General features: G+C 33.4%; 6 protein-coding genes across 11 annotated transcripts in view; 4 read left to right on the top strand and 2 right to left on the bottom strand.

The window, feature by feature from the left end:
• Window positions 1-21,746: 21,746 nt before the first annotated feature.
• SEC10 (exocyst complex component sec10) lies at window positions 21,747-30,476 on the bottom strand. Its single transcript, XM_088497685.1, has 24 exons — window positions 30,183-30,476; window positions 29,695-29,919; window positions 29,511-29,585; window positions 29,138-29,239; window positions 28,937-28,987; window positions 28,753-28,858; window positions 28,394-28,501; window positions 27,840-27,931; window positions 26,879-27,047; window positions 26,727-26,803; window positions 26,504-26,602; window positions 26,329-26,419; window positions 25,586-25,671; window positions 25,330-25,506; window positions 25,123-25,176; window positions 24,895-25,023; window positions 24,692-24,784; window positions 24,447-24,593; window positions 24,180-24,277; window positions 23,501-23,585; window positions 23,079-23,137; window positions 22,265-22,363; window positions 22,098-22,181; window positions 21,747-21,978 (listed from the first exon to the last, which is right to left on the bottom strand). The coding sequence occupies exons 1-24, from the start codon at window positions 30,264-30,266 to the stop codon at window positions 21,909-21,911; spliced, it is 2,460 nt and encodes an 819-aa protein (XP_088353811.1). The 5' UTR covers window positions 30,267-30,476; the 3' UTR covers window positions 21,747-21,908.
• An 8,702-nt stretch (window positions 30,477-39,178) lies between these two features.
• LOC107614122 (uncharacterized) lies at window positions 39,179-42,994 on the top strand. Its single transcript, XM_016316349.3, has 3 exons — window positions 39,179-39,723; window positions 40,537-40,734; window positions 42,236-42,994. Exons 2-3 carry the CDS (start codon window positions 40,572-40,574, stop codon window positions 42,895-42,897), a joined length of 825 nt encoding a protein of 274 aa, XP_016171835.1. The 5' UTR covers window positions 39,179-39,723; window positions 40,537-40,571; the 3' UTR covers window positions 42,898-42,994.
• Window positions 42,995-47,511: 4,517 nt separating this feature from the next.
• On the top strand, window positions 47,512-51,869 carry LOC107613405 (ubiquitin-conjugating enzyme E2 34). Of its 2 annotated transcripts, none has more exons than XM_016315376.3 (10): window positions 47,512-47,765; window positions 49,175-49,307; window positions 49,712-49,766; window positions 50,063-50,101; window positions 50,236-50,299; window positions 50,392-50,453; window positions 50,551-50,590; window positions 50,777-50,804; window positions 51,027-51,118; window positions 51,232-51,869. In XM_016315376.3, the coding sequence occupies exons 2-10, from the start codon at window positions 49,251-49,253 to the stop codon at window positions 51,518-51,520; spliced, it is 726 nt and encodes a 241-aa protein (XP_016170862.1). In that variant the 5' UTR covers window positions 47,512-47,765; window positions 49,175-49,250; the 3' UTR covers window positions 51,521-51,869. The 2 variants fall into 2 exon arrangements, with proteins under 2 accessions (XP_016170862.1, XP_016170863.1); XM_016315377.3 differs by having other exon boundaries at window positions 47,518-47,765; window positions 49,172-49,307.
• Window positions 51,870-52,678: 809 nt separating this feature from the next.
• Window positions 52,679-54,791, top strand: LOC107612206 (uncharacterized). Of its 5 annotated transcripts, none has more exons than XM_021108895.2 (3): window positions 52,679-52,780; window positions 53,477-53,702; window positions 54,086-54,791. In XM_021108895.2, the coding sequence occupies exons 2-3, from the start codon at window positions 53,613-53,615 to the stop codon at window positions 54,494-54,496; spliced, it is 501 nt and encodes a 166-aa protein (XP_020964554.2). In that variant the 5' UTR covers window positions 52,679-52,780; window positions 53,477-53,612; the 3' UTR covers window positions 54,497-54,791. The 5 variants fall into 5 exon arrangements, with proteins under 5 accessions (XP_020964554.2, XP_088353451.1, XP_016169501.2 ...); XM_088497325.1 differs by having other exon boundaries at window positions 52,717-52,780; window positions 53,473-53,702; XM_016314015.3 differs by lacking the exon at window positions 52,679-52,780 and adding an exon at window positions 53,216-53,352.
• Window positions 54,792-57,450: 2,659 nt separating this feature from the next.
• Window positions 57,451-58,796, bottom strand: LOC107610526 (RING-H2 finger protein ATL60-like). Its single transcript, XM_016312573.3, has one exon. It carries the CDS (start codon window positions 58,529-58,531, stop codon window positions 57,590-57,592), a length of 942 nt encoding a protein of 313 aa, XP_016168059.1. The 5' UTR covers window positions 58,532-58,796; the 3' UTR covers window positions 57,451-57,589.
• Window positions 58,797-70,474: 11,678 nt separating this feature from the next.
• Window positions 70,475-72,089, top strand: part of LOC107610524 (uncharacterized) — a 3,674-nt gene continuing 2,059 nt past the window's right edge. The window contains exons 1-3 of the mRNA XM_088497592.1: window positions 70,475-70,736; window positions 71,316-71,738; window positions 71,957-72,009. Of these exons, the coding sequence (XP_088353718.1) occupies window positions 70,724-70,736; window positions 71,316-71,738; window positions 71,957-72,009 (489 nt within the window). The 5' untranslated portion in view covers window positions 70,475-70,723. The remainder of the gene's footprint in view (window positions 70,737-71,315; window positions 71,739-71,956; window positions 72,010-72,089) is intronic.

Genomic DNA, 72,089 nt, shown 5'->3' with positions numbered 1-72,089 from the left:
GAACTGTGCCAGAAACTCAGTAGGTTCTTCTTGTGGAAGACCGGAATACTGGCAATTTTGCTGCACCATGATAATGAGCTGAGGATTTAGCTCAAAACTGCTTGCTTTGATGGGAGGTATACAAATGCTACTCCCATATGCAGCTGTAATGGGGTTAGCATATGACCCTAGAGTCCTTCTGGATTGTTCGTTTCCATTTATGTCCATGATGGAGAAAAGGGAATTGATATGAATTGCAATTAAATTATATTTTTAATTTTTAATTTTTTTATTTTATTTAATTAAAAATAACCGAAAATAAAACAAAATAAATGGAAGATAAAATAAAACTTTTAAAAATTAGAAGAAAGTGAAATAAAAGCAAATTGAAAACTAAATTAATTAATTAATTAAAAAGATTTTGGAATTAGCAATCAGAAATATATGATTGAAAATTATTAAAAAAAGATATGATTGAGAAGATATGATTGCAAAAAAAAAGATATGATTGAAGAAATTAAAAAGATCTGATTTTTGAAGAAGATTTGGAAAGATCAATTTTTGAAATTAGAATTTTGACTTGACTAAAAAAAATATATGATTTTGAAAATCTTTGACTAATTTAATGCAAAATTTCAAAATTTATGAGTAAAATAAGGAAAAGATATTTTTTATTTTTGAATTTTAATGAGGAAAGAGTAAAACAACAAAATGACATTAAACTTAGAAATTTTAGATCAAAACAAAGAGAACAAACAAGAAAACTTTGAATGTCAAGATGAACACCAAGAACACTTTGAAGATCAAGATGAACACCAAGAATAAATTTTTGAAAAAATTTTAAGTAAATAAAAGCACAAGGGATACCAAACTTAAAATTTTTAGAAAATCAAACACAAATTTTCGAAATTTTAAAGGAAAAACACAAAGAGAACACCAAAGTTAAAATATGAGACTAAACTCAAACAAAAGACTCAAAGAAAAATTAAAGAATAATAAAGAAAAATAAAAAAATTTTTTGAAAGATTTTTGAAAGGAAAATAAAAGACTCAAATTTAGTGACTCTAAACCAACAAAAATAAATTATTCCTAATCTAAGCAACAAGATAGACCGTCAGTTGTCCAAACTCGAACAATCCCCGGCAACGGCGCCAAAAACTTGGTGCACGAAATCACAATCACACTTTTGTAATTCCACACAACTAACCAGCAAGTGCACTGGGTCGTCCAAGTAATACCTTACGTGAGTAAGGGTCGATCCCACGGAGATTGTCGGCTTGAAGCAAGCTATGGTTATCTTGTAACTCTTAGTCAGGATATCAATAATTCTCAGATTTAATTGTAAAAAGTAAAAGAACAGGAAATAAATACTTGTTATGCAGTAATTGAGAACAGGTTGAGGTTTTGGAGATGCTCTGTCTTCTGAATCTCTGCTTTCCTACTGTTTTCTTCTTCACGCACGCAAGGCTCCTTCCATGGCAAGCTGTATGTTGGTGGATCACCGTTGTCAATGGCTACCATCCGTCCTCTCAGTGAAAATGGTCCAAATGCGCTGTCACCGCACGGCTAATCATCTGTCGGTTCTCACTCATGTTGGAATAGGATCCATTGATCCTTTTGCATCTGTCACTACGCCCAGCACTCGTGAGTTTGAAGCTCATCACAGTCATCCCTTCCCAGATCCTACTCAGAATACCACAGACAAGGTTTAGACTTTTCGGATCTCAGGAATGGCAGCCAATAATTCTAGCTTATACCACGAAGACTCTGATCTAAATCAGGAGGCTCAGAGATAAGCACTCAATCTAAGGTAGAACGAAGGTGGTTGTCAGGCACGCGTTCATAGGTTGAGAATGGTGATGAGTGTCACGGATCATCACATTCATCAAGTTGAAGTACGAGTGAATATCTTAGAATAGAAGCAAGCATGATTGAATGGAAAACAGTAGTAATTGCATTAATTCATCAAAACACAGCAGAGCTCCTCACCCCCAACCATGGGGTTTAGAGACTCATGCCATAGAAGATACAATATGAAACGTGTAGAGTGTCATGAGGTACAAGATGAATCACTAAAAGTAGTTTTTATAATAAACTAGTGACCTAGGGTTACAGAAAATGAGTAAACTAGAATAGTTAGTATAAAAATCCACTTTCGGGGACCACTTGGTGTGTACTTGGGCTGAGCATTGAAGCTTTCACGTGTAAAGATTTTTCTTGGAGTTAAACGCCAACTTTTGTGCCAGTTTGGGCGTTTTACTCCAGCTTTCGTGCTAGTTCTAGCGTTTTGACGCCAGAATTTTTATGCTGACTTGGAACGCCAGTTTGAGCCAACAAATCTCGGGCAAAGTATGAACTATTATATATTGCTGGAAAGCCCAGGATGTCTACTTTCCAACGCAATTAAGAGCGCACCGATTGGGCTTCTGTAGCTCTAGAAAATCCACTTCGAGTGCAGGTAGGTCAGAATCCAACAACATCTGTAGTCCTTTTTCAGCCTCTGAATCAGATTTTTGCTCAGGTCCCTCAATTTCAGCCAGAAAATACCTGAAATCATAGAAAAACACACAAACTCATAGTAAAGTCCAAAAATGTGATTTTTTGAATAAAAACTAATAAAAACATAATAAAAACTAACTAAAATATACTAAAAACATACTAAAAACAATGCCAAAAAGCGTATAAATTATCCGCTCATCAAGACACCTTCCGGTACTCTTCAAAGCTGATAGCACAGTGAAGAAGGTTGATTGCTTTAGCATTCAGCTATATCTTCTTTTTATCATCTTCATTCCATTTAGCTTCTTCTTTTGGAGTCACCACTCCATCAGCACTTGTTTTTGTTCGGATCTTGGGACCGCTCACAACAATATTCCATATGTTGTAGTCAATGGATTGGATAAAAATCCTTATCCTTTCTTTCTAGTAGGAGTAGTTCTTCCCGTTGAAGAAGGGTGGCCGGTTGTTTGACTGGCCTTCAGTGAAGGTGTAGGCAACTGTGGTTGTGCAGAAGTTATTCGCCATTGGATCTTTGTTCCAAGCGGTTAAGCTTGATTATTGAGACCTTAGCTCCTGATACCAATTGAAGGTTGTGGTAGGCTTAGAGAAGGGGGGTTGAATCTATGTCTTTCTTATAGTTGCTGTTATGACCCTTTTTAAACAAACTTTCAATTCTGATTCTGTTTGAACTCAACAGCGGAAATTTATGAGACAATTTATTTTTATCTCATGAATATTAGAAAACAGAACAGTTCAGAGAAGAGAAAAGCTAACACCAGCATATATCCTGGTTCGGTTGCCTTGTGCTATGCAACCTACATTCAGTCTCCTCCACAACAATGGAGGAATTTCCACTATAGTTAACAGTATTACATACACCAATTCCACAGGATTGACCCAATCCTTTCACACTCAAGTTCTAACCTAACTTGACATTGGCTATGCTAATACCTAACTATTCACTCTTAGTGCTAACCCAACTAAGAAAGGGATACCTCACAGGTACAAGATACAAGATATAGACATACCTAAAGAAATCAGAAAATAACTCTAGACTTTTCTCTCAATTGTTTCACTCAGCCTTTTTTCACTCATGGCTTTTACTTGAGTTTCCTCACAATGCCTTTTCTCACAAGAAATTACAAAAAGATAAACATTAAAAAGTGCATTACAATCTGTAAAACATGAAGGAGATTGACTTCATCAGCAGCCTCTTTGCTATGTGCAAAACCAGATTCGCAAACCTCAGATACAGTTCTTCAGTATTGGCCGAATGCTTCTGTGAAAGAAAGCATTATTCAAGTAGAGGAACTTCTTTGCAAAATACTATTCTCACACTCTGGTTTTCTCTCCTTGCTCCTGAATGAGCAGAAAGTCTTCTTTTATCTCCTTGCATGTTGCTGGGTTCTTCTTCCAAGGTCAACACCTTGAGCCTTGAGCTTCGCCAACCCATAGATTCACTTTTTCTCCTTAATCCTCAGAGTAGAAACTCTCCTTCTGACTTCCTCATCTTGACCGAAAGCCATACAACAGCAACCACAAAAATCTTCCAATGGTCAACTTAATCTGAGCCATTGAGAAGCTACTTGGTCCCCAAGAATCACTTGTGACCGTAGATATACAACAGATTAGGGCAGAAAATAACTTTTCCTTGTATGCCATTTTCGGACTTGCAGAGAGTTTGGAAGAAGAGAAGAATATCTGATGCATGCAAGAGGAAATGAGTTACCTTTAACCTAAGCTTGATTTGGTTTAATCTTGGAGATTTTACATCTGCCTTTCAAGCTTAATCCTTCTCTCTCTTGCTTCTTTGGTGACTAGCTTAGGGAAGAAGCTCTTTCTCTCTTTCTCACTTTTCTGATTTTCTAATTTGACTGAGACAGAAAAGAAAGGAACGTTGATTTGGTGAAAGCTAGTGAGAGGGAATTGAGATTCAATTCGGGCTTGGATCGGGTTCTACTCAAGTTCAGCCCGTTGGTGCCTTGTCTTTGCTTCTTTGAAGAATTTAGTTTGAGATGAATGACTTGGGCTTGTTTTTATTTTCACTTACCATTCAGCCCATTTGCAGATATCTTTTATTTGATGTTGGGCTGTTGCAACACTTGTTTTTGGCCTGCATCACTTATCAAAAATAATCAAAACTAATTAGGTGATTAGCCCACTAATCAAATGTTTGTCATCATCAATTTTATTAATTAATTTCTTAACTCAACATTAATATTCTAGGAAATATTAGCGACATACTCACTGTTGATGATGACGACAAATTAAAGACTCCATTGCGACTGAAATATTTGTGAGATACCTATCGATCTGTTACTAGTTTAAAAGGAATTTGCGATGACATTTGTGATAGTATTGCAACTAATTGATTACATATTATTTCCTAGCAAATTAGCAACTACTTCGTAGCTTTGCTTTCTCATTTAGAATAGCTTTGGTTTAGCGACAAAATTCCTAAAAATTCAATTAAGGATTTTCAAAGATTCGCTATAGATTTGCTAAAAAATGTGATAGATTTGCGATCATATTAGCGAACAACTTGCGACGAGTTTGGTTCAAAAAAATTTCTTGCTAATTAGCGTCAATTAGGCATTCCATTTTGTCTACAAAGTTAGCTTGGATTTAGCGATGAATCTACTGCAGTAGAGTTTGTCGCTAGTTAGCGACTTCTGTTTAGTCTATTTCTTCTATGGAAGTAGCTTTTACTTTAGTGATGGATTTGCGATTATCTATTCGATCACTAAAAAACTTTCTGATGAATTAGCGACTATTGTGTTTGTCTCACTAATCTACGACTTGTAATTAGCGAGGTAAGCATTAGTTGCTAGGCGGTAGCTAATTCGTCACAAATTATATTTTGCGTCAGATTAGCGACGATTTTACAAATATTTTTGTGGTAGCTAATCGACCTTATTCTTGTAATATATTGAATTATGTCATTTATGTGAAAAAAGTTGAATTGATATTATTTTGCTGATGGAGTTAAATAAATTGTTGATAATTTATTTTTATTCATACTGTTTCAGGAAAGGTTGAGGTTACTTTAATTTAGAATTCAAGAAATGAAAATTCACCTAATTCAGACAAATATGAGTTTGCTGCTTTCTTTTTATTTAAATGACACAAATTAATGTTGTTGCTATAGTGATTAATATTGAGCATCAATTTGTTCCACATTTACATGTGGTCACCATTGGATCTTGAAACACTACTTGATTAGTGACTCCCTCATTTGTAGAAAAGCAATTGCCTATGAGTAATAATATAATATCATAAAGTTAGTAAATTAGATATAGGACAAAGAATTAAATCAAAAAATATATATTCATGATGCTTTATTTTAACCCTCCTGCATATAGTTCATACTATTACTTAATAAAGAGTGAGTTAATGAGAGAAATGAAGCTTTGTTTGGTTGGAGAGAAATAAAATGGAAGTTCTGTTTTTTATATTAGAATACAAGTGTGATTTAGTGCTATTGTTTAGGTGTTAAGATTGCAAAAAAAAATGTTACCATCTAAACAAGTGTTACCATTTAATTTTTTTAATTTAAAATTTAAGTTTACTATCAGATTTATCGGGAAATTAATCCAATGGTAACAAGCTCAAGAGAAGTTTGCTAAATGAAAATTCATATTCGCTGCTAAATCTGCCAGTAATTAGCGGCAGGCAAAAAAAATTCGCCAGTAAATAATTACCGGCGAGGTTTATACCGTCAAATTTATTCTACCGCTAAATCTGACGGTATCCGACAACTTTTTTGTAGTATTTTATGATTGATAAAAAATCGAATGACTATTAAATGACTTGCTTAGACTTTCGTTAATTAGTAGTTTAGTTAGTTTATTTGCTACTTGAATTTATTTTAGTGTCATATAAACTTGTGAGTTATGAATTTGTATTTTAATTTTTAAGTTGAGTTGTGAATTTGTGTTATGAGTTGTGACTTTTGACTTGTTATGATATATATTAATTATAGTCCTATAGGTAATTTGGTTTATTTGAGATTTATTTCATTATTTGTGAAATTAATTTTTGCTATCAAATTTTTCATATTTTTTATATTTTACGAATTATGTTTACGTTCCGTCTTACGATTCTGAATTAACTTAGCGAGTCGAGGTAAAAACTACGAGTTATATCAATTAATTAAAAAAAATACAATTTGACAAATTATGTGTATAATTTGTATTAAAAAATTATTACAAAATAAATATTGTGCTTTTGTAACTAAAAGAATGAAAAATGTTACACAATAGAGTTATATTTTGTAACAAAATTTTGTGATAGAAAAAATTATATTGTTACGAAAAATATCTCACAAGATAAAATTTGTTATCACTTTTGTAACAAATTTTAGTTTTCATATTAAAAAGTTTGTTATAAAATATTACTTTATATTTTAATAGTTTCATTTTTTTATTACAAAAATTTTTTGTAACAAAACATACTGTAACAATTCTGTAATATTTTTTTTATTATAAATTTCTTTCGTTTCAATATTCAGATTTTTTGTAATAAATTTTTTATTATAAATTCTACTTTTTCTTGTAGTGATAATAAGTTTGTCATGAGAAAAAGTATTATCCTAGTTTAATAAGATTATACATATTTGAATTCATCATATTCTTATAATAAAAAATAGTGAATACATTAGACATTCTATTGTAACCAAAATCTATTTCAAACTAGTTTTAAATTGGCCATCTAAAATTTATACATTAATACCTATTTTGTGTTATAGATGATAATAAATCAAGTTATACTTATTCAATTTATCATGTATTTTCTATAACAGTAAATTGAATTGGGCTGATTAAATTTACCAATACCAAGGAATTTAGTCTATATGCAATTGCTCACCAGCTTTAGTAAATCGAATTGGTTTAATTCAATTTACTTAGATGCTTTACTTTGTTTATAAATTGAATTGAGTTAATTCGATTTATGTGTATTTATATAAATTAAATTTGGCTGATTTAATTTATATAAACCTATTTAGAATAGATGTGTAACCAATTTTTATTCAGAACATTTGTGTAATTTGATCTCCATTCATTTTATTAACATAAATTATCCCTATTATTATTTATAAAGTCTTGTTATGAAATGATATTTTTAAGCGATTTTATTAAGTGTAATTTTTTGTTATATATTTTTAATGAAACTAAAAAAATATAAAAGAAGATTATATAGTATATGATATATGATCACATTTAATAATATCATTTGAAATTAAAAAAAAAAAAAAACCGGAAATATAAGTTTCAGTTTAGCTACTTAATTAATTTTTTTGTGACCAAAGTTGGTAGCTAAGGACTCTAAATAAATCTTCATTACAGTTAGCTCTTCATTTTGAATAATAATGTATGTGTGCAAGACTAGGATTATTTAAATGAATTGAAAATTTGTCCCTCAATCATATGTATAAAAAAATTAACTACCAAATTAACAATTCGTATGAAAATATATTAAAATAAAAATAAAGACACATTAAAAATGGACAAAATAGTATATATACAAATGTATTTATACATAAATACATAATGATTACTAAATTAATTATTATATATTTATGTATAAATATATATTATTTAATTTATTTTTAATATATTTTATATCTTAACATATATTTTATATAAATAATTAATTTAGTAACTAATGCCAAATATGATTGTGAGTTTTGCGACGAAGAGTGTTGCCACGAGCATCGGTGGATCGGCGGGTGGGGCCATCTGCAAGGACACTCGATGCAAAGTAAGTGTCCGTACGACGAGACGGCTAGTTAGGGTAAAAAATGACGTACCTTGTGGGAGGGATAGGTCCCTCCCTATTTATACCTTGTATTCGGGTGGACTCTTTGACTTGGGCTCGTCCGTCTAAAAGCTTCTGCCAGCTGTCCAGGCCTTCCTCAGGAGGTAGAGTGACGCGTGGGTCACTTTGGCGCGTACGGGTTGAGGACCCGTCGGGTCGGTAGCCTGTAAAACGGACCTCCAGCCCTTAATGGGCTGGACCAGAATAGTGCTCCCAACATGGCAAACCGTAAGGATCGTGGTTGGCACGATCATCTTACTTGGATCTTATCGTGTGACAGTCTTCCTTTGCTCGTGACTCCGTCCACAGGACACATCTTGAGTGCGCGAGTTGCCCATCAACCGTTGCTTGGGGTGTCGTTTCAGTTTCCATGCTTGAGGGATTAAATGCCCTTTATGACTGATTTGAAAGTGGAGGGGAAAATCCATTTTACCCTTGGCTTTTCACACTCCTTTCTCGACGGTTATCCTCCCATCATTCATATATTTCTCACTTTTCATTCTCCATTTTCATTTTCTCCCATAACTGCTATTTCTCAACCATCATTTTCCCTTTTGTTTGCTGTTGTGTTTTGCTGTATTTCCCTCCAATCCATCGCTTCCTTCTGCTTCACTTACTGGTAAGTGAATCTTTTGCACTTATTTTATTCATTTTAATGCTTCCTTTGTTGCTATTTGTTGCGTTTGGTTACTGCTTGCTTTAATTGAACTCACCATTGTTAGCTAGCTTTTAAGGGGGTACCATAGGTGTTTCCTTCCTAAATTTAAGCCTGAAATAGTGTGGAATAGCATAGGATAATGATCTCGTTAAACACAGCTTAGTTTTGACTTCCTCCGAGCTTTCGACTTTCTGTTTTCACTTAAGTGGTGCCTCACTATAGGTATGGCGCAACAGCTTGTAAATTGTTATGCTTAGGTTACTTCTGACGTGACGAGCACACCCTCTAAGATAACTCAGGAGGATTTACAAGAATTTTAGAATTTAGGGGCATTGTGCGAGGTTGGTCAGGAGGAGGCAAATTATGATGTCTTCATTCCGGGAGACCGAGAGCGTATCTGCCAACTAAACTTATCGTCTCCCCGTGTTCCCGACTGGCTATGGGTGTATAAGCCCATGTTCACCACGCTGGGTGTTCGCGTCCCTTTCTCGCCTTTTATCATGGCCCTCTTAAATCGGTGTGATGTCGCCCGTCACAACTTCACCCCAACAGTTGGGCTGCTATTCGATGTTTTGAGATAGTATGCGAATATCTGGAGCTTCCAGCCTCCGTTAATGTTTTCCTCTACTTCTTCCTGCTTATCAACCTCTCCAGGGAAGGAAAACATAAGAAAGGATACCTTTCCTTCAGGGTTGTACAGAACTGACAGATCTTCGGTCTCTTTGAGGATTCGTTCCATGGTTTCAAAGAAACCTTCTTCAAAGTGAGACCGGCTCGAGGCTGCCACCCCTTATGTCACCTTTGAAGGAGAAAGGCAGATACCGACTTATTGTGCCTTCAGAGTGAATCAAAGATGACGCTCAGGTTGGTTACCAGGCTACTCGGTTCGACCGTCTTTACCAGTATGTCATCCACGTAAACTTCTACCAACTTACTGATGTGGTCCTTGAAGACTTTGTTCATTAATCTTTGGTACGTTACCCCAGCGTTCTTCAGCCCAAACGGCATGACCTTATAATAGTAAGTCCCTGCTGGCATTGTAAACATCGTTTTGTCTTTGTCAGGTCGGTGCATTGGGATCTGATTGTATCCTGAATATGCATCCGTAAAGCTCAAAAATCTGTATCCCGATGCCGCAACTACTAGGGCATCAATCTTGGGAAAAGGGAATGAGTCCTTGGGACTTGCCTTGTTGATATCTGAGTAATCAATACACATCCTCCATTTCCCATTTGTCTTCCTCACAAGCACCACATTTAAGAGCCATGTAGAATAATCGAGTTCCCTGATGAAGCCGGCTTCCAACGAGCTAGCCGTCAGCTTGGCTACCTCGTCAGCTCTTTCCGATGACATTTTCCTTCTTTGCTACGTGACCAGTTGGGCTTCCGGCTTCACGACTAGGCGATGTGACATGAAGTCAGGGTCTATCCCCGGCATGTCAGCTAGAGTCCAAGCGAAAAGGCCTCCATTTGCTCTAATGACTTCTATTAGAGGTTCTTTCAACTCATGGGAGGGAGGTTTCGGTTTACGAACATAAACTTATCCTCCGTATCCCCTACCTGGAATTTCTCCAGGTCCCCTTGTGGTTCAGGCCTCGGTTTCTCATCAACCATCACATCTAGATCCGCCAAAAATACCCCAGCTGCCTCCTTTGATTTTTTTTTCTCAGTGCCAGGCTGGCGTTCTCACAAGCAACCGCCATTTCCAAGTCTCTTCGGATCAATGCCATAGATCCGTTGTCTGCCATGAATTTTATTATAAGGAGCTTCGTGCAAATGAAGGCCGATAGTCTGTTGATGGTCCTCCTGCCAAGGATGACTTTATACGCCGTAGAATCCCTCAGGACCACAAACTCCACCATTGCCGACTTTTGGCTCGCCTCAGAACCCACGCAGATCAGGAGGGTGACAGATCTGTCAGACTTGATGTAGTTATCTTCCAATCCTATGACTCCATGATGGTGGTCCCTGAGGTCGCTCCCCTTGAATCCCAGGGTGTTGGTCATGTTTTGGAACATGATGTTCGAATCAACCCCAGTGTCCACTAAGATCCGTTTGACTAGGCCAGTCCCGATCCTTTCCGTGATTACCATTTGCGGGTCCTTGGGAAGGTCATGGCACCAACAATCTCCAGGGCTAAATGATATCTCGGGGAGTTCCCCGAAATGGAACTTGGAGATTTAGGAAAACACACCTAGAACCCTGGCATCCTTCTTCGCTGCGGATTTCAACTTAGGTGGGGCATTCCGTCTGACCACTATATTTACCACCACCATTGGAGTACTATCCGGGTTGTCAAGAGGACCTTGTCTTGGTTTTACAGTTCGGCTCTAATCTTCCTCAAAGCGCTCTCTATCCCTCCTCCTTGGTTTACGGATAAATTATGAGAACTCGCTCAGCTTTCCTTCACATATGACCTATTCTAATGCATCTTTTAAGTCAAAACAATCTTGTGTTTTGTGCCCAAACACTTTGTGATAATCACAGTAAAGGTTTTTGTTCCTTCCGGTCCTATATTTGAGCTGTCTTGGCTTGGCCAAGATGTCCTTTTTTGCAATCTGCTAATAGACCTCAACGATGGGAGCAGTTAAAGGAGTGTAGTTGGTGAACTTACCCACCCAGAAAAATGGTTTAAACGATTTTCCAAAGGTCCCTTCCCTTGGCTGGTCGGTTGCCGGCTGTTGGCGGCTACCACTTGGCTGATTTCCTCGTGATTGATATATTCCCTTACCACATTCTGAATTTTCTACATCGTCTAGACGGGTTTGGTGGTGAGGTGTTTTCTGGAATCCTCATTCACCAGACCGTTAGTCAGGCACAGCCTTGCCATCGAGTCCGTCGGGCTGTCAATCTCTAAACATTCATCATTAAATTGATTGAGGAACTTCCTCGTCGGTTCGCCAGCCCGTTAGGTCATCCCCAGCAAGTGAATCGGGTGTTTGGCTTTGGCAATCCGGGTGGTGAATTATGCTAAAAACTTCTTTGTGATATCCATGAAGGCCGTAATGGATCCTTGTGGAAGAGAGTTGAACCAACGAATCGCCGGCCCCGCCAAGGATACGGGGAATGCGCGGCATCTGACGGCGTCGCCCATGCCTTCCAAGTTCATTCCACCGAACGGGCACTTTTCCAGAGATCGAGCGTGGGAGTCGCCTTGGTGAGATGGGGACCTTCTACGTTCCTGGGAGGTTCCCGAACTCACTCTTCTCCTTAGGCAACCCCCTGGATGCCTGGCGGCTCCACCCTTGTCTCATACTCCCTCCGTATGAGGGATAAGCTCCATGCTCATGTTAGGTACCCACAGACGGCACTAATGTTTGGTTGCTCATCAAAATGAGAGGTCGATTGGGTGTTGGATTGAGAGCAACTACTAGAGAGACGGAGGTATCTAGACTTGTTCGCGAGCTTTGCGATGAAGAGTCACTACAAGAAATTACCGGAATAGTGACCAATTTAGCGACCGATTTTTCTTGAAAATCGGTCGATAATTAGAAAATAGTGACCAATTTCGGTCACTAAACGTTAGCGACTGATTTTAGTGACCAATTTGTGAACAAGGCCACCAAACCCTCACCAAAGAGTATCAGTCACTAAATCGTTCGCTAACAAAATCGGTCGCTAAATGACCAAATTTTTTGTCGTCTATGAGTAAATCGATCGCTAATTTGTGAACAGTCTTTCGGTATCTAATTCATGACCGATATTTCGGTCGCTAAATCAGTCGCTAATTTGCGACCAACGTTTCAGTCTCTAATTCGATCACTAAGTGGGGACTTGTATTTTAGCAACCAACATTTCAGTTGCTAAATCGGTCGCTAATTAGAAACCAAGCATTTTAGTGATCAAATTTTCATGGCTGATCCTAATATTTTAATTACCAATTTTTCACTAAATTTTTACATCTATGCCATCAAATATTGAAAAACCATCAACACAAAACCTACACCTTAACATATAAAAACCAACCCATAACAGATATATCTCAAACAACATAACACACTTAAACAATAACCAAAATAACTCATCAATTCAATATCATAGGCAACGACAATAATAAGTAAACAACACTCTCAAATTACTAATTATATCATTGAAAGTCTATTAACTAACTAGCATCACAACTACAATGAAATAATCACTCTTTAAACAAACATTCACCATCTTCATCCTCTCCTATATTTATTTCTCCTCCTCTAATTTCCTTTATTGTATGCACCATAACAGCAAATAAAATTTCACTCCATGTTATATCTTGTTTGCTTGCAAATAAACTCCCACATCTATAACACTTACCTTGCTTATAAAGAGTGGTTCAATCTTTTGGCAGGATGTCCCATCAAGTTTAATGAAATCAGACTAGCTTTTCCGCTAAGAAGTACAAAATGAATGTTTCATCTAGAAGATTGGAAAATAATCAAGCAAATAAAAAACTTTAAGATTTAAATTGTTCTCACCCTCCAACCCAAACTACTTGCTTTCAAATATACTGCACCACCAACAAAAAAGACATCTCAGAACACAACAATACCAACAAGTGCAGCTTCAAAAAAAGAACAAAAAGGCATTTTCAACACCACATAAATACATAATGTATACAAAATAATGCAACAATTGTCTAAACATAAATGAACACACATAAACATTTAAATTATGTGCTTGTATGTTCTCTACACATAAATGCTAAATGATGCAATGATGCAATGATTCTCTAAACATAAATGCTAAATGAACACACATAAATGCTTACTCGCTACAATTTTCAATTATTTAATGCATTCAATTTATGTAATTACAATTTCGAAAATGTTTGGTAACCAAAGAAAATCAGAACCAATAATAAATCATTACCAAAGTCATATATAAGTTCTAAAATAACCAAAACCATCACTGATAAAAGTTTAACAAAAGACTACAAAGGAAGAATAAAACATATGCAATGGAACTAGAATTTTCAAAAGGATTGAAGTATAGCTCTTTTCCTCAGGAAAAGTTGACCATTGTCGGTATTTTCAAGCAAGAAAAGGATATTCAAATCAAGCACTTTCTGCAGTAAAAGATTTGTACATGCTTCCAAATGCATGAAACTCATTCAGACTCACCTAATTAATCTTGAAACAACCATTTTTGAGCTAAACTATGCGAGCGTAAAAGCACATCACCCTAAATCAAATTAACCAACTCATATAGCGAGTAAGCAACTACATGATTGATCAGTTGTTGCTAATTGCTATTTGATATAATTAGATGAGATCAAGCAACATGTATTATTACATTAAAACTAGGAGATAATTAATAATTACAATCATAATCATAATCATAATTGTAATTATAATCTTAATGAGTGGGATAATTAGGAGAGGGTATCTTGTTGGTGCCACGGTGATAATTATAATCCTACTTAGTTGCTACTGCTTGCTACTGTGTTACTGGATCTGATTGCTTCGTTTGTTTGATGGTTAGCTTTCTGTTCTTATGCCTTCGCAACAAACAGAATTAGGGTTAGTAAGGGTAACTACGAAGATTAGCCAAAACGAATATTATTATGAAATAATTCTTCTTATTAATTCTGAAAAAAAAAATATTGCCCCCTCAAAGAATCTAAAACACTGAAATCACACATCAAACAGTGAATATACCTAAAGATTAGCCAAAAATTGAAGGAGACAGAGGTGACTGTAGGGATCTAAGAATGTGTCTGAATTAGCGGTTAAGAGGAATTAGCGGTTCACAATAACAAGCTTAAGATCATATCTACCAAAATCTAAGAATGCATAATTAATAGTTCCAAACTCTGAGAATAGATATGGTGAAAAAGTCCTAACTCAGTAATTAACGAAGATGAGAATGGTGTGGTTGTGTGGATGAGTTAGGGTTAGTGAGGGTAATTCGGAAAATATCCTATTTTATTTAAATTAGCGGCCGATTCGGTGATTGATTAGTTTATAAAATCAATCGCTATCTTAAAAATTAGCAACCAATTTAGCGACTACATTTTTAGCGACCAAATTATCAACCAACCAATTTTCACCCTATTTCTCTATCAGTTGCAAAATCGGTAGCTAAATAAAAAAAATAGCGACCGATTTTGTGACCAAGAATCCCAAAAATATTCCTTCCTTTGTTTTGATTGCTAATTTGGTCGCTAAATTAAAAAATAGTGACCGATTTTAGCGACCAAATTTATTCTGGTTTTATAAAACTTATCAATTGCTATTAATGACTGATCATATTAGTTGCTAAAATCAGTCACTATCTTACAATTAGCAGCCAAATTAGCGACTAGTATCTTAGCGAATGATTTAGCGACCAAATAGTTGTTCACTATTTTTACTATCAGTTGCAAAATCAGTCACTAAAATAAAATATAATGACTGATTTTGTGACCAACAGTCCCAAATACGTTACTTTTGTTTTGGTTGCTAATTCAGTCGCTACATTAAAAGATAGCAACCGATTTTATTTTGGTTGTATTTAAAACTTTTTGGTCGCTAATTCGATTGCTATTAGCGACTGATTTAGCGACCAATATTTTTTTGGTCCTGAAAATTCTATATCGGTCGCTATTAGCAACCAATTTTTTCGGTCATTAAAATCGGTCGCTATTCCAGTACTTTCTTATAGTGAGTGCTGCCACGAGCGTCAGTGGATTGGCGGGTGGAGCCACGTTTTAATGACACTCCGATGACAAAGTAAGTATCCGCATGACGAAGCGGCTAGTTAGGGTAATAGATGACGTACCTTGGGGGAAGGATAGGTCCCTCTCCATTTATACCTTGTACTCGGGTGGGCCCTCTAACTTGGGCTGCCCGTTCACCTGGAAGCTTCTGCCAGCTCTCCAAGTCTTCCTCAGGAGGTAGAGTGACGCGTGGGTCACTTTGGCGCGTACGGGTCGAGGACCCGTTGGGTCGGTAGCCTGTAAATGGACCTTCGGCCTTTATTGCGCTGGGTCAGAACACAAGATTCCAATAAAAAATGAAATAATCAAACTTTTGATTGATTGGTTATAGAAATTCCTTATAAAAATGGAGAGTAAAATAATTTTTTTGAGAAAAAAACAATATTATAGTATTAGTATAATTTATTATTTTTAACAAATAATTAATCAATAATATTTAAAAATATTATAAAAAATAATACCAAATTACTGAACTAAAGGTATTGAGTTGTTGATTAAAAATAATAAATAATATAAATTAGAATTATTAACTTTTAAATTTTTTTTCCATTAAAATTTTTTAAAAAATATTTTAGATTTGATTTGATTTAGTTTTACATTCACAATATAAAATAAGTTTTAAATTTATATTTACCCTTTAAATTTTTTTTATATTTTCTCATCTTCTTTATTCACATTCTTTCTTTCACCCCTAATTCCTCTATCACCACCACGAATAAAAACCAAACCATCACCATTATCACCACTTTTTTCCTTCTACCACCATAAACATAGTACCACATTAATATTTCCCCTCTTAACTACTATATCCCTTACTATAACTAAGGTTATTTTTGGTATCATAAAATTATTTTTTTAAAAAATTTAAATTAATAAGAGAAAACAATATAAATAATTATATCTCTAATACACTCTTTCAAGCAAAAAAATTTTTTTTAGATTTATTTAATTTTTGCAAAGTCCTTATTTTCTCTTTTATTTGTCTTAAGTTATTTTCTTTTCTTTTGGAGATTATCAATGATCAAACTCTAAACCTTTTGAAAACATAACTCTAATATTATTTCATAAAACAACTTCTTCTAAAAATTTAAATTGATTAAAAAAGATAACATAAATAATTATATCTCTAATATTTGGTCATGAACTAATCACCAAAGAGTGAAGAGAAGAGGATGGTGAGTCAATTTTCATGCATATGACTTTTTTTGGACCTATATATATGACTTTCATTTTATTGAGGAGTACTAGGGGACCAGCAACTTTTGTGATTTGTAGATATCAAGTAGCTATCAATGATGTTTTTAATGGTGTAAAATTTCATCCAATGGTGTGGGATTACTCACTTTTCTTTTGCTAGTTACATGCTGGCCAGAATTTAATAAAGTTGCTGACCCCCTAGACTTTTCCCATTTTATTGGATCACAGCTTCTAGATGCTGATGAGAACAATTTTTTTTTTGTACAATAAGGGCCCTAAGGCCAAGAAGAGAAAACAAAACTAACTACCACGGAAAAATTGAACCCCACAACTATTAGCAAACAAACTAAGAGTAATCTCCACGAGAGGGTGCTCCATAAAAAGAGGAGTACCGCGAGAATCTAGAATGAAATTCGCCATTCCATCTGCAACCTTATTCGCCTCTCTCAGAACGTGTCGTATCTCAACTTTCCAATTCCTTCTAATCAGCCTTGTGATTCTTCTAATAGCTCTAGTGAGAGTAGGGTGATATTGAGGAGGGTTAGCAATGATCTCCAATCCTCCTCTGGAGTCTGATTCAACATCAATTTCTTAATGCCTCTATTCCACGTAAGGTCCAGCCCCTATAGAATTGCAAAGATTTCTACTTCTATGGCCTTTACGTTATCCATCCTTGTTGCATAGCCTCAAATCCATCCTCCCATGTTATTCTATAGCACTCCAGTCCAACTACCATGACCGGAGTTTTTCCTGGAGGCTCCATCCGTATTAAGCTTCATCCAACCTTCTGCTAGAGGTTGCCACTTAATCAGATGAAGGTTCGTTATGTTAGTTGGCGGGTTGACTCTCACGCTACAAATTTTCTGCACCAGCTATCTGATTGGGATATTTGAAAGTTCAGAGGCCTAAAACTATTAGAATGAACTAGTTCATTTTGAACTAGCCAAATTTTTCAAGCAGTCACCATAAAGACATCCTTCCAGTAAAATTCTCTATTTCTCCCGAGCTCCTTAGTCAAGTTAAAGTCTATCCAATCCACAAGACCCAGGTTAAAGAACGAAGCAGTATGTTGCGGATCCAACAAAGCAAGCCACACCTAAGAGACTTTATGGCAGTCTCTAATAACGTGAATGGGAGTTTCAATGTGATTGTTGTATGACAGACACATCGAATTCCTTCCCTGCTTCCAAACTACAATTCTTGAGGCAGTCATAATGCCATTATGGCTGAGTTGCCACAAAAATACCTTAACTATTTGCAACCCCTACCAATTTCATATCTTTTTCCAAGGGCCCTCACTCTAGTGTTGGTGGTGAGCTAGCAGGTTTATATGTGTGCTTGACTATGAATTCACTTCTCGAGTTTAGTTTCCAACACAAACGATCAATGTCATTCTCCTCTTTTGGGACCATACATTTATTAATCTTGTTCACAGCCACATCAAATAGAAGATACCTCATATTTTTCAGGTCCCAGCTCTCATTATTAAGCACATAATTCATAATCATTTTCTCCTACTCCTCAAAATCGAGCATAAGAGAGACAACATCAATCAATTTTACACCTGATTTCAGTCAAGTGTTCGTCCAAAAATTTATGCTATCCCCCTTTTCTATAATCACACCAGTATTTCAATGAGAATTTTTTAATTATTGACTAAGTATTTTTACGATGTAAAATTTTCATTTTTACATAAAATTTTTCTTTTAAAATAGACATTTCTACCATGTTTCTCAATAAAGACCTCGGCCCACAAAGGTTTGGTAAGGAGTTTCCATCCCCTTTTGATACCAAAGACTTGGTTAACCTTACTGAGTTTCCTGAATCCCAAGCCATCTCTTGTCTTTGGTTGCGTTATTTTCTTCCAACTCCCAAGGTGAGCTCTCTTTTCCGTACTATTATGCTCCCATGTAAACGATGATAACAGTTTTAATATCAAAAGCCGATCAACAACATAATTGGAGGTGTATTAAATTGGGTTGGGCCTGCATAATATTTTAATTTTAATCTTTTGATGGTTATTGTTGGATGACCAATGGATCACATTCAAATTCCAAAAATGGAAAAGATCACTGTATTCATGGACCAAAACTAGATGCATAAAATTCTTGTAAATTAACGGCAACAAGCAGATTGTGCACTTACGTTGGCGTTAGACGTATACCAACAAGTCAAAATAAAAATAAAAAAAAAGGAAAGACGTACACCAAGACTGTATTTATTTTTAAAAATAGAATAGGATAAGACATTGAGAATAAGACAGGACAAGACAGAGACACAAATTTTGTATTTATTCTGTTTGGTGATAAACTATAACAAATTATAAAAATTTAATTTATTCTCATTTTTTTTATTTAAAAAATTTGAGATGAAAAATATAATAATAAAAAATATAATCATGAAAAATTAATAAGAATAATGAAAGAAAAAATAAAAAATAAGTTGTGTCCCTTGTTAGTGTCTCCGTGTCCTTCCTGTTAGGATGGACACAAAATACACTAATTTAGTGTCTCTCGATACATTGTCTCTTTCCATGTCTTCTCTGTCAAACATAATTTTGTGTTTATGTGTCCTTATCTCAGTGTCCTGTCTCCGTAAATAAACGCAGCCTAATAGTTTTTTTTATATTCTTATCATTATTAGTTGTTAATATTTTGAAAATAGTATACTATTACTAACGAACTTTATCAGCACTCCCTGTTAGCATCTTGCTATCAAAACAAGCAAATTTTTCGTTTTTTATCTAATAATAATATTGGAATAACATTAAAGAGAAGATGCCAAGAATATTATTACCCGCAAGATGAGGGATGGCTTTGGTATATATTACTAGTGTTTTTTAAATTTTATTCTTTTAAAAAGGTTTTGTAATTATTATGTTTGGGAAAATTAAACAAAAGTTACTTTCAATAACAATATAAATATACCAAATAATAGTTTTAAATATATAAAATTATAATAAACTTTTAATTTTAAAAATATATATTTTTAGAAAAATAATCTTAACTTTTAAAACTAAAAACATAATTACACAAATTTTTTAATTTATCAAGCAGAAAATATTAGCGTATACTTTTCAAAAAAAAATTCAAGTGACTAACACTTTTTTTTATTTTGTTTTATATTTGAATTAATATACCGATCTCCTTCTTTTTTTTTTTTACACTAAAAATATTAATCCTTAGATTATCTTTTGAAAAAAAAAACGCCTAAACAAACCCATCCAAACTCTAAAAAATCCATCACCAAACCATCCAAATTAAAGGAATTAAGAACCCCGTACAACCGTAACAACTTGTTTGGATATTCTTTTCTTTTCAAAGTAGATTCTCTATATTTTGAAAAAAATAATATAATAATAAAGGATGACAATGACAAGGTAAACAATACGTTAATCTAAACTGAATTATATGGTAAAGATGTAAGTTTATAAATTTTCTTTTAATAAGATGAAAGAGAGATTGATAAAAGTAGGACCTATATTTTAAATAATAATAAAATAATAAAAATAACTATAAAAAAAATTTATACTCTTTCTATACCACTTCAATCTGTACAGTAGAGTGTCTCTTAAAAAAAAGGTAAGCTAATTATTTGCTATAAGCCTATAAATATCTCTTTTTATTCTTATATAAAGTGTGGTTTTAGTTTTAATATTTAGATTAAGTCTTAATTTTATTTTTAACATTTAAAATATTTTAATTTTCTTTTAAATAATTTATTTCATTTTATTTAATTTCAGTCTTCCGGTGATTATTAAATTTTTTATTCTAAAAATATTCTTTTTTTATTATGATTCTTTTTAAATAGCGACAAAAATTGTAATTATAATAATTATAGTAATAATTGTAGTGATTTGAGAATGAAAATAGTATAAGAATTAAAAGAAGATAATAATTAAAAAAATAATTTTTTTTAAAAGAAAAATTTTTAATTTTGACTAAAGAACAAAAATAAAATAAAATAAAACATCTAAAATCAAAATATAAATATTTTAAATATTAAGAACGAAACTAAAATTTAATTAAAATAATAGAAATTAAAATCATATTTTATCTTTTATTTTTTCGTAATAAATGCGAATTTATTATTTATTATTTATATAGTACGATTAAAGAATCTATAATTGGAGAATATGATTGGATGTGCACACTTTAAACTGGCCTAAAAAATACACTGCTATCACATCAGCATAGAAACTCTTGGTTGGCAGGGACAGTAGATTTGATACTTGTTCTTTTGATAAGTGAAGTTGTGGTGTCTGGCTCTTGTTGACATATCTTAGGGTATTTTCTAAGTCTGTTTAGTGGCTTATCATATAGGAAACATTTCAAGTACATCGAAAATATTGGTGCTCTAATTGTTTTAACCATTGATTTAAATTAGAAAATATATATAATATATATTAATTAAAATCAACGGTATTTGAAAATATTGGTGCTCTAATTGTTTTAACTTTTAACCATTGATTTAAATTATAAAATATATATAATATATATTAATTAAAATCAACGGTTAAAACAACTGGTGTACCGATACTCCTCGATGTACTTGAAATCATTCCTATCATATATCTCTATGTAAATTCGCTAAATTGGTAATAACAATGATAATGGCATATAATATAGGCATATAGAATTTCTCTTTCTTTTTTCTTTCTTGAAAACAATGCATCAAAAACTCGAAATGCGTATCAGATAAGCAAGAGGGAGTGGGCGGAACGCCAGAACATATAAGAGCCAATATTCTATTTGGACATTATTGTTAGGGATAAAAAGAGTGCTTATTTAAGTTTCTATAATAATTCTATAAAATTATTATTTTATCTGATAATACATGATGAAATTAGTTTAAATTCGTTAAAGTTAGTAGTGGCTTAGTGATCAAGAGTTCAGAATGTGAGGGGGAGAGAGAGAGATACTTGAAACAAGTATTGCTATTTTGATATTAACTAAAAAAAGCATAAATAAAATTATTATTATTAAAGTTTTACAAAAAAATTAATTTTAAAATGGGATTGAAACCACGGCATATCAACTCCACCATGTTCGAGAGGGGTTTAAAGATCACAAGACCATGTTCATTAATTCCACAAGGAACTGAGTTTGGATGCAAGTTTAGCACTCTTGTAATCGTCCCTAAGCTGAACAAATCTGGTAGACAAAAAGAAAAATGAATTGTATCAGAAAACATGAGCAACCAGCAAGTTATTATGGATATAAGATAATATACAGAAGTATTAACAGTTCCAACATAACTACATAAGATATACCTTTGTGCATCCTTGCGAATGCTAGGTGTACCTTCAAACAAACTTGCAAGGCTCTCCGGAGCAACAATAAAGACATTGGCCATGCTACACAAATGTTCAGAAAAAGTTACAGAAATGACAAGATAATGGGAGAAATCTAAAAGTTATTGCATATCTTGTGAACTTACATGCCCAACAACTCAAATTTCTCATCAACAGAAGGAGCATTGAAACTACGCACAAAATCTCCATAATCAGTGATGTCACGCTTCAGTCGCAATCCCCCACTAGAAAGTTGGACAAACAACAATGAGAATGATCCCATAAAAATTTTTAGTGACAAAAATGAAGATCCTAAAGTACAGTTGGAGTGCCAAATGAGAAATTGCAGATAACATCAGTTGCTTACACAACATACTAAATTGATGTGGATAGACCAAGAGATAAAACATTGTAGGGAAAATTATAAACGCGGAGGACCCCTATCATAGATGAAGATTTTTATGTCATTGCAGTGTGCCCATTGCAACAAACTACGGCTTGGTTTGGTAAAGCTTTTCGAAGAGGTGCTTGTGCTTTTTAAAAGCTCAAGCATCTCATTTTATGTTTGGTAAATAAAAAAGATCATGTGCTTGTGCTTGCAGCTTTTAAAAGATCGGGGTACTTTTGAAAGCACTAAGATAGAGCTTTTCAAAGTTAGCTTGTGCTTTTCAAAATTTAAAAGTCTAATATAACCTCACATGTTAACTAATTTTCAAATTTAATACTTGCATTTATGTCTATTATAGTATTTTTAAATTTTAAAAGCTATTTTACCAAATGCAGTTGTTGTTGCTTGTATTTATTAAAAGCAATTTTTAATTTAATTTACCAAACATAAATGCTACAACTTTTAAAAAGCCATATTTTAAAAGTTAGCTTTTATAAGCTACTTTTAAAAGGTAAAAGCTTTACCAAACTAAGCCTACATAGATCAGGGAATACAAGACAGAGGCCAATTACCTTGGATTAAACGTAAACTTTTGCCAATGGTTTAGCAACACCTTGTGCAAGCGATTTCCCTACAGTGATATATCAATGCAATTAGGAAAATGGTATGAAACTAAGAAACCAAACCCAAATCAGTACATCTTGCAATTTAACTACCTAAGAGGGCATGGTTAGCATTAAATTCAAGGTAGTTAGACATTCTTCAGATACAGCAAATGACTCAGTTAGGACCCTACTCCATTGGCAAAACACTGACTAATGACAGAAATATAAAAAAAAAAAAATATATATATATATATATATATATATATATATATATATATATATATATAAAAGTACATAATCTAAAGGATTCTCTAATAATATAATCTCCCTATTTGTGTTTCTATAAGCATCATACTGTTTCATTCAGGGAACAGACGTAAAACACATACCAACTCGGTCAGGAATGCTTGCTTGTTAAGACCTTCTAGAGCTGTGAATGCGGACTCCAGCACACGAGAAAGATAAGCCACAACCCTAACAAAGAACCAAATATCCTTGTTAGTAATAGAAACTTCGGGAACAGATTTTGACAGAGATAATTTTATCACTCTAATGCATTATTTGATATAAAATAGAATAAACAGCAAGTCATTTTCTATCAAAATAATAATAGGAACAATAATCAGAGTCATCTACATTATACAAAGAATTTAAAACTGGTCTCCTAGATAACATTGAAACCTATGCTCTGGTAACCTATGTAAAACTGCTATGAAACCAAAGAGGACAGGAAAGATCAGGAACCACTCTGATCATCCCTTTAAAAATGGAAGCTTAGAAACTGATGGATTGACATTAAAGATATAGTTTGACGTTTTCCTTCGTCATTGTAATCCCATACTTATATGTAGTATTTTTCTACAAATCCAAATTGGAGCTTAACGCCTTAAGACTCTCTCTTCAATATATATATATATATATATATATATATATATATATATATTCAAATTTAAATGTTCAGTAAAAGAAAATAATTCAGAAACTATCAGCCCAAAAATACAAATAACATTATCAATACCGCTAAAAAATATAACAGAAAATATACTTGGGTCTTCAAGTTATATCCACCTTGTGCAGGCATTGGTTGCCCGGTGATCAGGAACCAGATTATCATCAGATGTTCGATAGTCTGTTGCCTTTTGCTCAGCTGAGAGTAATCGCTCCACCTATCCATGGTTTAAAGTGGAACATTTATGATTTTAGATATTATAATTCCAGCTTTATATTATAGCAAAAAGAAAGCACGAAAAATTTAACCACCAAAATCTCAGCATTAAATTGTAGGATAGGTGGCAAAAGACTGTTCATGACAAACTACAGTCAGGCACAACTAACCTCAGCCATGACAGTTTCAATGCACTGTTGTAGTCCTTTGTAAGCAGCAGCCTCTGCACTGGACATTGCTGTTGCCATTTCTTCACAAGAAGCAGCATGTGCACCATCCACGGGAAGCAGAAGCCGGGATATAGAATTTGCAAAATACTGTAGTAGATAAGCAATCAATTCAGTTTGAGGTATTCTTACTGTTAAGTGTAAACCCAATATATATATATATAAAAGAAAAAGTCTTCTTAAATTACTTGTTGAATAATAGCTACACTGCTTCCAGAACGTTGTACAGCAACCATGAATGATCTGAAACTGCTTTCTCCAGCTGCAGCGGCAGCCTCAGCCTGCATATCGACAAGTAAATTCAATATGTTTTCTTAAAACACCTTCATATCTTATACAGCATTGGAAGCAAAAAATTCAATCATAAGCATGCAAAGGCTCATGAAGTTACAGCAGATGCAGCTGCAGCAGCCACTCTACGGCTCACACTTGTACCCAGCACAAATCTTTCCCTTAAATTAGCTGCCTCAGTCAGGCTGTCTCTAGCTCGTTCAAGCCCATCCGCAATATATTGACTGACCTGTAAAATGAATAAAGACGGACCAGAAAATACTGAGCTCCAGTAAATAAAATGTACCAAATGTTTGCATTCTGACAAATTGTGAAGCTACTAACTTACTTGATCTAGTAAACATGTAAACACGGCTTTAACATGGGTTGCAAGTGTGGCAGGCTGCAAAAGAACAGAAGATTCAGCATTCCATTACACTGCTTTTACTCGGTAAAAGGTTCTTACAACAGTTATCCCAAGTGAGTACTATGTTGAGTTTCATAAAGGACGCTTTTGGAAGAAAAATACCCCAAAATGGAATCACAGAAAAGTTACCTGGGAACAGAAGAGATTGCATCTTGATATGGCTTCTTCATTCCAACGGACAAACTCTGTCACCACAGTGACAGATATTTGTTGCTGAGATGAAGCAGCAGCCACTGATGCTCCTTTTGAGCGTCCAAGTGACCCAGATGAATCAGAAATCTGGCCTTCCGCTCGCAATTCCTCCATCTGCATTGCATTAACCCATCTAAAGCGTTGCCAACCAGATCCAATTTTGAAAGGAAAAGAACTTAAAACAATTACCAACCTTCACTTTATATAATTGTCTAAGAGCTGCCTGCTCATATTCAAGATATTCATCTTTGTGACTAGAAAACAGGGACTCTGTCAGACCTGATCCACATCAAGTTTCTTTGTAATAACCTAAATATTTTAATATTCCAAGTCCAGTGCTAATCATGCTCAACCAAAGAACTTATTGACACACTTTTAAAACTGTTACAGTCAAATATTAATAGGACAAATAATACAAGAATGAGGCATGTACTGAATACTAATACAAACATGATCATTGTGATAAAAGTAAAACTCAGTCAGTCAAAAAAGCTATACTTGAGAATTGCCATAAGCCAAAATTGAGCACTTGGAAATCCTAGAATGAATTGAATACAGAAATGAGTACTGAGGTTGCTAATAAAAATGAGACCATGAGGCAAAAGTTCCTGCTAAACCAATCAGTTGAGTAGAAAATTCCAATACGAAAGCATTCTCAAATTTTGGCCAAATAACAAATTATATTACAAGAAGAGGACCAACCTTGATGATTCATGAAAATCAATTGGTGACATGTCTTGCTATAATTGCATTAATTAGTTCTTAAATATTACTAGGAAATACATCTAGTAGTATAGCGGGTGGCAAACACCCAAAAAATATTTGAGTACCATCGGAATCTATGCTCCAAATTTGTTTCTTAGAGATGGGTTATTGTCAATGCAGAGAAATAAGGTACTCATGGAAGTATTGGTGTTGTAAAGTTAACTTTATTACCCTCGACATCCAAGTCACCACATCCCACAGTCCGTAGATCTGTAGCAAGTTCTCGAGTCTTTTCATATGCCACTGCCAGCATTCTAAGATACTGAAACACAAAGCACATAAAGATCAGCCTGCTCTAAAGCTGACTCTATGATAATAATGAAAGCATGAGGTTAGTTGTACTCACTAGTAGCAGCCCACCTTCCCCCATGGAAGGTAAATTCACAAGAGACGGTTTCATTAAGAGTTTGTCCAGAAGAGCTGTGATTCGCTGCTCTAAAACTCGCTGCATATAGGATCAGAAGGAAATAAATTAACAAACAATACCAGTTTGCCTTGAGAACAACCAAACTATGCAATGTCTATAAAGCCACAGCATTCATTGAAGACCATATTCTTATCTTTGATACCTGAACTAAAATCGACATAACTTCACTTGGAGAAGGGAATACAGCAGTTATTGTTGCTGCCTCTTTTCTAACGGTATCTGCAACAAATTACTATGCATCACCAATCTTATCAATAAATTACTACTTTACTAACAAAACATTACACTTCAAACCTGTGATTTCTTTATACAAAGACGAAAGCCCAGAAGCAACATCACTAGGACTAGCCTGTACAGCCTGGTCACCAAGAACCAGCCTAGTGTCTGCATTCATTACTTCCACATCAATAAACATCGGACGTGTTGCCACATAATGTTGCATCGCACTTGTGCCCCTATTGAACTGCATTGAAAAGTTTATTTAGTGAAAAAGACAGTCAATTATAAAAGAAACATTATTGAAACAAAATTGATAAATCACTCAATGAACTTAAGCTAGTGAGTTCTATTACCTACACTATAAGCAACCTAGACAGCGTATATAGGAAACAGAAACATCTGAAAGCAACCTTTCAAACAACTAATTTTTACAAATCATAAGTTGAAGCTTTGTTCTTTGTGTATATAATCTAATCATATATTTGGATTTGGATTAGAACAGAAATTTACCCAAGACAAAAGATTTGATTTATTGTATGGTGTAATTATATATATCAGTGTTGAACATGTCCATTCACTAACTCTCTCAAGGATCTTTATTAAGAACTAGGCCAATTGCCAAATATGATCTAACAAACTAATTCCACCTGGTTTCGGTCAGCAACTTCATAAAATTTACGAACAAAAAAGTACAAAGGTAAAAGGTCAAAGAACAACACTGTCTAAGCAATGTACAGATAAATACAACGTTATTCTCAAATTGATAACTTGATAATGCAATTTACATTAAAGACTTTAGCTTATGCAGTCAATGAATGATGTGGGGAACTTTGGCACCAGATATATGAAGGTGGAGATTGGAGAACAGGAATAGCAAACTATTCTCATAACAAAATGAGATAAACTGAGATAAATGTTATGCTTCTTCTAGGAGGAAGTCAAGTACCATTTCTGTCTGGTTTTATCAGCCGGAAATGAAGGGTTAAGCAAGGAGACACATAGAAGGGTGAAATCAGCTACAACAAAACATTATTACCTGAGACAAAATTTTGGCACATTCCGCCATTGTAGTCAATTCTCTTTTCTGTGATGCAGAATCAAACCGAGAAATCAATCTATTCTCCAATTCTGCAGAAATAGAAAAGGAATCATGGAACGCATTAGGGCATCCAAGAGCAAGAATTAAAACATTCATGGGTACTGCTGCTAAATATCTTGGTCTATCCATATGAAAGGTAAGCTACTCAAAATCATGTCAACCAAAGGGATAAGATTGTACTTTTATTCTTAAGACAACAAGAACTTTCTGCCCAATGGCCTTGGTAAAGGGCAAAAGGTAGAATTGGGTTGATATTGAATTGTGAGTCTCAAGGGTTGGTTAATTCATTTATTATAAATATTCTAATTCCATTAAAAGGGATCAAATATTCCATGAGATCAAATCCCTTAAAATTGTTTCCATTAAGATCATACTTTATTGAGAATAGATAAGAAATAATAAAATCTAAGGTCACAAAATTAAACAGGTAGGAATGGAGAGCAATAACACATAATGTGGATAGATACAATCATGTTTTAAAAATCCCTGACCATTGCAATAGTCCTGCAAATTAGCAACTGCAACTTCTAATCCTCTGCTAGCAGCTGCATTTCCAACAGCTGATGAAAGTCTACCAATATCTTCCTCAGCAAATGTCCCTGGAAATGAACAGAATTAGCATCCCATTGACTTGAAACGGTTTTGGCACTAAAAACGCAATCTAGGACACAAGGTTTGCCTTGGAGGATACATGTCATAGCCGTCGAACAAAAAGAAGAACTAATTTTAGGAGTTGAGAATAGTGCTCTCTATGTCACAAAGCAACAACTTTACCAGTGCACTAAAGCTCTGGTCAAATAATAATAATAATAATAATAATAATAATAATAATAATAATAATAATTCTTACGTAATTTCTGGGCAATTGAAGCAGCCTCAGCAACACGACTGTCGTCAGAAAATAAAGGTGAAAGCTCCATCAGATCACCTGGGCTGCTATTGAACTCCATCAAGTACTGCAGAAATTAAATCAATCACATGTAAATTTTCCCAACATGAAATGTTGTATCACGGAATGAACAAACTAGTATTACTTTGATCAGCTCAATTGTTTGACTGGCAGTTTCACGCTGAGAATCCGCACTCTGACAAGAAATAAGAAATAAGAGTATAAATGAGATAATATTTAAAACGATAAAGGCATAACTGACTTACACATAAAAACAATTTTATGTGCAAATCTGAGATCATAAACCATTTATCAAACACAAATAATGCATTGAACATATTTCTACCTGGAGATGATCTCCAATCTTCGCAGCTGTCTGGCCTACACTTGAAATACGCGAATCCAACCTCGCAAAGCTCTCGAACAGTCCATCTACACCTTTCTCTAGCTGAAAAGAGAATCAAATACACAAACACATTTACAAAACCACAAAATTTTAACAAATCATTCAAATTTAACCTTTCCAACAAAGTAGATGAAAAGTAAACAAAGGGAGAAAAGAAGAAGAGAGGGGGGGGGAAGGGCGCACAAACCAGCTAAGATTACCAATCTTTTTTTTTTCCAAAATAGAAATATTCCAAGGGTTTCTAATTCACATGGTTCATAAAAGAAAATATTCGGGATATACATAACACCAACAGAACAGAATGCAGAGTAACCTCGGTAAGTGTCTTTCGATGCTTATTGTCCTGAACTGCAACATCTTTCTTAAGATTGAGAAGTCTCCCATCAATCTTCATCCAAAATAACAACAATCAAAAATGTAACTAAGAACCTCTAGCATAATTTCTCATTTCTCAGGAAAAAAAACTAAACAAACAAGCAAATTCAAAAGAAGTAAACCTGTTTGCGGAGCTCAACGAGCTCCTTACAAGAGTCTTTGAACAACGACAAGAGCTTCTCAACCTCAGGAAACAGAGGGCTGGAAGCCCCTTGCTGAGAACCAACAAACTTGTTGGTAACATGGCCATTCGGAAGAGAATCTTCCGCTTCCAAATCTTCCAATCTGAACGCCGGAAGCTGCTCATTCACTAGGTTCCCAAACAACGCATCGAACGAAAAATCACCCTAACAATAACAACAAATCACGATCCGCCAAAGGCATGTCACACGTAGAAAATCTCAGAAAATCAGCTCTACTAATAATAACACAATAACACAATAACACGCTTCCGAAGCCACTATTAACCAAATTCCGAATTCACAGATATGAAATGTAAATCGAAAACAAGCTAACAACGCAAATTACACGTTTCAGAGAATCGCGATTCACCAAACACTGATTTCATATAAGCAAAAAAGGAACACAAATTCAGCTGAAGATTCAAAACCTTGAAGTCATCGATGTCGAGAATGAGAGGGGAGGATTGAGCTGCGGGTTTCACAGGTTTAGGATCGTTCTTAGGATCTCTCATCTGAACGAATCAAAGGGAATATCTGAAAATGGAAATCGAAGAAGCTGAAGGAATGTTTGGGTCTCTGTTGTTGTATTTTTGTTGGTTGAAGTAATCGAAGGGAGCAAAATGCAATGTGTGTGACAGTGAAAAAAAAAATGAAAGAGAAAAGAAGTGTGAAAAATTAAAAAAGAAGCTAGTGTGATTAGTGGAATGAGTGATGAATTATGAGATGGATAAATAATATTTTCAGCTGAAATGGATAGATAATTCGGAGTAAATTATTATTTTGGATATCAATCAACTTTGGCTTTTAAAAATAAATTATTTTCATTTTCAAAATATTGGAATTATATTTAGCCTTGTATTTCGTGGGGATTGAGTTGTGTGTGGCAACTTTTTTTTTTAAATAAAAGTATTGATCCTTTTATTTAATACATAAATAAATAATTTAATAATACCACGTGTGAATAAATTATTGGATAAAAAACAAGAATAAGCTATGGGGAGAAAGAATTTACGTGAATCAGCCAAAACAAAATCCTTTTCACAAATCAACCAATGCACAAATATATGTAGTTCGAATCACACTGTTTCGAACCTTGATTGAATGTAATTCGTATTGAGGCAATTCAAATTACTATGAAGCCTGAACTAAGCATAAATCGAATTGGGCCAATTCGAATTACTCCATTTATAATTCGAATCAAGCTGATTCGAACTCCTCTCATGCACGCCATGCAACGTAATTCGAATTGGCCTAATTCGAATTACTCAATTTCTAATTCGAACCAGGCTGGTTCGAACTATAAAGGAGCAGAGTTGTATATATATGTTGTGGACGTGAGTTGCTCTCATTAGAGGGGTAGAATGGCTAGTGAGGTGAGTTTTGTGGTGTTGGTTCACCATAGAGAATCGATTTAGAGGAAGACACATTCCGGTGTGAAGTTCACTGATAAGGATCCTCTCTGTATTATCGTGAGGCCTACGATAAGGTACGATGACCTTGTTAGCACTGTGCTGATGAAACTGGGTCTGGATGGTGTGAAACGGGTTAAAAAGTTCTTCTATCGCATTCCAATCACGGTGCTCCAAGACACCGTGAAGTATGATTGTTTCACGATCGGGAGTGATGAGGACTTGCAGGTCATGTTTCAATGTCGCCGTCAGTTTCCGGAAGTGAGGACACCAGAGCTTTTGGCAAAGTTGGTTGATGTGGTATCGAGCTCGGGGGGTTCGAACCGGAATACCACCACTTTAGCCATGGTAGCCGGTTCTAGCTCTAGACTTGCCGTTGCTTCTACCTCCGTCCCTGCGTACGAGCCACCCGTCCAGCCTGTCGCCTCCCCTTCCTTCGCTGCTGATCTCAACGGCAGTGTAGGCGACGAGGTTGGAACAGGGGAATTTCGGCCGACCTCTTTACAGTGTGCTGCACCGGCTGGGGTTGGAGAGCAATTTTTGGATGATCCAGAGGATGATGATATCAAGCCGGATATGATTGCTGATGACAGTGGCGATGATATCGGAGCGAGTGAGCCTGCTGGGGCGGGAGGTGGTTCTAGCTCTGGCACACAGCAGTACCCTCCACATTTTTCATCCTTGGACTTGGATGCCATGAGGCAGGAGGGGGTTCCGGGGCAGCCTGCTGGGTTTGGCGCCGGAGATGCGGAAGGGTCTCCAGGTCTGACAGAGTTCCAGGTTGGTCAGCAATTTCAGGACAAAGATGAGGCCCTGTTAAGTGTGAAGACTTACAACATCCGCCGAGGGGTACAGTACAAGGTATGGAGTCCGACTATCGCCGGTATGTGGGCAAGTGTTCTGAGTTTGGAAATGGGTGCACATGGTTGATTCGGCTGAGTCTTCGGTAGCGCAAGGGCATTTGGGAGGTCAAACGGTACAATGGACCTCATACGTGTCTGGCCACCTCCATCTCCAGTGACCACAGGAGTTTGGATTATCATGTGATATCGGCATTCATTATGCCAATGGTTAGGGCTGATGCATCCGTCAGCATCAAGGTGCTCTTAAATGCCACTGCCGCACACTTTGGGTTTAGGCCAACGTACAGGAGAGTCTAGCTGGCGAAGCAGAAGGCAGTTGCCTTCATCTATGGTGATTGGGATGAGTCGTACAACGAGCTCCCTAGGTGGGTGTTAGGAGTCCAGCTGACGATGCCTGGTACTGCTGTTGCAGTCCTTAGGACGAGCCCTGTTCGAGTTTGTGGACAGCTGGACGAGTCTCGAGCTTATTTTCACATACTGTTTTGGACGTTTCCACCGTGTATCGAGACATTCCGTCATTGCAAGCCGCTGGTTAGTATCGACGGCACTCATCTGTATGGCAAGTATGGAGGAACGTTGCTTGTGGCAATTGCACAGGACGGGAACTCCAACATACTCCCTGTTGCATTCGCACTAGTGGAGGGTGAGAATGCTGAGTCTTGGTCCTTCTTTCTCTCCCACCTGCATCAGCACATGACACCACAGCCGGGTCTGCTGGTTATATCGGACAGGCATAACGGCATCAAGGCCGCGCTTGAGGCTCCCGACGGAGGCTGGTTACCTCCAGCTGCATACCGGGCATTTTGCATTCGACATGTAGCGGCAAATTTCGCCCTAACCTTCAAGGGCAAAGACGCAAGGAGGCTTCTTGTCAACGCGGCGTACGCGAAGACCGAGGTGGAGTTCGATTACTGGTTTGATATTCTGCGGTCTGAAGACCCGGCGATGTGTGACTGGGCGAACCGGATTGAGTATTCCTTGTGGACACAGCATCGTGATGAAGGGCGGAGATTCGGACACATGACGACGAATATCTCTGAGTGTGTGAACTCAATCCTGAAGGGTGTCAGAAACCTCCCTGTGTGCTCGCTGGTGAAGGCAACATACGGAAGGCTAGCCGAACTATTTGTTCGCAAGGGGAGAGAGGCTGAGGCCCAGCTGGGAACCGGACAACAATTCAGCCAGCACTTGGTGACTTGTATCGAGGCCAACTTGAAGACGGCGAGGTGCTTCACGGTGACTTTGTACGACAGGGATAACTCGGAGTTCACCGTTGCAGAGACAACTCCGACTGGTTCGTTCTCACTGGGTAGCTACAGAGTCTCGCTTGCATCTTAGACATGTGACTGCGGATACTTCTAGGCACTTCATTTTTCGTGTCCGCACGCACTGGCATGCTGTGCCTACTCACGGCTTACATGGCAGCCTTACGTCCACCAGGTGTATCGTCTTAGTTCGGTGTTCAGTGTGTATCGGATGGGATTCACACCTCCCATTCCGGAGGGTTTCTGGCCACCATATGACGGGCCGACTGTAATCCCGGACCCTAACAAGAGGCGTGTGAGAGAGGGTCGTCCGAGGTCTACTAGGATACGGACTAACATGGACGACGCAGATCCAAACCGGCCAAAGAGATGTGGCCTCTGTCGACAATCCGGACACACACGTCGGATTTACCCACAGGTCGGAGGGCCAGAGCATGCAGGGGGACATGAGTAGTTGTATTGTTAGCTTTGGTACTTTGTTTATTTCACTTTAGTGTTTACATTCCAGTGTTATAGGTTTTCTTACTTGTTGTTGTTAACTGATAGAGTTTGTTAATGTTAATGCGATGTACTTTTATTCGGATCTTACTTAATGAATATGTTCCGTTTCCGGAGTTTTGTACGAAATGTATGTTGAATTCACAACGCAATAAATAAATCTACAGATTAAACTAATACATGATTCGGAAAATATGCTAGTAACTGAAATTTCATAAACTTTGAACAACCATTTTCAAAGTAGAATATCATGATTTGTCCACAACATATATATACAACTCTGCTCCTTTATAGTTCGAACCAGCCTGGTTCGAATTAGAAATTGAGTAATTCGAATTAGGCCAATTCGAATTATGTTGCATGGCGTGCATGAGAGGAGTTCGAATCAGCTTGATTCGAACTATAAATGGAGTAATTCGAATTAGCCCAATTTGATTTATGCTTAGTTCAGGCTTCATAGTAATTTGAATTGCCTCAATTCGAATTACATTCAATCAAGGTTCGAAACAGTGTGATTCGAACTACATATATTTGTGCATTGGTTGATTCATGAAAAGAATTTTGTTTTGGCTGATTCATGTAAATTCTTTCTCCCCATGGCTTATTCTTATTTTTTACCCTAAATTATTTGTATGATAGATTTAATCCTTTTTATGTTACATTCTTTTCGGGATTATTCTACTATCCGTGATGTATGAAATTCTTTAGATTCTTCTATTGTTGAACATGCTAATGCTTTCGACTTCTAATCCTGAATATTAGTGTTATTAATAGTACAAAAGAAGTAATGGGTGTTAGAATTTGGTGAATTAGGCAGAATAGATGTAATATTTTTTCAACCCGAATGAATCTTGGCCTAGGAGAAAAATCTCTTGTCTTGCAAAAACTTTGGTGAATGAGATGAAAAGGGGTGAAGAAGGATAAAAATTTTTAGGATTATGCAGTCCAGAATTTTTTCTGACAGCCACCTCCCAAAATATTCTTAAAGTTAACTGTGATGCTAGAGTTCTCCCGAACTCTTTTGTAGCGGATTTTAGGTGCGTTATCCGTGATCACTATGGCATCTGGGTACTAGGTAGTTTGAGACGTCTGTCCTTTGATTCAGTTTTCAAGAATGAGTTATTGGCAGTTTGAAATGGTCTTATAATTGCGTGAGAAGTTGGTTGTGATTCATTGACTTGTGAAACTGGTTTTATGGATGTGTATCTTTTGTTGAACAATATTATCAACTATGTTGTAGGTGATAATATGGATATTATAGAGAAGATTATGGAGTTGTTCAGTAAAAACTGAGAAGTGTCATTCACTTAGGTTAGAAGAGAAGGAAGACTTCTCTAGTTTTGAACCTATAGAATTAAGCTAGCTATCACTCCCTGCTTAAAATAGTCTCAATATGGAAACTACTGTAATAAAAGTAGCTGTAGATGTTGTCAAAGAAAAAGTAGTGGATCGAAAATTAAGAAAGCACAATTCAAGTCACAGTATGAAGACATATCTCGTATAAAAGAGGTAATGGTAGAATTCAACTTCTGTATTGATCTAATGTTGCTGCCGATTGTCGGGCTAAGATAGGAGCTAAGAGTGTTTGTTCTCATATTTCTATTTGTTTTAGTTTTATTTACAGACACAAAAAAAAATAGATAATTATTTAGTTAAAGTTATATTAGTTATTATATATAAATATTTAAATTAATTTTTAGAGAATTTTAAATTAAATATTTTAGTCCCAATAAAAATCTTTAAAAATTACTTTTAACAAATTAATTTTTTTTTATTATTTGCTTTTAGAGAAATTAATTTGTATTATAATAATATTTTTTGAAATTTAATTATTTTTAATATAATGATATGGACTTATTTATTTAACATATATTTAAAATAATAAATTGATCTTTTTAACGAAAATAATCTTCAAAAAATTTTAAAGAATACAAATTTATTTGCATAAAAAAGTGCCGGTTATAAAATTTTTTGGGAACATTTGAGTGTTAATTCATAATCTTAATTCTTATTATCGGGTTTGTTAGAACTTAGAAGTCTATATTTTTTAAATCAATAATTAATTAATAAAGTAATAGATGGATATATAAATAATTAAATACCGATATTAGACATTAGACTCGTATTAAAATAAAATGGCTAAATTGAGCAAACACCAAATTCAACTGTAGTCTATTTTTTTAAAGGACAAGATAATTCTTATAATAAAAAAAAGTGATATTTTAATTTTTAACTTTTTCATTTTGAAATAATATGATTCTTCTACTAAAAATCGTTAAATAATAACGAAAATTAATTTTATAAAAATTTTATTTATAATTTGTGAAGTTTCAAACGTTTTTTTTAATAGAAGTAAAAATAGTGATATATCCTAACATTGTAATTTTTAGTGTTTTTTAAAATTGTGAAAGGTACAAATTCAATTTCTGTACCTCAACTATTTTAATTTTTTTTAACACAAATTGGATGGTCCGATTTTTGTATCTCTACAAATCGGACGGTCCAATTTCTATACCTCTAACAAATCGGACAATCCGATTTCTACTTTTCTAATTAAATGATTCTACAATTAAGAATAACACCCAACTGTTCACATTTAAAAAAAAATACCATTGCCACTCCAATAACAAAAACAAAAAATGGTTTCAAACTCTCAAAAACTATTAAATAAGTTTATTTCTGAAAAATTCTTTCACCCTAGTGGCTAAGTGGAGAAATACCTTTACTGAAAATTATATATTGCAAGAAAAAATATAATTGCAGTACGAAGACCTTTTAAAAGAAAAAAATAGCATCGAACAAGAAATGAAAGAAGAGAACATTAATATTGAGAAATCGATGATAATGCCGGTAAAGGAAATAATGATGATAATAAAGTATGGTTACATAATAAAAATAGTAAAGGTAGAAACGATAATGATACGGATGAAGTCATGAAGAAGGTAGTGGTAGTAGCATAGTTGTTAGAATTAAACTGGTGATCAAATCGATCAAATTATTAGTTCATTGATTTAACTAGTGAGACACAGGTTGAACTGATTGATTCCGTCCTACGTAAATAAAAATATAAAATAGTCAAAATTTAAAATTAAAATTTAAAATACATGTATTATTAACATTCTAAAAACAATGAAGTCTTAAATTCTAAAAATAACTAATATAAAGATAAACATAAAATTAGTTAGTACTATTATAATAGTATCTTAATTTGGCACTGTAACGACCCAACTTTCAGAACGTCATGATCGTACCGAAAGTAAAGCGTTACTAACCTGTTTTCCTTTATTAACTATTTACTATTGAGCCTTTAGTTCGATATCGCGATTCAGTTTTGTAGAAAATTCTAGAAAAATTTTGTTTTTGTTTATCAAAATCATATATCAAACATACTCCGTTAAAAATATCTAAGAACATTGTTTATCAACATATTGCTAAGTTCAATCAATTATTTCTAATTTAAATTATAAAATAAAAATACTAATCACATTTTTATAAAATATAGTTTAAACTCAATATTTATTAATCAAATTGAATGATATAACTTTTCATTATTTTTCTATCTCCGAAACTTTAATTTCAATTTATAAAATAACCAATTATAGTAAAAATTATACATAAATATTAATTGACGTAAACTTAAAGCATTTATAAATATCAATCTAATCATTTCTAATAAAATAATTTATAGGAGTTCAAATTAATAACATAATTCATTCAAAATAGAATTTATTTAAATTAAATTATACAATTCTTCTATTTTTTTCAATTATCAAAATTGTAATTTCAATTATACCAAATATCCAATAAAGATTATATAAAAATTCTAATTAATTTAAACTTCAATTATCATGAAACTCCATTTAATTACCTTTAGTAAAATAATTTTTCTTAAAATAAAGTTATCAACAAATATAATAAATCACAAATAACTAATTATTTGATTTTCAAAAACTAGGGTTGTTACAGGCACAATAAAAATAACAACTTTTAAACTATATTCAAAAAATAATTTTAAAATATCAGTATTTTTATATGATTAAATAATAATATATAAATTTATTTTTTTCTCAGGATAAATAATTTTTATTTTATTAATTCATTAATTAATTTGTACTTATGATATGATTCAAGTATGTGTTTAAAAAATTAATATTATTAGATATAATTATAAATAGCAAAAGTATTTTAGGATTAATAAAAACATTTTTATTTACTTTTTAATTTATAGATGGTTAATAAAATTTAATGTTTATGTTAATAATTGTATACAATTAAAAAATAATTAATCTAAAAAATGTTGAGTATAAAAAACATTCAATTATATATATACTAAATAAAATATATACTTTAAAAGGCATAAAAGATAATAAAAAAACAGATTGGCATAGTGATTGTTAGCTTGCTTTTCATATTTGAAGAGTCAAGTTTAACTTCCACCATTTGCAATGTTTTTGAAAATTTCTTAAGTTGATAGTGTATGTTAACTATTTGACCGGTCAAGTTTGAATTAGTTTATATTGATTTTGATCGGCTTATTTTCTTAAGCGGTTAGAATGTTAAATTGGACTAAATTAGTGTTTAGTTTATTGGTTTTCTGGTTGAACCAATCAGTTTAGTCCAATTTTTGTAACTATGAATAGTAGTAATCATAGTTAGTCATATTATTGAAAAAAATTTTGTAAAAAGAAGAGTTTAGGAGTTTAAAACCTTCCACAAAAGTAATTGTCATTACTATTTAACAAATATTTTAACAAAAGAGTTATATTATCCCAAAATAAAAAGGTTGAGGGTCGAAGTATCTATTTTTATTCGACAAGGATCGCCTTGTCCTTCGTGAAAATAGATAAGGACCAGATTGAGTCTTTATTCGGCTAAATACTCAATTTTGTTACGAATTTGCAGGCGAACTTTTAATTTAATCCCTGGAGTTTTAATTGTCTTTATTATTTAGTCTTTGAACTTTGTGAATGTAACTAATATTAGTTCCTGGAACAATTTTTGAGACACGAACATTAACAAAATGCTGACGTGGACAACCTGATGTTAAGCTACGTTAGACTATGTAAAACAACATTATTTTGGTTTTAGCACTCAAATAGCCAAAAAAACATCGTAAGTAGTGTTTATTAAAAATTTTCCTTCCAAAACAAGTGATACCATGTCGTTTTTTAGATATTTAAGTGCCAAAACTAGAAGGGCGTTGTTTTACAAGCGTGATATCTGACTGTCCATATCAGCACTCCATTAATGTCTCTTATATCGGATATTGTCTCAAGGACTAATAGGAGTCACGATTGTAAAGTTTGAAATCTAAATAACAATGTTATGAAAACTGAACCAGATCGACTAATTCATTTGAATTCGCCTGAACCGATCTCCAGATTGGTTCAATTAAAACGAAAAATTAGCTGGCTTAAAATCGGTCGAATTGGTGGTTAACCGAGAAACCAATTGAACCGGGCAAATTCTTTTCAAGATTTCGGGTTTTTTAAATTACTAAAAAAAAAGTAAAAAACAAAACAGCAAACAGCCCCCCCGCCCCTTTCCCCTCTCTCTCTCTCTCTCACGCACACACACAATTCACGAACGAAACCCTCCCCTTGCTAAACCCTATCAGAGGCAAGAAGACCTGCAGCCACCTTCAAACTTCAGAACGCCACAACTATCGCCACCGGCGGTGACAGCCAGCGATTGCCGTCGTCGCCTCTCGAAGGTCTACTCGGCCCTTGTCTGCTGGATCCTCTTCTCCTCGACGTCGCCAGAAGGTCTGCTCGGAGCGTTTGGCGTCGCAGTCTCCGTCGTCGTCGTCAAGCCAGTCTCTGTAGTCGTCGTCGTCGGCCCTGTCCTCTTCGTCTCTGTCCTCGGCGTCAAGCTTCTATCTTCGAGCCCTCTCTCTCTCTGTCCGAGCTCACTTCCCTTCCTCCCTCGCCGCCGGTAAGCACTGCTGCTTTGTTGCTGGTTTTCTGAAATAATGGTTGATGGTTGATTTGAATGATTCTGTTGAATTTTTTTGCCAACTTAATTTGTCAGCGTTAATTTTGTTGATGGGGTCCTGAGATGGGGTTGATGGTTGATTTGAATGGTTGTTGTTAATTTTATGTTCTGAGTTGGGGTTGTTGCTGATGTGATTCTGAATTTAGTTTGATGCTGAGTTTGGACTCTTTGCTTAATTTTTTTGTTTTTGGATTCTCTGGCTTTGGATGCTGAGTTTTCTGTTTTTGGATTCTGAATTTTTGTTGTTGAATACTTTATTAGAAGCCTTTGTTGAAAATTTTTGTGATTCTGAATTCTTTTGCCAATGGTTTGAGTTTTTGTGTAAGTTTGTGTTTTCCATTGTTGCTGATTATTTGATTATTAGAAGTTATTGTTGAAAATTTTCTTATTCTAAATTTTCGTTGTTGATGTGATGAGTATTGCTGCTGATTACTTGATTAGAACTTAGTAGTTATTTAGAAATTTTTTGTGAAATTATAAAATTTTAAATTTTATTAGTTTAGAAATAATTGAATTTGAATTTTTGAAATTGTATATTAAATTTGAATAATTTTATTTAATATTTAATTAAATTGGTTCAATGATTGGTTCGGTTCTCGCAATCTTCTTAAATAGAGACAATTAAAATTTTAAAGACTAAATTAAGATTAGAGTGCAAGTTCATGGATCAAATTGAGTATTGACCCTGTGTCGAAATTTTAACCCCTAGTAATTCTTTTATTTTGACTGAAATTTTTATTATGAATTGAAAAGGCCGAGACTAATTCGAGAGCTGCGAGTAACGAACGATGGCAGAGAACAGCAGAGAAACCCGAAGACGAAGAAGGATCCTCGATCAAGGATCCGACCGCCTCGCCTTCATTACGGGTCGGATCCAAACCCTCCCAACTCAGCCACAACCCGATTCTTCATCTCGTTCCGGTCATCCAACCACTACCTTTACTACCACAAGTACGTTTTCCATCTTTTCTCACCTTTCCCTTTCTTCATAACTGAATCTCAAATTCAGAACAAAAACTCACAAATTGGAGTAGCATTTTTACTTGTTTTTAATTTCTTGTGCAATCCGATTCCAGACCCTAGAATTCTTATATTCACACCTAATTCCGGTAGCTACTATTAGTTGCCCCATCAATTGATTAGTCAGTTTTGACTGTTAATTGACTTTGGGATTAGTTAGTCTTGATTATAAGCTTCTTTTGAATATGAGATAACATAATTCAACTAGGTAAATGATTTTGAGTTCCGAACAATTCATAACTAGATTCATACTTTGAAGTGAGAATGGGCTCGAATTTGTTGGCTATGAGAATTAGGTTCTCTGGATTGGCTATTGGATTTGGAATTGTTAATCATTTTCATATTGGATAGGCAACTAGTGAGTTTGTAGCTGCTACTCACAGCTTGTATGAATAAGATTTAGATGTTTAAGCATTTCATTAGAAATTGTTTTGTGAAATAAGATTGAGGATGTCATTAGCCAGAGAACTTGGTTTTCTAGATTAGCTATTGCATTTGTATCAATTTATCACGAAGTTGAATTCAGAAGATTTAACATCTATCATATTAGTTAGACAACTAGCCCCTGCATCCATGAATGTAAGTTTGACAAAAACAGTACGGCAAAAAATTAATGTATCTAGATGTGATGTACGTGTTTTCTCAAAATAACAGTATGTAGTAGACAGAGGTAGTAGTCGACCAGTCGGTAGGGTAGAGTCTATTATTTTCTTGAATCAGACCAGAAGTTTTAGACAATTTTATTGGTTGATTCATTTCATAAAATAAGATTAGGGTAAACTAACAGAATGGTACCCGAAAGTCCATATTACTGAAAAAATATCCGAAAGATACGAACGATAAACAAGCTTTCTAAAGATTTAAAAGCCTGATAAAAATAACAATATATTTTGTTTTATTAGTAACAAACTAATTTTGTTTTTGGCAAACGAGGTGTGCATTTGATTCAAATTTTTGTATGAACATTTGGATAAGTAATTAGAAGATGCATGCAAAAACTAGAGCAAAATTTGATCACTAGACCTCTTTTTTCTTCTTTTCAAAATAAAAGTGGTCATTCACCAAAACATTCACTGTGGTAGAATCACCAAATTTTATGGATGAAAATGTTTATTTTTTCTAATCATACTCGCAAAGAAGGGCATCAAAATCCGTTCTCTAAAGCTCTTTTGAGAATATGTATCTAATATGTGGTTATTTTTATCACTTTTTAAATCTTTCAAGGGTTTAATGGTTGTTCGTATCTTTTGAAATTATTTTTGTCAGTTATATAAATTTGTGGGTCTCGTTTTGGTAGTTTACCTATAAGATTAAGAATCTTGTTGGTTAGGGAATATGGATATCTAGAATGGCTAGGATAAATTTCCTACAAAATTGTATGTTGGAATGAATAGTAATTACCATTTTGTTGACAAGCCGTGTCTCTTTTCAGCTTTGCCTTATGACGAGGCAGAGAAGAAATCAGATTCTATTATGTTAAATCACAATTCGGTTGTTGTTCCTTCACACGAAGCCGATGCAAGTGTCAGTGGAAGCCAAACACCATTGCATGAACACGAGCCCAAAAGTGCAATTTCAGGTGTCCCTACATCTCAAGATGAGCATGTTCAGCCATCTCAAGATTTGCCTCCTGATATCATAGACACCGAGCAACTGTCACGACAAATGCCACAGATGGGAGAATCTAAACTTCGGATCACCCCAAGTGAAATAAGTTCTGCCATTGATGCCTCAAGGTTTACCCGCCTTCTTTGTTCTGTCGTTGTGGCTGTACTTGTAGTTGCTTCTTATCTAGGATTTTCTCTGATGAGTAGCAAGTTGATTAAGAGTATAACAAGCTTTAGGCCACTGTACTTAGTTTTGGTAACTGATTTGTCGATTGTGGCTGCACGTGTTCTTTCTGGCAAGCAAAGAGGTTTCCGAAGGTCTAACGGGAGAGAGTATAGAACTCCTTCTGATGGAGATCAATACGCACAGCTAGCTAGGACATTGGAATTAGGCTTGGTTATGAAGAACGCTATGGATGCTGTGTTCATTGATTGTGCTGTTTATGCAATCATTGTCGTATGCGGCATTTCTCTTTTCCAAACATAACAATGAATTCTTTTATTTGCTTGAAACTTGTTTTTGTGCTTTGTTAAGTGACTTTTGTATTGTGTGCATTATGATTAAGCAAGAATGATTAGTTCACCAATTTCCCTCAGATTTAAGTTAATTTGAATTGTTGTTTACTCATATCGTGATATGCTTTTCCACGCTAGACAAGTTTTTAGAGAACAGTTAAGTTGTAAACTATCATTTTAGTGCTGGGTTTGGATCCTGTTGATTTTATTTGAACATGACTTTGCCATGTTCGCAAACTAAAATGATGAACAATGGACTAGGAGATATAAACATGGCAAGATCATGTTTTGACTTGTGAGAAATGAAGGAATGGTTGTTCATTTCTGGATTTCTATATTCTTGTGGAAAGCAACATAGATATCTATGTTGTGGTTGCTTTTCATTTTGATTTCAATTGATTACAATGAAAAGCAACATAGGAACTAAAGAATTATGGATTTTAGTATGTCATATAACTCAAACAGGTTGGCTAGAAAAAACTGTAAACTACATTGCATATATTAAACTCAAAATGAATTAATTAGAGTAACAAAAAAAGCTAAGAAAAGGAGGGGGATACAAGGCTAGTTATGACATTGATATTGATACAATTATATTGAGTTTTACTTGTTTTGTGTGGGATTAGACTTGCTTGGAGGAATTGCTCTGAAACAAGACTCCACCCTCTGCTTAGGGGAGTTCTTGTTCTTCCTCAATCCCCATGAAGAATACAACATGTGTGTGGATTGTGGAACTTCAACTTTGACCCTTGTAGATGTAGTGGAAGAGCATGTTGATGGTGATATCAATAATGAAAGTACAAGAACAAGAGAAGTTATTAGTGCTATGATGAACAAAGGCTTCATGGTATAATAGTAGTAGTAGAAGAGAGGATTGTATTCTTGATTCTTATTTTATTGTAGTTAAAGATGAATTGAATGTGGCATTGAGTCAAGTATCTTCAAATGTTTTCTAAGAAGAATTGTGAAAATGGTGAAAAATCTAGTTTGGGATTTGGTGCATATAGTTGGGATCATGTGGCCATTGTGTAACCTTTATTTGGGTGCACCTACTATGGCATTTTCTGACCTGAGGATTTGGTGAAAATGGAATGGTGACAGAAAGATCATGTGGTTAGGCACGTGATGATGTTGCCATATAAAATGATATGTATTTGAGTTAAGTAAATTTGTTGGGAAGTAAAATTCATTATATTTTCCAATTATAAAGTAAATAGTGAGACATTTATCAACATTGGATTGGTGAAGTGGGGGACAAACTTTTTTTTCTTTTAGATAAGAATTTTGAATTTAAGTTTTGGATATATATATATATATATATATATATATATATAAAGAAAAAAAAAAGAGAAGATATAATAAATATTTTTTTTGGTAAGGATACAGGAAATATTATTATATAGACTTTGTTGTTGCCATTTTTCCTCTTGCAAAAAGCCATACTTTTTTTTTTATTGAAAGGAGAAATTTCATTCCGCAGCAGATAAAATGTGTCTCTAATAAAATATTTTTAGAGTATCACTTTTGAATGATACTTCTAAAAAGTGAATTAATTTAGAATTGAAGTCGCATTGGAATTGATATATGAAATAAAAACGGTATCACCTTAAAGATACGGTATCACTTTGATAGAGAACTAATAAAATTTTGTCATTCGTATAATTATATTGATAAATAAAAAAATACTATAAAATTTTAAATAAATTAAGACTAAGTATTGGAGGAGCAAATTTCACTTTAAATTTCAAATCACTATTTATGATATATGGTGCCATAAATATTTTTATAAGACCCAAAATGAAATTGAAATTAGAACTAGCATTAAAGATACTTTAAGCAAGACCTCTTTAGTCTACACTAAATTTGAATTAATAAGAGTCATTTGAACAAATTCATAAGTTATTCTATTCCATTTTTTTAACATATCTAAAAGAATCTAATCCAAAATTTCTTAAAAGAGAGAATGCATTAATATTGAGTGATATAAAACAAGTTTCACTCCGTATTCATTATTTGAGAGCCTTCACTTTTAAACAATCACTTTTCAGCATAAATACATTTGAAGTTTGGATACTATATGGCTATTTATCTATACTATGGATAAATTCATTTTGATTAAAGTAAATTATTTACTTCAACATCATCTATATTAGAATTTTTATTACCAGACTATCTCTCATAAAAGTTTTAGAATAATGAGGCTAGAATAAAAAAAGAAAGCTTCTTCTCTCCTTTGAGTTTTTTCTTTTTTGACAATTAACAAAATTACATTAATTAAAAAGTGAAAAGTCTAGTAGTGTACATACATAGAATTATCATACATAAATTGAAGGTCCTTTGAGGTTTAATTATTTTACAAAACAAAAGTAAACTCACATAGCTGTTTTTGCATCCACTTTGTTCATTTTTTAGCAGACAAAAAAAGGCGCAAGAGTTAGGTGCCTTTTGGATTTTTTCCCCATGATCTTCATCTAAATCATAAAAGAGCCAATAAAGGAAAGGCAAGAGAAATTTAAGGTGTGATTTTCATTTTTATTTTTAATATTTTTTAAAATTTTATGGAAAAAAAATAGAATTATATTATTTTCACCATTTTCTTTTTTTTTTTAACAAAATTTTGAAAATAAAAATACTAAAAATAAAAACACACATCAAACATTCTTAAATTCTTAGTGAAAATTTATTACAAAAAGTTTTATACAACACTACACACAATCATAAAGAACGAGATTTCAATAGCAACTGGTACTATATGTTAGTATGTAATATTCTAAAATTACTATATGTTAAATCCTAACATAATTTTCACTTTCTTAATGAAATGTTTCTAAATAAACTATTGGAGTGTTACTTATCTGAATTTATTAGGATTTAGAGTCACCTAATTATTAGTATAATAATCCTAACTATACAGATGCTTAGTTGAATCAAATGGTTCAACACTACAAAATATTATATTTTGTTTCCGTGATATCTCCTAACCCGACAGATCAAAGAACTAATTCATCGCAGATTTGAACTCTATATAAGAGTCTGCTGCTGGGTGGCGCTGGCCAATGGATTGCTACATGTACAAGGCGAGATTCGAACCCCCGACACTTGCTTAAGCGGACGAGTGAACAAGCTACTCGACCAACCCAAATTGGTTACTACATAATATTATCTATATTAAAAAAAAAAGCATCTGAAAACATCAGAGAGAAGACAAGTAGTCGAAGAACTCCAATCATTTATTCTTTGATAAATAAAGAAGTCCAATAATTATATATATGGGGTCCCATTAAAGAGAACAGATATTTTGTTGGTAGTTCATAGTTGGAGTCGAATCTTCTGGACTGGAACATTATCATCATGTAATAAGTGTTTTTAACTTCTTTCTAGATATTATTGGTGGACAAAGAGTTTGCAGAAGCTCATATACATGTATATAATAAGTGTGAACTATCCAACTCAGTTGGAAAAAAAATGTGGCTAATTGACAAATCATGCATAACAATGAAAGCTATGCCAATAAATAGAATAAACAACAGAAATCACCCTTAAAGTTTTTTTTTTTTTAAAAAATACTCTATCCTTACCAATATTATTTTAATAATGATTTTTTTTTTGTATATTCAAACTTAATGTTAGTTAATACTTTATAATAAATAATAAAATATAGAGTGTTAATCCAGTTTAGGAACTATTGTACTCTATTATTTTTAGTTAATTTATATATATATATATATATATATATATATATATATATATATATAATATTTAATCTATTTAAGTATTTTAGTATTGAATCTTTACTTCTTATTTAATCTATTATTATTATTATTATTATTATTATTATTATTATTATTATTATTATTATTATTATTATTCACTTAAAATAATATTATATTAAATATTATTTTAAATTTTCGTTATATTTTATATTAACTTAATAAGTTATTTCTATAAGAAAACACTTGACGTTATTAGTGAACATGGATCAATTTGTTTAGTTTTAAATGTTCAGATAATTAATATGTATGATTTTAAAAGTTTAGAAAGTCTAATATGTATATTAATCAAATTGTCTAATATTCATAACTGCTAAATTAAAAATAATCCAGGTACTAATTTAACTGTATTTGACTGGCTTGTAACTGCTTATAAGAAAGGTGGATTTAGATCTAGAATTAGGATGGTAAATTCTACCAAAAGTGCTTTTATTTCATTTATTTCTATTATTTTTATTTTAAATTAGATAAATTAATCTTGCTTACTAATGACATTAAATATTTTTTAATAGAAAAACTTAAAATATCCAATAAAAACCAATTTTAAGGATCTATTTTATATTTTTTATTCTTTAAAAATATATTTATCTAATATAAACTTTTTCAGACTAAATTATTGTTTTATTTAATAATTAAAATTTTAAAAATAAATAAAAATATACATTAATTAAAAATTATTAAATAATTTAATTAAATTATTATTTAATAATAATTAATTATTAATTTTACATGAATATAATTAGATGTGAATTTTTACTTAAAAATAATTCACATTGACTTTGCCTAAATTAATAATAAGGCCACCGCACAGACAGCAATGCAACAAAGCCCACTTTCTCACACACTCACTCTCTCTCTGTGTGCCAAGTTTAAACGACGCCGTTTTGAGGATCCCTATTTTCCCCTTCTTCTCTGTCTGTTTTTTCCCTGAAAGGGGAAAAAATAATTAAAACGGAGTATCAGAAATCATAAATAAATTCCAAATCAGTTTTATTTTTTCTTTTCTTTTCTTTTCTGCATCGTCGAACCTAATTGGAACAGAAAACAAAAGCGGATCTCAGCCTCTCAGGTGAATTTTTCTTCTTCTTTCTTCGCTGTATGCTCACAAAAGAAAAATTTTCAATCTTTTATTATTAATCTGCGCTTTGAAGATTTGAACTTGTTGTTATTCTGAGTCTGGGGGGTTTATTCTTTTCTGGCGGGTGTATGATCAAGATTTGATTTTTATGATCTGATTGTGAAATTTCGTGGATTTTGATGTCTGGGGTCGTGAATTGATTTTCATAATTCGTAGCGATGTAGTGAGAACAATGAGAAATTGAAGTACACAGAGAATCAAGGCGGATTTTCGCGTGGATCATGGTGTTTAGGTTTAATTATTTCAGTGACAGAACATTTAAGCTGTGGAATCAAACCAGAGGGTGATATGAGAATGGAAAATTCAAGGGGAGAAAGAGTATTTTTACCTATACAGTGTGACTTAGGGTTGCAATTAGGGATTTAGGGTTGACATTAAATGATGGCATGAAATGTTTGTATAGCTTAGGCAGGGAATACGGATTTTAAGATTGTATAATGTATTAATAACTAGATTTAATCTGAGGAATGAATGAATTTTTTATTTCTACTGTTTGTTGGTTTGTGGTTACTGATGCATACAATTCTAGTGGCTTCATGGAATAATGGAATATACAGGAGTAGTCTCAGTGATTGTTCTCTTGGGATGATTTTTATGTTTTAGGATTCTTGCATAAGTAGGTTTAGTTCTTTGTAACTTTGCATGGAGGATTGTTTTCATGATTTTATGAATTGGGGCAGACATGTAAGAAGCTGGGGATTAGTATAATTCTAGTTGCTTTCTATCTTGCAAAATAAAAATCTAATGGCATTTTGCTTTTATCCCTTATAATTACTCTTGGGCAACTCTCCTCTGTTGAGCTTAATTTTGCCGTTGAGTTTGGTCAATAATCTTCAGATAGTATGGTATCAAATCCATCCTGTTGGACCATCTACATTGACCAATTCTGCAAACTTCACTCATGGTATGTTAAGTCCTGGGCATGTGGATGGGTTAAGTCACAAATTGCTTAAGGATATGATAAGGTAGCCTTTATAATCAGTAGGACAACCCTCTCCGTTTGAGCTAGCTTTTGTCATAATAAGGTCAGCAATCCTTAGAAATACATATCATTATATGATCTGTAGGCTTGTGAATTGTGATAGTTCAAACCTTTGATGGTTACCAGCTAGTGGTGCTGATAAAGAAGATAAACTGATGCACTTTGAGTAGTGATGTTTGTGTTACCATCTTCGTGCTTTACATAGCACTCCTATCCCTCTGTCTCGTACACACACATTCATTTTGGAATTGATTTTTGTTGCCTTTTGTAAACTATTTTGCAGAGATGGCATATGTGACTTTCTGTATTTCATATTCAATATATTGATTTATATATCTTCTTGATCAATGCTTAGCAGGAACATTCTTAATTGGATAATAAAGAGACAAAGTACTGTATAAAGGCTTGCTCTTTATACTGCTTGAAGTTGTTGGATGGCAGAAAAGTCATGTATCAAGCGCCTTCAAAAGGAATACAGAGCTCTTTGTAAAGTATAGCATCTTTTGTTTTTTCAAAATTATGCTTTACTTTTTATTTTTATTCAAAGTTTATATGCTTACTGATTCTTTTGAATTAAAACTCTATGCTTGTTTGTATAATTTTATTTGTTCCTGTTTCACTTTTTTCCCCCTTGTATTTTTTGCTTCTTGAATGTGTAATTTGATGTTCCAGCTTATAAAAGATAAAAGTTGAGCCATGAAAGAAGACATTTCCTTTGTATTTTTTATTTTATTTTATTTCTCCCCTTCATAGAATGTTTTTGTAGCATACTGTGTTGCACTGTATCAAAAATTGACAATTTGACATGGCATTTCTTTATTCATTTTTGAAGAAAAATTGATCAACATTGATATTATCAACTTGATTATGCTCAATTTCAATGTTAAATTTGCAGGAGCCAGTGTCCCATGTTGTAGCTCGCCCATCACCAAATGATATTCTTGAATGGCGTAAGTTTGCATCACTGTTAATTGCTCATATCATTGATGTGGTACTACTATGGTAAAAAAGAAGAAAATTTTTGTGTTGAACCTTTGTTTTGTTCATTTATCAATGTTGTAGATTCTATGACCAACAGGTCATAGACTCATAGTGAAGGTGCACAACAATATTACATTTGTTGCTAGGCTCACCCTCCTCATTACCATTAATATTGTCAAATAAAATGGAAAAGATTTGTCAAATGGTTAATTTTAATTTATTTCTTAGACTGGCTGATACTGATCTTATTCTAATGATGTTTCAGATTATGTGTTGGAGGGAAGCGAAGGAACACCTTTTGCAGGTTTGTCAATTTAGCAAATTGTGATTGTTGCATCTCAACACGCCATTTTTAGTTCTATTGGGATTGTTATTTCGAAAATGTCCAAGGTTATGTATTGCTATCAATTCCTATTTATGTTTTCCTCCTTTTGTTAGGTGGATATTACTACGGAAAAATCAAATTTCCTCCGGAATATCCATATAAGCCTCCTGGAATCAGGTGATCCTTCTTGCTACTGTATGCTTGTCAATTCTCATTTCCAAATGTGTTTTATCATGATATTGACTCAATGTGTACTTTCTATATTGTAGCATGACTACACCTAACGGACGGTTCATGACGCAGAAAAAGATTTGTTTGTCTATGAGTGATTGTAAGTTCTTTTATCTGGTATAGCACAAGTCAGTTAATATTATGAGGTACTGATTTTGATTTAATAGTTCTGTGTTTTGCTGCTCCTGCTCCTGCAGTTCATCCTGAAAGTTGGAATCCTATGTGGTCTGTTTCAAGGTCAGATTGATTTAGTTATGATGTTTCGTTATGTGATTTGTTTTTTAATCTATTCATTTAACTTTTGGATTGTGGTTATATGCTTTTACACAAGTAACCTGTATCTGAGAGTAGTTATAGATGTTGGTTACTTTTCTATACTGCTTTCTAATGGTCTATACTGAACTTTCTAATTTACGAATGCAGCATACTCACAGGGCTTCTTTCATTCATGGTGAGTGCCTTCTTTGTATTCTAAATAAATTCTTATTCCTTCCATTTCCTATCTTATTTCTTTGTTTGGAAGATAGTTGTCTTGGCTCACCAAATCAGAGTTATGGGGTAAAAAATGCAAGTTATTGTTCCTTTATAGCTTTAGTAGCTTGCAGTTGGTACCATGCCATGTATAGAGATTTTCTTGCGAGTTTTTGATATCTGATGGACTTCATTCTTTCAGATGGACAACAGCCCAACCACCGGCAGTGTAAACACCACCACCGCCGAGAAGCAGCGTTTAGCAAAATCTTCCCTTTCTTTCAATTGCAAGAAGTAGGTCTATTGCATCATCTTTTCACAAGTCACCATAGAATTTAGCAAGGTCTCTATAATTTGTCTCCCATTTTCACCATTAACTCCTCTTGCTTCAATAACTTTCCATGCAGCGCAACATTCAGGAAAATGTTCCCTGAGTATGTGGAGAAGTACAACCAGGAGCAGCAGCTTTCTGAACAAGTTCCTCCCGAGCAGGCATCATCAGAGGCAGCGCCTAATGACACAAGTCCAAAGGTTCTTTTGGAGAAGAATTTGGATTCTACGGAAGAAGGAACGAAAAGAGTAGAACAGTTGAAGGTTGTAAAGAAAAACGGAAAGCAACCATTCCCAGCATGGATGATGTTATTACTATTCTCCATCTTTGGGGTTGTAATGGCATTACCATTGCTTCAGCTCTGATATCTTTATAGGTATATAAGGGTCTCTCTATAAAGGGTTCTCCTAAACTGGCTCCATAATATGTTCTTGCTTAGGGTTTTGTATAGGGAAATGATGATGGACATGGAGGCTGTGTCATATGTTTTTTTTGGATGATTTTCTCCTTTGTGTCTATGTTGCCAGTTTCATGGTACTTTTGGTTAGTAAATGCTATAAGAAAGTTTCAAGCTTTGATACTCTTGTACCTCTTAAATCTGTTGAGGTTCAATCTTCTTGTAGTGTTGGTTGGTGAAACACTCTTACATGTGGTGTTATAAGTCTGATCTGCACTTTACATTTTGAAATGGTAAATTAAATATTTTTGGTCTAATAATTGCTCATGTAATTTTAAGTTTAGGCAATAATTAGGTCCTAAGAATTTAAACTTGTCAGTATAGTTATCAAACAAGTTATAAGGTATAAGGTTTATAAATGGTTTTTGCTCTCCTTAATTAATTTATTCATTTTTAATATACTTCATATAATGTTAAAAACACCAAAGATTTATATTCAAGTGGCAAACCCTTCTAAAGAAGACTTTTTAATACTCCAACCTGGATTATGGGTAAATTATATTCATTTTCTTTTAAAATTTGGTAAAATTCAATTCAATTTCCCTTATCTTTAGAAACATAATTGTCCTTTCTTCAAATTTAACTAATACTAAACTACTAAAATGATGTTTAGAAAAAGAGGTCATGATGAATTCCATCAAATATGAAAGTATCCATGTAATTTTTCTTATTAATTTATACAATGTGATATTCCGTTTTCACTATAATACAAATGTTATTAACTTGTAGAACATTAGAGTAATAAAATTATTTGTCTAATTTTAATTGTTATGAATTAAGAAAACCAATCTAAGAATAGTGAATACAATTATTAAAAAAAAAGCTCCTTAAGTACATTGAAGTTTGAAGGCTATATAAGTCAAGGTCAATTTTTCCTTTAATTTCATTTTACTATTCTTTCCCTTCTTCAACATTGTGAATGCTTTAACAGTGTAAACTATTGATTTTTTTTAAAATCCTTTTGAAAAATAGTTTTTTCCCATTAAAAAAAGCTAACCGAAAGTGAAGTGGAGGCCATTATATATACGGCCCCATGAGAGAAAATAAATTGATTTACTATAATGATGTTACCTAACCTCCTCTCAAGGAAATAAGGATGCCAAGTTCCTTTCAAAAATTTAAATCTTCTCTCCAATTTGTTTGTTGATCTTCAATTCTACCTTGAATGGTAAGTTTAGTTATTTATAGTATATGATTAGTCCTAATAATAATTGAGATTAACTAAGAAGTCAATTTTTCTCAGTCAATATAAACAATTTTTAAAAAAAAATTATATTAAATCCTAAATTTATAAATTTTAAATCCTTAATTTTAACCCTAAATCCTAATTCTAAACCCTAAATTCTATTAAAAAAAAAGGTTAAAAATAATTTTACAATAAAATAACTAGTTAATACCAACCAATTAAAAATTAGTTCTCTATATTTATTCATAATGATAAATAATATGAGTAGTGTCTCCTTAAATCTTTACCATTTTCTTATTGGCATTATTAGCCTAACAGTTTGGTATGTTGGTGAATCTTGATTTTGTTGTACTAGGAAACATGTTATATATAAGACACTATATAATATCCATTCACATATATTTATATAATATAATTGCACCTTCTAAATCACATCAATTTCTTAATATAATTGCACCACTATGAGTGTTTCTGTCATTTCTCCATAAACTGGCCTTGTGATTGTGATGTCTTGTTGAGGAGCTGTTGAACTTTGCTTTTTGTGATCAAAGATGGTAAATTTTCCAACCCCATGTGAATTAAATTTGCTGTATAAGTTAGAAGCTAATTTTATTTTATTTTATTTTATTTTTGAAGGACTACTACTTTCCACTATATGACATAATTCTTGTTAGGTAGGATGAGGAAGCATCACACTCAAGGAAGAGCTTTCTAGCCAAGTTGGCAACCATCAACCTTAGAAAATTTTTGAATTCATCTTTCTCTTGAAGTTCTTCTGATTCTGCTCAAGCTTTTTATTAGTTTTTTGTTTACAATGATGAACTCTGATGAATCACATCCAAGATATGAAGAAAATCATCACTATGATGACTATGGATTTTATCTACAAGAAGATTTTTCTCAGGTAATATATATATATATATATATATATATATATATACATGCTTCATTCTTGGTTTAATTTTGCATATATATTAATGTATATGATTATGTGATTTTGCATATGTTGAAGATTCCGACAAATATGTTTCGACTGATAAAGTAACTCATAAAATTATCAAATTTTTAAGATAATCTGAAAATTGTTATGAGTGTAAACATCTAGATCTCTGGATCGAGTTTACCGTTTTATTATTTAGGTGAACTTTTGAGTTAGATTATCACAATAAGCATGCCGCAAAATATTTTGGCATTTATTAGTATTTTTCTTAGGAGGTTTAATTTTGAGTTATATCATGAATAACATGTTTTCTAACTTCATATTATTTTGCTTTTGATTATATATAGTTCTTGGAGGAAGCAAGACAATATGGGAAGGAAGCAAAACTGAAGAGTTGTTCATCATCATTAGTGCACCCTGAAGAATCAAGAGGAAAATTCAAAGAGAATAAGAAGGGAAAGAAATCATGGAAGAATTCATTGGTTTCATGGTTGAAATCTGAGAATAAAAATAAAAGTACTAAGTCAAATGCTTATTATAGTAGTGAAAAGCATCATGGGCATGTTTCTGGTCCAATAACACAAAACAAAAACATTGATGAAGGGAAGCAATGGAGTTCAACATCTTATTATTCTGGCCCATTAACAAGTTTCTTTAAAGGCACAAAGAGAAAGGAGAGTGAGATACCTTATATGTCACTTCACCAAGGAAACCATGCTAATTCACATAACTATGGTCCCCTTTATTTGGTTACTTGAATGTTGTTCATGTATTAATAATAGTATCACTATCATAGATTGCAAATTCCTACTTTTATTTTTATTTACATGATATTAAAATTTAGTGGCAAATGCATTAGCATTGGGTGAATTTAGATAAGCTTGATAGCATATGTAATTGAAGAATACTTTAATTATGTTATATTTGGCTTTGAATATGAGCTGCATATGGATTTGTTTATAAGAATACCAGAAATTCAAGAATAGGAAGATCATAAAAGTCATGTTATATATAAGTTCCTTGTTTCAAAGTCCAGACTATTTCTGCTGCCAATTTTTTCCCCCTTAATTTTGTAAGTCTTATGAGTGCTGAAGTCCAAACAATTTAAGTAATTATAATTTATAAATATTATTCATCTTTATTCATACACTGACCAGAGAAGCTTTTTTTTCCATTAATGAATGAAATGTAAAATTAATGTTTCATCCAATAATTAAAAAGAATGTGTCAGCTTGATGTGCATACAAGAAAAAGAAAAAAAAAACAAGAAACTTTTTTAATAAAAGTACAAGTAACTTTTTTCATTTGTTAAAAATGTTTATGGCTTCATTTCATGCTCACTATAATAACCAATTCTTGATTAGTGTTTCATTGTCTCTTCCCAACGATCATTTATAATATTTTTACATTTTTTTTAATGTAAAAGATGAAAACTACTCAATCATATATAGATAAAAATACTGATTAACTAAAAGAGTAATACTATTATGGGTATTTATAGATCAGAATACTCATAAATTCACAGTATTTATCCACTCTAATCTATAATTTACTAATATAATTCGATCCACATAATAATTGGATCCAATTCGTATTATTTTATTTTTGTTATTTAAAAAAAGTTGATTTAATAATATTTTAAGAATAAACATGTTTAAAAGAGTGAATGGAGTTTTATTTTTTTTTAAGAAATAAGTTTTTTTAATATAATTTCTATTTTACAAATATATCTGATATCTTATTTCCAATCCATAAATATGTGGATTAGATCCAAGCCTAAAAATGTAGATATTGGATCGGATCCGACGAGTTTAATGCAGATCAAATTGAGATTTTGACAATATCCGATCGGATTTGATCCGCAAACACCATTAAATATTATGATAAAAAGAGAAATTGGATAAAAAATAAAAATTGTTTCTTTTACAATAAAAAAATTAAAGAATAAAAATTATCATGTTAATGCACACTTCTCTTAAAAAATTTGTTACGATCTTTATTTTTCTCCCAACTTAACTCTTCACTAATTCCCTTTCAATAAATGAGAATACATTAACAGGAAAACAAAAATTACATATTTGTTGGGAGGTGAAATTCCAAAAAATAAGAATTATTGGTGATTTCCATGGATAATTGGATACGAAGACAAATAGAATTTAATAGAGCAAATTGTTTAAATTTCAAAAAGTGAATTCATCGGGGGACAAATTTTTTTTTTTTTAAATTTTTAAAAACGAATTTGTCAGAAGCGAATCATCTTTTTTATTTTTTTTTTAAATTTATTGAAAAATACAATGCTCTAAAAGCGAATTCTGAACGTTATATGAAAGTGTTAAACAACCAACAATTATAACATTCAAATACTTAATATATAAAGAGAAAGTGTAGTGTATAAAATATAATATAATATTGAAAACATTTCAAGTGTATTGGAAATATCGGTACTCCAGTTATTTTAACCGTTAATTTGAATTATAAAAAATATATATAATATATATTAATTAAAATCAACGGTTAAAACAACTGGTGCACCGATACTTCCCGATACACTTAAAATGTTTCCTATAATATTATGTATACTAATTTGTATACTATTAACATTAGCCAAATGATTGATAATGATCGATTGCAGTTGCACTTGTTCCTGCCACCATATTGGAAACATATATTAAACAAATTATTTGTCAACAAGACTTATTTGATGGGTTTGAAGGAGTTAAAGTAGACAATAGAGTGAAGGGCCACCTTATGAAATTATTATGTTTAAATAATAATTTAAAATGATAAATAATCAAATTCGTCTAGATAACTCTAAATAGTCCTCAAAAAATTTTTTTTAATCGAATTTATTTTTTAAATATTTTAAATTAATCGTGTTAATCCTTTTCTCATTTTTTTTGTTTACAGTATCAAAATTGATTGTTAAGTGATATTATAATGCATACGTAAGAGTCTTAATTGACTATTAATATGATAAGTTTATAAAATTAAATCAAATCAAAACTTAATTGAGAGAAGAACTTAAGGTTGATTTGATCTAATTTTATAAATTTATCATGTTAGCCGCTAATTAGAATTACTATGTATGTGTTGTGGTGTTACTTAACGTGTCACATCAACAAATTTTGACGCCGTTAGCAATGAAAGTGACGAAAGGACTAAATGACTAATTTAAAATATTAAACCATTCTTCCATCTTAGTTGATGACAACAATAAAGAAGTCTCACGAGCTAAGATGGAAGAATGGTTTAATATAAAATCTTTGAAGGATGAATTTGATTACAAATTCTTTCGGAGACTAATTTAAAGAATGAGTGATTTTTCGAGAACTAATTTGACTATTTATTCCTTATAATTAAAATTCTGAAATCATTACATTAAACATTTTTTATTTAATCACTATCTCCTGTTAATAATAAATTTATTTGCACACAAATTTTAGACACCATGCATACCTAGACACACTCATTTGTATTTTTCTTTATCCTAAATTCCAAATCTTAAATCCCAATTTTAAATCTTCAAAAAATAAGGATTAAAAAAATTTACAATAAAAATTTGACTAATTAAAAATTAGTTCTACATATTTATTCACTCTTTTAAATTAATAAGATAAAAAGAGAAAGATGTTTCACTACTTTACTATATGAAGTAGTGGAGTAATGGCATTGAGTCAAGCTAACTACAACAAAAAGATCACAATTAAACATATGAAAATTATTATAGAACTACATATTACACCAGCTTTTCATTTTGCCTTCTTTTTACAACAGTTTCAATTGAGAAATATCAGAATATGTACTGAAAATAAATAATAATTGAAATGAATAACATCAACAAACTCCTAATTCTATGCTTGTTCCACATCAAAAGAATTGGGAATACAAGGACTAGTTGACTTTTTGTCCCTACTTAGAAGCCTCTTGATTGACCTCAATCTTGCTACCATTGGTGATGATGATTTCATCTCATCATCATCTTCAGGAATGACCTCATCATTTGGTATATCAATCACCAACACTCCATTATTGTTTCTTCCATTGCTGCTGCTACTAGTGCAACTATCACTTCCACTCTCACTGCTTGAAGAACATGAACCAGATGATGATGAGCAATGTGGATCCTCAGTAGTGTGTGAAAATTGTGTTTGATCACCCCAAACCAACACATGTGTGGGAAAATTTGAAGACTCATCATTGGTATTCACATCAGCAGAGTTTTCAGCCTCTGATGATGACTCACTGTTCTCTGTGACATTCTCTCGAACACTTGGAGTGCTATTATTTAGCTTAGAGAGTTTTCCAGTAACTAGTGTCCTACAAAGGGGACAAGTAGAATGTGATTGGAACCACATGTCAATGCAATCAACATGGAACCCATGATTGCAACGTGGCAAAGCTCTAAACTTTTCACCTTCAACAAGCTCAGATATGCAAACAGCACATTCTAAATCCTCTTTGAATTCATGGGGTTGGAACACCAACACAGGTATGGACTTAAGAATTGAAGGGTCAAGCCCAACATTTTGAGTTCCATGGAGGATAGCGTCTTCGGCAGAGGCGAATACAAGGTGGCGATGGCGGCGGTGGCGGCGGTGACGGCGGATTTGTGGTGAAGGAATGGAGGTTTCTTGCTGAACACGCCACATTGAAAACTTGGAATAGAGATGAAGCATAAAGACAAAAACAAACACCAATGACAGCAATACCACTACTGCAACCATGATCTTCCCAGAGATCACAATTGCATCAGAATTATTCAATACATTGCCTGAATCAGATTTTGTACTCATGATGAAAAAAAATTGAAAATTTAAAATTGAAAAGTAGCTTCTTCACTTTTGTGCTATATATGTATGGTAAGTTCTGTTGAGAAGTGAAAAAGGTTTAAACTTCAGTTACAAGTTAGAAATTTGGCACAACCCCAGATGCAAAATCAGTTTAAAGTTTCTGATTTTGCAGAAAAAAATGGTGAAAGGATGATGATAAGGGAAATGGTGATGGTGGCGGTGATTGGTGGTGAAGCAGAATGAAGAGGTTGAAGGCTTTTATATAAACACAATTAAGAATTAAATGAGGATTTGAAGGAAGGTTCAAAAGGTAATTAGAAGTAGAATGGGATAAGTAACAGCATATCAATCCAAATACTGAACTTAAGACTTGGACCGAAGAACAAACAAAGAGAAATGATGGCAGCTATTCTTGGGCTTCATTCAAATATGAAAGGTTATATGATTATTGCTATAATTGTGGAAGGATAGGTCATGATAAGAGAAGCTGCAAAGAGGAGAAGGCAATGGCTATTGATAACTCAAACTTACCAAGATATGGGCCAGATCTTTCAGCTCTGGGACTCCGGTCGATTTCTTCATTGGCTGAAAAAGCTGGAATCAGGCAAGACGGCAACGGAACTAAAATTTCAGAGTCAAATTTATGGGTGGCGCGTGGAAAAAACACACAGAATAGAGAGTGGGATTCGGAAGGAGGAAGAGAAGGCAGTCCTATCCAAGAGCAGGCAAATACTGTAGAAGCTGGTGGCACAGGAGCAGACCTACAGGTAACTAGAAGGTTCCAACAACAGATGGAGATAGAAGAAATGAACCGGAAAAAAGATACACAATATCTTGGAAATAGTGCTGGTCAGAACGTTGGGAAAGAAACAAAAAAAGATAAAAGAATTGTTGGAATAACATTAGAAGAGGGGGAGGGTGAGAAAGTAATTTATGAGAAGGGGACTGGGTCAGCTTTAAAAGGTCATTTCCATAATTTGAAACTAAAAGAGAAAGGAGTTGAGCCCATGCAAGTAACCCACAAGCAAAATAAAGTTAGAGAGATAAAAGAAATGGAGAATGCTGAAAGGGAAGCAAGTGAATCAAAGAAGCCTAGTAATAGTCCAGAGGAAAGAAAATATTGGGCCAGCAGTACATCCAAGCCCATTGGCATTAACTTCATAACAGAAATTGGGCTAACTAAAGGGGAACAAAATATATCAACAATGATAGGGATAAGAAGAAAAGAGGTGGAATTTTTTAAGAGGGCCATGGAAGGAGACAAACAGGATAAGAAAGAAAAGAATGAATTAGGAAAAAGAGTGCAGGGGGAGAATGACCTTGACCAAAGACATTTATGGTGGAATTATAGGGAACAAGCAAAGACAGTTAGTAATTATCTACAGGCAGGACAACAAATTTACAGCTCAGATGATGGAGACCTATACATCGTGGAATTAGCAAATGAAGAGGATGAGAAAGATGAAGTAGCAAAACAAACGGAATCTATAGCAGAAACTTGGGAGACAGAGTTGGCTAGCCACATTAACAAGAGTCTGAAATTAAAAAGAAGAAGGGATGATGAAATACCAATGATGATTGAAGGTGCTGAGAATGAAGAAGAGGACGCAGAAAGTGCTGGTCTACACTTGCGAGGAAGGAAAAAGTGCAGAAAAGAGGCAATATATGAGGAACAGGAAGGGCAAGTGATGCAGATCGAAGAGGAAATAGGGAAGATTTTAATGGCTGGGGAGGCGGGCCTTAACATGCCCCCAACTCAGCCATGAGTATTGTAAGTTGGAACTGTCGCGGGCTGGCGGCTCCCGCGACAGTTTCGGAACTTATAAATATATGTAAAAAAATAAAGCCAGCCATAGTATTCCTCATAGAGACCAGGGCAAAAGAAAAAAATGTTAGCAGAATCAAAAGAAGGTTACATTTTGAAAACATGTTTTGTGTAGAACCCCGGGGTTTGTCCGGTGGTCTATCCTTGTTTTGGAATGAAAAATATGATGTTGAGGTTTACTTTTGGAATGATAATCTTATTAAAGCCTATGTTGATGATAGAAAAGGTAACAGATGGATTGGTAATTTTGTGTATGGTTGCCCAAATTATAAGCAAAGAAGAAAACAGTGGAGAAATATCACTGCCACCACTACCAATGTAGGGGAGGCGCAGCTGTACATAGGCGATTTTAATGATGTTTTGAGTCAAGAAGAGAAGATCGGTATGCATCCAAAACCTCAGGCACATGTGAGAGAATTTAGAAATTTTGTGGATGCTAATTTTTTGATAGACTTAGATTTAAAAGGCAGCAGGTTTACTTGGTTTAGTAACCCAAGAAATGGGTTTGTAACCAGAGAAAGAATAGATCGAGCCATGGCTAATTGGGAGTGGTGGAGTTTAAACCAACATGCTTCCCTTTCAGCCTTACCGGCTGTGAGTTCAGACCACTGTCCATTGGTGCTGAAGCTGGAGCAGAATATTAGAATTCAAAAAGCATTCAAATTTGAGGCATATTGGACAGATCACAAGGAGTGCAAAGAAATTGTTAAAAAGGGATGGAACAGAGGGGGGGAGACAGATAGTGAAGGAGCTGGAGTAGGATTGAGGATAAAAAATTGCAAGGAAGAATTAAAAAAATGGAGTAGAAGCACCTTTAAGAGAGCGGATAGAGAAATACAGAGCAAGAAAGAAGAATTGAGCAGATTGCAGAATTCTGAGTTCACAGCGGATCAGCAAGAAAGGATACAAGCCTTAAAGGAAAGTATTACGCTCTTATGGAGACAAGAGGAGAAATTTTGGGGACAAAGATCAAGGCTAAAATGGCTACAATGGGGCGACAAGAATACTGCTTTCTTTCATGCAACAACCATTCAAAGGCGAAACAAAAACAAAATAGAGAAGCTTAAGAACACAGCAGGACAGTGGGTATGTGGGAACAAGGAACTCATGTCTCTGATTGAAAATCATTTTTCAAATCTATTCTCTTCAACAAAGAGGCTGAATTGGGAAGATTGCATCAACAAAATTCCAAGGAAAGTCACAGAAGAGATGAACCAGAACCTGCTACAAGAAGTCACAGAAAAGGAAGTAAAAGATGCAGTTTTCAGCATGGGAGGCCTAAAAGCACCTGGTCCGGACGGACTAAATGGCTTATTTTATCAAGAACATTGGGAAATCATAAGCAAGGAAGTTTATGGTGCAGTCAAAGAATTTTTTAATGAAGGGAGTTTACCTCAGGAATTTGGGGAAACAGTGGTGGTTCTCATTCCTAAAACTAAAAATCCAGAATGCTTAAATCAACTTAGGCCTATCAGCTGTTGCAATTTTATTTATAAAATCATTGCAAAAGTGATGGTGATGAGACTCAAGAGTATACTAGAAGACATAATATCTCCAACGCAAAGTGCATTTGTGAGCGGCAGACTAATTCAAGATAATGTTATTATAGTACAAGAGGTTTATCATAGTTTAAATAACAGAAAAAATGGAGGATCACAAAATGTGGCCATAAAATTGGATATGAATAAGGCCTATGATCGACTAGAATGGGATTTTCTTGAAAAGGTTCTAAGAGCATTCGGGTTTCATGAAATATGGGTTAAGCGCTTGATGGCTTGTGTTAAGAGCACCCACTATCGATTCAAGATTAACGGGGAGCTTTCCAAAAAGATAATACCACAGAGAGGATTAAGGCAGGGCGATCCATTGTCACCGTACTTGTTTATTATCGCAGCTGAGGTTCTTACAATACTTATGAATGAAGCACAAGATAAAAAGCTCATATCAGGATTTAAAATAGCTTCCACTGCACCAACACTTACTCATTTATTATTTGCTGACGACTGCATAATCTTGGCTGAGGCATGTGAAGAAGAGATTTTCCAAATCATTTCAATCTTAAACAAGTATACAGAGGCGTCGGGACAAAGAATAAATTTGGAGAAATCGGGAATCACTTTTGGATCTCAAGTCCCAATACAAACTAGAGTCAATATTGAAGAGATTTTAGGAATGACTACGTGGGACTCGCCAGGGAAATATTTAGGATTGCCGGCATATTGGGGAAGATCAACGGCCGGAGTACTTACATGGATCGAAGAAAAAGTTTTAAACAAGCTAGAAGGGTGGAAGGAAAAGCTTCTCAGTCAGGCAGGTAAAGAAATTTTAATTAAAGCAGTCATACAGGCCATACCAGCATATGCAATGAATGTGATTAAGCTCCCAAAATATTTCTGTCAAAGACTTAGTTCAAAAATTGCTAAGTTTTGGTGGGCGTCGTCGGGAAAAGAACGAGGCATCCACTGGAAGAAATGGAGCTCAATAACCAAGAGTAAGAGAGATGGAGGGCTAGGATTCAAAGATTTAGAGTGCCAGAATGTGGCCCATTTAGCTAAACAAGCATGGAGAGCTATGAAAAATCCAAATGCAATCTGGGTTCAAGTCCTTAAGGCTGTCTATTTTCCTAATAGCAACTTTTGGGATGCCAAAATTCAGAGAAACGCGTCATGGTTATGGAAGAGTATTTTAATAGGAAGAGAGCTTCTCAAAAGGAAGGGTAAATGGAGTATAGGAAGCGGATCTCAAGTCAATATTTGGAGAGATAGATGGATATCGGGAGAAATCAGATCTGAAATTACTGAAAATCCAAACATTCAAAAAGTGGAGGAAATTATAACAGAAGGAACAGGGTGGAATGTATCAAAAATCAAAGACCTCTTCCCACCGGAAGTATGTGAGCAGATTCTTAAAACTCCCATAAGCATAGTAAGAAAGGAAGATTCATTATTTTGGCCCTTCAGAGAGGATGGCAACTATAGCATAAAAACAGGGTATCAAGTAGCAAAATTGGAGACACTGGAAGGTTTGAGCGAGAATCCATCTACAAGCACTGATAACCGGGAACTCTGGAAGGAAATTTGGAATATGAATGTTCCGTCGAAAATCAGGATGTTTTTGTGGAAGGCAGCTCAAAACATTATTCCAGTAAACTCTAATTTATACAAAAGAAGGCTGCGGGACAACCCAATATGTTCAATTTGCAAAAAGGAGGAAGAAACGGTGGAGCATGCGGTGTTGCTTTGTGAATGGACTAGGGGAACTTGGTTTGGTGCACAATGTCATTGCATACCCACCAAATACACAGTAACATCATTCGGTAATTGGTTGATAGACAATATTTTGAAAATCAAAAGGAGTGGAGGGGATGACCACGAAGACAGAATTAGTAGAATTGGATTTCTATCTTGGGAAATATGGAAAGCGAGAAATAAGGCAGTATTCGAGGAACAACAAACAAATCCCAAAAGCACTATCATAAGAGCTAAATTAATGGAAAGAACTCACAGAGAAGCAATAAAACAGGACAAGACAGTAACTAAAGAGTTCAAAAAAAGAAGCACTCAACAAGCAAAATGGAGACCTCCTCCTGCAAATTGGCTTAAAGCTAATGTTGATGCCGCCTTTGACAAGAAAACTGGAGATGGGGCAATTGCTGTAGTATTCAGGAATGATAAAGGGGAATTAGAGCTGGGATTCTCCGGAAGAATTAAAGCTCACTCTAGTTTAGCAGCAGAGGCAAATGCAATTAGACAAGCACTTATAATAGTGGAAAATCTGGGAATGGGAAGAACGCTTATTGAATCAGACAACCAGCAATTAATTCAGGCAATAAAATCTCAAGGTTCAATAGGAGAAATTGAAGCAATTCTGCAAGATATTCAAATTCTAAGAAACCGATTGCTAGACAGTGGGTTTACCTGGATTCCTAGGAATGGAAATCGTCTGGCTCATATAATTGCTCAGCTAACAAACTTGAACAAACTGCATGCGTCGTGGTGTATATATCCTACACAAGAAATTGCGGAAATATTAAGAAAAGATAAATTCAGAATATCTTGATAATTCAGAAAAGATAGGGTCAGTAGAGGTAAGATAACGAGGTTACCAATAGAGGATATAGGAGAAGAACCTGAAAAATCATGGGTTCAGGCAGTGACTCAACCTCTGGGGCGAAGCTTCTTGCGGAGGTGATGCCAACAGAGAGACCTGATGTGGACTTCATGAACCAAACCACGCCTTGATTCCAGACAAGATCAATCGGAAAGTGGAAGAAACCAGGATCTTAGCTTGGATGCCATGGAAGCTTATCTCTTGCTGTTGCAATTCAACGCCTTGAGAGGGAAAAGATCAGTTTGGGGTTTGGGTTTGGGCGGGTTGGATTATGGGTTTGGGTAGGGTTTATGGGCTTAGCCCAAGACCAAAAAAAAAAAAAAAAAAAAAAAAACACTTGTTTTTGAGATTCTATGTTGAACACTTGTATGAATATTCTACACCTTGGCTAATCTAGCTCATCTCCAAAAAAACAAATTAAATTAAAAAAATTCTTTAACTCTTTTTTTTTTTTTTTTAAGTTATAGTCTCAATCAATTAATTACATTCTACTCATATATTCTTTCTATTCAGATAACTTGACTTTAATAAATTTTTTATTCCATATGCATTATTGAACCACCTATAAGAGAACAAAGTTTTGAAGTTAAAATGATTTTGGACTAAAATATAGTTTATTGTAGTGGTAGATATTTAACTATTTTTTTAATAACTAGTTATGATATATAATTTGAATTGATTGAATAGTTAATAATTCACTGGTTCGTTTAACTAAGTGTCAAGAATTTGAATTTCGTTTTATACATGTAATAATTTATTATCCCACGACAAATTATTAAATTGAGTTTAGATCCACAATAAATTAATCCTTAATCTACTAGGCTGAGAAATACCATGAAAAATAATATATATAATCTTTAATATTAAAATGGAATTTTTTTCTAAAAAAATAATGAATTAATTAACTTATACTTCTAATTATAAGCTTAAAAAATATTGCTTATCATATGAATGGAGGTTTGATAGTGTTGAGAGAAAGAAAAGAAATTAAAACAAGCCAAAAAATTGTTTGGGGTTGTCTTATAAAAAAACAAAGAGAAAAAGAGGATGTGGCAAGAATTATAAAACTCAAGAACAAACACTTAGGAAAATCTCATAATAATATCACAACCAATTAACCAATACAATATACACAAAGTAGTCAAATTTTTTTATAAAATATTTGGAGGGACATGGCCCTAGCTCATTGACTCTTCAAAATTTCACCATGGATACTATTTACTTCAAAAGTTTTTTGTTTGTTTTGTGTTCTTTTTTCTAATTAAAAAGAAAGGTGGCATAAGATTTTCAAACACCTTTATTCCTATTTTGGACCATATATACCTAGACAAGTTAGGACATCTTTCTTTGTTTGAAACAATTATCCAAAGGTTTGCTCTTAGTGTTAAACCTTTGGTGATTAAAGACATGTTTCCTCCTTTTTTCTTCACCTTCTTTGACCGTCTAATTATTTTTTTCCTCCCCCCTTTTTTGGGTACATGATGAATGGTTTATTCAAAATATTATTCTTACACTAAAATCAGTCATTAATATATTTATTTATAAATATATGTGTAGTTTAATTTATTTTAAATATATATTTATATTTCAACATATATTTTATATTAGTGATTGACTTTAATGACTAATTTTAGTGTATACGTAGTATAGTCAATAACTTATTTAACCAAATAAAACTCAAGTTATTGGTGTTTGTCTATATAGAAAAAGATATGCAAGCTAATTTTGTAATAAGCTTAATTTATTATTTTCTTTTAAATAATTATAGCTACATTATACCTAATTTAATCGACTTTTAAACTTAAACTCTCTTAAAATTGACCCCTTAATTACTTTTAGGTAGTGTTTACTATTATCCATCATTGCATGTAGAAAAGAAAACATGAAACCAAAATAAAGATTTATTTATTATAAATGAATGTATGTGACTGCTGGCTTAATTACACTGACAATGAAGAGTTTCTAAAATAATGATGAACAGTTATTCAAGACTCATCTTATTATTATAAGGGATTGAATATAATAAAAGATGTAGGTAGATATATAGTATTGACTTGTATGCTTATTATTTAATTTTTTTAAAGAATATAGTTTTAATGGATTAATAATATAAAAATATTTTATATAAATATCTAATAGTATATTATCACATCACTAATTTAATTTAATTGAATAAATCTGTAACACTATTTATATTAAGTAATGATATGTGACCAGTAAAATTTAACTTTTTTTGGTTAATATTTTGTCTAACAAAAATTATTTTATAATAAATTATAAATTATAAATTTCAATAGTATAAAAATAAAATATTAATTAATATCGATAAAAAATATTAATTTTTTAATATTTTTTATTTATATTATGAGTATATCAAAATTAAAATCTTATTTAAAAATTTAAAATATTTTTCCATTGATATAAAATTATTAATCAATGTATGCATTTACGTTTGTGTGTCATACTGTCATCTTCAATTATATAAAACTCGCCACTTTGATTCCTTCAACCACCAGAACAGTAATCAACCAGCAAGAAAGAACCCATCTTTCATTATTATTATTATTATTTGTTCATCTATTTGGGTATCAACGTTTTCATAGCTGTGAAAGACGCAAACATTGTTTGCTGTTTTACGGTATTTTTTACAATTTAATTTTGATACACTGTAAATATAAAATAATCGGTGAATTCTATTCAATTCCTTCTAAATTTTTTATCAAATCAGTATTAATTTGATTCGTTCCATCTTTTCATTGAAGAACACCTCCCTTGATAAATGAAGAACATTTCTTCCCTTCCACTATTCCTTCCTACTCAAATTCGTTCCTGCTAAGTTTCGCCTTCCCCTTTTTAATTTTTTTCATGTTAGTTATTTTAGAAAATTTATACGTGTATTTGAGTGGAACGCAATTTATGCACCTTCAATAGTAGATTTTTGGTTAAACAAGTTTTGTGGGACATAACTAGATATTTGGCCTCTATACGGTGCAAAGACTCGCATCTTTCTAGAGAACTTCCCTGCTTAGATATATTGTGAAATCGAAAGGCTATGATTCACTAGTTGTTTTTTCTTTTCTCTTTGTTTTTTCCTTTTGTAAGACATATTGTGAGATCGAAAGGCTATGATTCTCTATTTCTCTGGTTGTTTTTTCTTTTTTCTTTGTTTTTCCCTTTTGTAAGACAGGTCGTTATCCTCCTATTCATTGTTGTCAAACTCTCGAGTTAACTCGTAAACTCGTACGAGTTTACGAGTTTAGATATGGAATCGAGTTGACTCGGACATAGACTCTATCCTGAGTAAACTTGGCTAGACTCGGCTAGACTCGGTCAAACTCGGACAAACTCGTGAGTTTAGGACCGAGTTAGCGAGTTTGTGTTTTTCTTTATTTTTACTCAAAAAAGCGTCATTTTGAAACCAAAAAAACACTTTTTTTATTAGGGTTACGATACCACTCCAAAAGAAATTCAAGAAAACTCACTCACAACTCACTCATCTGTGACATTTCTCTCAAGTCTCACTTTCTTCATGTTCTGCCGCAGTCGCTGTTCCCCGTCGAGCTGCCGCTGTTTGCCTGCATCTGCTACCTCTGCTCTGATTTGCGCCATTGTCTTTGTGAATTTTACCTATGTTGTCCTCTGCTTTGTATTTCTTCACATCTCCACTATCCACAACTCCATCGTGCTATCACTGTTTACAAGTTCGACTACTTCTCCTACAGTCCTATCTCTACTCTGGTTTGTGCCGTCATGAAATCCATGACTCTTTGTCGCCGTCGTGAAATCCATGACTCTTTGTCGTCGTCGTTTCGTGTTGCTGCTGCACCCTCACCACCACTGTCTGCTGCATCCTTGTCTTCGATCTGCTGTTGCTGAGACTTTATCCCTTCTTTTCTTTTGTATCCTCTATTTTTTGCATGCTTTTTGCCCTTTTTTTGAGCCTTTGCTTCTTGATTTAGTTTTTTTTTTTTTTTTTGCTTTTTAAATTTTGTTGCTTCTAATTTTAGGTTATTGCTTATCGTTTATGTTAGATGGCCAGATGGTTCATCCATTCATAGCTGATTAGTAATTGATAATTTGATTAGAGTTAATTTGATTATTTGATATTGTTCAATGTTCAATTAAAGATTTAGTATTACAGATTTATAATTTTTAATTTTGTGTGTTCTATGTTGTATTTGTATAAGAATAACTATAGAGGATTTGAATGTGTATTTTAAAATATTTGTTATAATGTATGCTACTATTTTAATTTATTATGTGCTTTAAGATTGATATTATTAATTTTGAAGGATTAGAATTGAGTAAATATACATTATGTATGAATATATATATATAAAATTCATAACAGGTGAACTCGTACGAGTCTACGAGTTAACTCGCGAGTCGAGTGTAGGTCAGCTCCACGAGTTTACTTAAACTCGCGAGTTTGACAACCTTGCTCCTATCTTGTACCATTCTCCCTATATTAACAATACATTTCTTTTCAAGTCTGATATAATTTCTTATCACAAATGCTTACGGTTTTGAAATATGACAAATCAAGAGTGGACCAGGAAGTTGAAGTTTACGAACCTAGATTGGTAGGATTCATTGAAGCTAGACATCAAATATTCACTCATTGAGAGTAGAGCAGGTCCTAGAGTTGGTCCTGCTGCTTCTACTGCATCAACTAATGTCTTCCCTGAAATAGAGTTTTTTGGAAGCATGATTTGGGGAAGAAATAAAGATTCAGTTTTTAATATTTTAGTAAATTATATAATTACTCATTTTGGGCTATAATTTAATTTTAAAATAGCTTAACCATAATTAACATAATAACCAATTAAAAAACAACATGTCACAAAGGGTAATTTATATATTATTATAAGAAGGGTACAATAGAATTTTATACATATATCTAATAATAAAAATTATTATCTTTTATACTAATAGTATCAATGATTGTCTAAAAGAACATATGTAATTATAAAATAAAATTCGTGCATTAAAATTTTCTTCTTCTTTTTTTTTTGGAAGAGAGGTTCTTTTTTCCTCTGAATCTTTACTAAGGTTTTTGGCTTTTTCTGTAATCTTCTTCTAAATTTGGAGGGCTTTAACTTGATTTCATTTTGTTTATTTATTTATTTTTTATATGAAAAATTAATTCAGTGTTTTTCCCTTTTTGATCAAGTGAGGGATAGGGGTGAGCACGGGTCAGTTTGGTTCGGATTTATGGTAAAATTAGAATCGAACCGTTCAAAATATAATTGGTTTGGTTTGGTTCGGATTTGCATTTTTTTGTACATGTACCCGAACCAAACCAAACCGATTAAGAATGGATTGGTTCGGTTCGAATAATTGGGTACCCGATGACTTCGAAATTCATAAAAAAAAAAACCAAATTTTTATCTTAAAAATTCAACCAGTACAATAAACATGTAACATCAATAGAAATAATTCAAACATGTTAAATACCAAATACATTAAAAATTGAACTCATTAAAATCTAAATATATTAAAAATGAATAATCATTGTCTAATGAAAAAGTCATATATATTTTTTTATTTTTTTATTTAATTAATATATGATCGGGTTCGCGGATTGGTTCGGGTTCTACACTCCCAAAATCGATACCCAAACCAATCACTAACAAAAGTCATCGGTTTAGTTTGGATTGGACCCGATTACTCGTTGGTTTCAGAATCAATTTAATTGGTTCGGTTTGGGTTCGGATGGATAATCGGGTACCCGCTACCCGTACTCACCCCTAGTGAGGGAGTTATTGAGTGGAAATGGTTTTTTCCCTAGAATAAAACGAGGTTGTTTAGTGAGCAGAAAAAACCGGCCACATCTTAAAAGCCGGATCGGTTCATGTGGTTACCGGTTCAGCCGATTTTATCGATTTTTTGTCAACCAATTTTTATGATAACCAAACCAGCTAAAATATTGGTTTTTGGTTAATCTAGTCGAACGAGACGGTTCAGTTTGATTTTCGGAACCATGGTTAAAAGTCCATGATGGAAACATTATCCAAATCCTGGTTGTTTTTCTATTTGTGGCTCATGTGTTGCAACAGCAACATCAACTAGTTGCTTCCTTCTCTGAGTTCTTTCCTTCCTTCATTCATTTTGATTCTGAATCCTCACTCCACAAGCACAACACTCTCTCACAACAACAGAGAAGAACAGAATAGAACATACATATATCAATATCATATAACTGAGTTTGAGATATGATGTTGTTTCCATACCAACAAGTATTGCACTCTCACTGAGATATGCCTTTGCTTGGTACACACTAACTCACTTCTCCCTTTCTTTATTTACTCTCATCTTATGTTATATATGCTTCAATTATAACTATGTATCTTTATTTCTGTGTCAGGAACATAATATGCATAGATATAGTTTATATTGTATTAGACATAATATATTTATGTGTGCCTTACTGTGTTTCAAGATAAGATAATATACAATATATAATATGATACTCCTTGTTATCTTTATAAGGTAAACTCATACCTAGGGATATACTTGTGTTTCAGAATTTTAGCTGTTTCGATAGTTTTAGTCATTAATTTCAATCATAAAATATTATAATACATGGTTGAGATTAAAACAACTGCAACACCCGGAACACTTAACATGTTTCCTGTAAGGTTAATTGCTATGCCCTGCATACGAATTATAAAACATTTTACACAGTCAAAACTAACTATATCCCTTCTTTTGGAACAAAATAGTTATTATTTTTAATGACGTAGCATTATGATTGGATACACTTGTAAAACTTTTATACATCGATGATACGAGTTAAATCAATAGTATATTTTATTCATTTATTTAGTTTTATTTTGATTTTGTGAGCAGAAGTTGGAAATGCACACCCTTCCTTTCACCATCCAAATCCTTTGAGTTCACAGAAGGTTCAAATACCATGTCATGGCAAACAGTCATCAGTTTCATTTGCCTTTGGTCTTGGGCAGTGTGTTCCTTGTTCTTGGAAATACTTGGACAACAAACTTAATCATAACAGTGTGAAATTCAATGTGATTAAAGCAGTTGCTGCTACCCTTGAAGAACCAAAGAGTTCTTTGGCTCCAAAGGGAAATGAATGGTATGGTCTAAATCCTAGTAATCCACCGAAGGTTCGACTTGAACCTATGAACCAATCTTCTAATGAAGATGATGATTCAGAAGAAATTGATGAAAGGGAGAAGTTGAGGAGAATGAGGATTTCAAAAGCAAATAAAGGAATAGCACCATGGAACAAAGGGAGGAAGCACAGTGCTGGTAACTAGCTAGATTCCTTCGAGCTCCATTCTTGGGCCGTGTTTGGTAAGTATTTTAGAATAGAAAACAAGACACACGGAGATGGAGATTGAGACAAGAAATAAAAGTTGTGTCTCCTATGTTTGTGTATTTCTATCCTAAGACGATTACCAAATCAGGTCATATGTCATTGTTTTGTTGTGCTTTAAAATTGGCTCAAATGTTAAATATGTGACCAGAAACTTTGCGGAAAATCAAAGAGAGAACAAGGCTTGCAATGCAGAATCCTAAGGTGATGTCATGTAAGAATATTTTTTATGCCTTTGCAATACAAAGTTCACAATATGAATTCTAATTTGGCATGGAACCATG

Source organism: Arachis ipaensis, chromosome B8 (assembly GCF_059453495.1).
Source record: "Arachis ipaensis isolate K30076 ecotype BB chromosome B8, ASM5945349v1, whole genome shotgun sequence".
NCBI lineage: Eukaryota > Viridiplantae > Streptophyta > Magnoliopsida > Fabales > Fabaceae > Arachis > Arachis ipaensis.
This window is presented reverse-complemented; position numbering and strand designations above follow the sequence as displayed.

Bases quoted from the DNA above. Each gene is read 5' to 3' on its own strand.
- LOC107612206 (XM_021108895.2), top strand. From the start codon at position 53,613: ATGATGAACTCTGATGAATCACATCCAAGATATGAAGAAAATCATCAC. The intron at 53,703-54,085 runs GTAATATATATA...GATTATATATAG, and splicing joins TACAAGAAGATTTTTCTCAG to TTCTTGGAGGAAGCAAGACA.
- LOC107610526 (XM_016312573.3), bottom strand. From the start codon at position 58,531: ATGAGTACAAAATCTGATTCAGGCAATGTATTGAATAATTCTGATGCA.
- LOC107613405 (XM_016315376.3), top strand. From the start codon at position 49,251: ATGGCAGAAAAGTCATGTATCAAGCGCCTTCAAAAGGAATACAGAGCT. The intron at 50,102-50,235 runs GTTTGTCAATTT...TCCTTTTGTTAG, and splicing joins CGAAGGAACACCTTTTGCAG to GTGGATATTACTACGGAAAA. The intron at 51,119-51,231 runs GTAGGTCTATTG...CTTTCCATGCAG, and splicing joins CTTTCTTTCAATTGCAAGAA to CGCAACATTCAGGAAAATGT.
- LOC107614122 (XM_016316349.3), top strand. From the start codon at position 40,572: ATGGCAGAGAACAGCAGAGAAACCCGAAGACGAAGAAGGATCCTCGAT. The intron at 40,735-42,235 runs GTACGTTTTCCA...GTCTCTTTTCAG, and splicing joins CACTACCTTTACTACCACAA to CTTTGCCTTATGACGAGGCA.
- SEC10 (XM_088497685.1), bottom strand. From the start codon at position 30,266: ATGAGAGATCCTAAGAACGATCCTAAACCTGTGAAACCCGCAGCTCAA. The intron at 29,240-29,510 runs GTTACTCTGCAT...TTCTCTTTTCAG, and splicing joins ATCGAAAGACACTTACCGAG to CTAGAGAAAGGTGTAGATGG. The intron at 28,859-28,936 runs GTAATACTAGTT...TAATTTCTGCAG, and splicing joins AAACAATTGAGCTGATCAAA to TACTTGATGGAGTTCAATAG.